Source organism: Rousettus aegyptiacus, unplaced genomic scaffold, assembly GCF_014176215.1.
Source record: "Rousettus aegyptiacus isolate mRouAeg1 unplaced genomic scaffold, mRouAeg1.p scaffold_m13_p_7, whole genome shotgun sequence".
In the NCBI taxonomy this organism is placed as follows: Eukaryota; Metazoa; Chordata; class Mammalia; order Chiroptera; family Pteropodidae; genus Rousettus; species Rousettus aegyptiacus.
This window is the reverse complement of record NW_023416310.1, coordinates 38,441,096-38,498,319: the sequence shown is the minus strand read 5'-3', so window position 1 is coordinate 38,498,319 and position 57,224 is coordinate 38,441,096. Positions and strand designations below refer to the sequence as shown.

The window sequence follows — 57,224 nt, the reverse complement described above, 5'->3', positions numbered from 1 at the left end:
TTGTTTCTAGAGTTCAGCGTAGGAAGTCCAGGCCGGAGGTGAAATCTGGGAGTAAGCAGCATGTGTGTGTGTGGAATTTAGTCTTGAGACTGGATGAGACCCTAGTGAGGAGTAAAGACACAAGTCATGGCCAAGAGTCTGAACCTCTGAACCTTAGTTTTCCAAACTATTGTTAAGATCTGTCTTGCATGGTGGTTGTGTTGGCAGATGCACAGTGCGCAAAGTGCCTAATGGATCGTAGCTCTCTCCCCTGCCTTTCTCATCTCAGTATTCTTCAGGCAGATTTACTGTCTGCTCAGTGTCTTCAGCCTTATAATTAACTACTTTATCTGGTTCAGTACAGAGGACAGACTGCAAATCAGGTGCTCTGCTGGGCACATCAGCTATGCAAAGATCCTGGCTCACACTTTCTATCCTCCGTGGATGTACATTCCAATGCAGAAAACAGAAAACCCCGTCAACCTAATGATAACGTATGGCAAATGACAGGACTGGGCTGGGGTGGGGAGACATTAATTCAGACTGAAGACATTTGTGAAGACCTCGCTAAGGAAACAGAACATGAACTGGAGCTTGAGAGTTAGAAAGGAATGTGCTGGGAAAAGGTGGGGCAGGAAGGGAGATGTGACAAGGACAGAACCATTGGAGTCCATTGTGGCTGAGGCATGGTATTCAGGGTGATGGGACAGAGGGAGCTCAGACGGGCTTGAGTCAGACTGGAGGAGTTAGCAGAGGGCATTCCATTTTAGAAAAGCACAGCCATGGGCACCCCCTGAGTTGTCTGATTACCCAGAACTGCTCCCCTCTGAACACAGGCCTAAGGCTTTCAGTTCCTCTCACTCTTAAACCCATCTCATCAGCTCATCAGTTTCATTGAGACTGCCATTTTCTGCCCACCTAACCATGACCTCTTGTTCCCGTCCTTTGGCTCCATCACTGTAGTCTCTCTCTTACTAGCATCTTCGGTGATTTACCTTTTTGACTTTCTACTCCATTATCTTACAAACTCTCAATCCTGGTCATTTCAACAACCTCTTTCTCTGCTATTTCAGGATGTCAAGTTAGCTGGACAACAATTCATTAACTGCATATCGCAGTAGCTTTGACTTTGTTGTTACCAATCTCAGTTGGGTCCTTAGGAGTACTGGTCCATTCTTTCATGCACTCTTAGCCAGCTAAACTTCCCATCTTCCACTGTGGCCATGCCAAACCTTTGTTCCTCTTTTCCACTTGTTCTCAGCACAGAAAATGGAAGACTTTTGGGCACATGCTCCCTCAAATGTTTACCTTCCATGCATGCAAACTTGTCTCCTTATTTGTTACCTCTTACTGCATTTAAATTTTAATGGCTTGAAATAATAAACATTAGCTTACAGTCTGTGGACTCTGGCTATGGTTTAGTTGGGCGCTTCTCTTTCAAAGCCTCTCATGAGACTGCAAACTATTAACTGGGGCAGCAGTCCTCTCAAGGCTTGACTAAAGTTGAAGGATGCTCTTCTAAGGTCACTCATGTGGCCCTTTACATAGGGCTGCCTTACAATTTGGCAGCTGATTTTTTCCCGGGGGAGTAAGCCAAGAGAGGACAAAGACAAGAGTGCCCAAGATGGAAGCCACAGCCTTTTTATAACCAAATATTAGAAGTGACATACCATCACTTCGACAGCAGTGTCTTTCTTAGAGGTGAGTAAGTTCAGCCCCCATTTAAGGGGCGGGGGATTACTCCAGGGCATGAATACCAGAGGCGGAGATCACTGGGGGCCATCTTAGAAGCGGCACCCCACCACTTCTCCCTTCCTTCCCAAATTCCTATTCCCTGCCTGGACACAACATGTACAAATGTTCATGTCCCCTGGATCTAGCCCTCTAAAGTATCCACCATTGTCCCATTGGCTTCTTCCCTCCAACCTTGAGGCATGTTCAGAAATCTCCCAAGTTAAAAATAAACCATCCCTCCTCCTTGATCTATGACCCCTGATCTCTCCCTCTTTCTCTTGCTTCTCTTCTTGAGAATGTGACCTTTATTCCTTGCATTCACTTCCACCTCCACAGCGCTGCTCAGCTAAGGTCATCCTAAATGCCAGGTCACATGGCTACCTTTCAATCTTTATCTTAGTTGACCTCTGCAGTATTTAATAATGCTGTTAATTCTCCTCTTCAGCATATCTTCCCTTGCTGATTTCACTTTTTAAGGCCTTTCTTTTTTCACTTATCCCTAAATTTGAGATTCGTCCAGGCTTTCCCCACACTTCTTGGTTTCACTCCTGCTGAATTCTCACATTCCGTACTCCCAGCACCTCTAATGTTCTGGTAACTATTGTTGGAGTTGTGAATCTTAGTCTATCAAACCTGAAGTGAAGGAAATAACACACTTCTTGACTTCACTTAAATCAACTTCAATCTGACATGGAATCCCCATTCTGCTGAAGTGGTAGGAAATTAATCTCAGAAATTGTTGAATGTCTCCCCTTCCATCCAGGGGTATGCCGACATCAGCTTCTAATGGGAAGCCTCTTTAAGTAAAGCCATTGGTCTTTGCTTCTGGCTGATAATTGCTGAGATGTTCCCTGGTCTGGCCACATGGTCCCATCAGGTCAAATGGCCTTGCTGCTTGGAGCAAAGGTGTCTTTGGCAAAGTGAGAGCTCCTGGGCCTGGGGTACAGCCTTTCTAACTACCCCAATCCATCACCCTCTTTGAGAACTCGTCACCTGCCTGGCAAGTTGACACACAGCAGTGTCCAGACCCAAGGCCTCTGGGGGGGACCCGCTGATATTTCCCCTCTTCCCAGTCCCAGAATCGAATCTCTTCTCTTTCCTCTTGTAGCTCTCAAGGCCCCCACTTCAGGAATGCCAAGCACAGACAACTAGAGATTGCTTTTTCACCTGCAAAATCATCTTGGAAAAAACACAACTACAGGCCTGACCACCTGCTTGGAATGCAGAGGAGGGAAAAGTACGGCAAACAAAACATACATTAATATCGTTGGGAGTTTCACAATAGTTTCAATAACTAATACTTTCTCCCTCGTGAGCTTGTAAGAGACAGGTTGAGATAAAAATATTCGCTTTATTACTGATAAAGGTGATTGGAGACCATGGCTTTGGGTCTGCTCCAAGTGGCTCACTCTATAAAGTCACTGCAGTCCCAGGGGAGCCACCACAGCCCATGGCTGGACAGATCAAGAGGGGGCGAACCCCTAGAGGCTGCACATGCTCAGTTCCTTCTTCAACTTGACCAATCAGATCAGCCACCTCCTCCTTGTTTCTCTAGTAGAACCCCTCTCATGAGGATAGTTCCTCAGCCCTCACCCCACCATCAATGAATATCTATATAGACAACCCTGCTACACTGTGAAAACTAGACTTTCAGCCAAGGCCTCTCTTCTGGGCTTCTGAACAATATTTCCCACTGCTTACTGTATATCTCCACATGGATGAACTTGAGGCAGCCCAAATTCAACACTGCCAAATCTGAATTCATGACCCTTTACCCAGCCGTCCCCCTGTATTTTCAGAATTGATTAATGACAATACAACCTGCCTTCCAACCCAAGAAAAGTGGGACTCATCTTCTGCTCTTTCCTTAACCCAGTTTGTCAGCAGATCCCAACTATTCTACCTCAGAAACCTCTTGAAATATTTCCTCTCTTCTGCTTTGGTTTCCTCTCTCTCCATTTCTTAGTTGTCCCATAGCAGGAGCCTGTCTCCCTGTCTCTGCCTCTTCTTTCATCCACAGGTAGTAGGAGTCTGCCTATATTTCCAGCCTCTTAATACCTTTCCCCCAAATGCATCCAATACTCCAACAATGCCCCCAGTACCTCTAATCTCCAGAACATCCAATCTTTGCACGTGTGTTTTCCTCTGCATTGCTTTCCACCCTTCTGCCTCCCCCAACTGTTTGTCTGCCTCGAAAACTAATTGCCCTACAACATTCAACCCTGAGATTATTCTTCCCCAACACCATCCCTGACCAAGGCAGAGATAACCAATATATCAGCCAACTTCCCCCTACTCAAGGCGTTCTTCGGTGTTGAGATAAGTTTAATTCTTGTTTGTGTCCTGGGTGCCTCCCTCAGTGCCTGGTGAACATTGTTAGGGGCTTGCTAAACATTTATAGAATGAATGGCCTTGTGACTGTCTCCCACTGGCTGCATCAACTCAACCGTGTCAAACTGATCTCATCCATTTTTCCATCCTCCCTTCTTTCCCTCCTTCCCTATCCCCTTCACCTGGTGACCTTGGTGCACCTAACTGGCTCAGAGCTCACAGGGAATTTAATGGTGCTTTCCCTCTGGGTTGCTCAGCTGGAGGCAGGCAAAGCAGGCATCTCCGCAGGCGGTGAGTGGGCCTTGCTAGAGGAGTGGCTGCTTTGTGCAACCTCAGGGCCTCCCGCAAATCAGGCTCAATCGCCTTCATTTCCTGTGCTCAGGGAGATTAGATACTGCCTAATCAACGCTGATTTTTTTTCTTTTCTTAATATTTGAAACTACCAAGTACTAGTTGCCATCCTAGTGGGTGGCTTTCAGAAATCCCCTCTTTTCTGGTGTTTGACTTCTAGTGAGTTTCAAGAAACCAATCTAATTGGAAAGAACCTGCACTTAGAAGTTCTTTGAATTGTTGTGAAGCTTTGGCAGGAAGTGACTTGGGATCTGGGTTAGACAGTCTTGTCTCACTCCCAGGAGAGGTGGGAGTAATGAGGTAAAGGTGCATCTGGGAATGGGTGTGGCTTTGTCATTCCTGTGGCCATTTCTCCATGTGTCAAGGTTTACAGACGTAGCCCGATCTGAAATCTGTCTATTGCACATTGGTGGTGTACATGCTCTGCTGGGTGCTCTGGGAGTCCCTGGACTGGCTGGAACAGCCTTGATAGGCTTTCTCATCTCAGCCTAACCTGCTGTAACCTTTAAGTAGACTGAAAAACGAGTCAGGGAGACTCTGTAAGAATTAAATGAATTTTGCACATTTTCTCCAAATAAAACTTCTGAGATGTTTGGAGAGGGCTATCCCTGCATTGTTGCATGGGAGGGTAAAGATCTGTCACTTTAGTCCGGTCGGGAGACAGACACTGGCCTCCTTCCTTGATTCTTGTGATGTGTTTTTAGAAGGGGATGCCCATTATGGGTCAAGCACCATGCACAGTGCATAATGTTCATAATGCCTCCACTATGTGCCAGGAGCGTCTGGATTATCTTTTAATCTATTTAGCAACAGTTTGAGGTAGATTGCTATTATAATCACCATTTCTTGGCAGAAGAAACCAAGGCACAGAAAAATGAAGTACTTGCCACAATTTCTCAGTCAGTGAGAGCTGAAATCTGAGTCTAGGTAGTCTGACTGCAGGTCCTCTTAACCACTTTCCTATACTTCTGTGAAATAGGTACTGATATTCCTGCTTTACAGATTTGTTACCTGAAACCCAAAGGAGTCAAGCAATTTCCTAAGGTTCCATAGCATTAGGAGCTGTACCTATAGGCTATCTGTTCCAAAGCCTACGACACTTGCTAACTGCATACTGGTTAGATAGTAGATACAATAGTGTAAAAGACAAAATGTTTTACAAGTCTTTTTTTAAAAAGGGGGAAAAAGTCATCTCCTCCCTTTCTCCTCCCCTCATTCTCAATTTCTGCTCCCTAGAGGCAATTATTTCATTTTAAGACCTTTCTCCTATTATTTACTCCTAGTTACTATTTACTTTTCTCCTATTATTTCTAAACATGCATACACTAGATATTTTCAACTTTCACTGAAGATGAGGATTTCATCTTTTTAGCCTGTGCCTCCTCCCCCACCCGCCACCTCCCCACCTATTCGGAATAGTTACAATTTCAGGCTAGTTCAGTATTCTCTACTTTTATTAGGCCTATGCGAATACAGCTGACCCATGTTGACACTTGTATATTTTTATTTAGCTTTTTGATTTCCCTGAAATATGTCATTTTAAAACATTTGCTTGGTTACTCTCATTCTCTAATAGAAATGTTAACATCCTTTCACTATGATCAAGCTTATCAGGTAAACCTTCATTTTTCTATTCTTGGCAATATTTCTCCTAAATCCCTTTGCTTCCTGTTCCAACCTAGACTGATGATTAAGGAATATTATATAGCTGTTATTCTGGGAGGTTAACTGCCTGTCCATCCTATCTGTAGAACTCTGCTAATCTTTTGGACTACTTTCATATCACAGCTTCTCTGTGAGATTCGAAGGTCAAGTGTTAGATGGGAGAAAACAAAGCTGGGTTGGATGGGGTAGCGGGGAGAGCGAGTGTCAAAGTTACATAGATACAAGTGGCAGAGCCTGACTAGAACTGGGCTTTCCTGATTCTTAGCCTTGGCTCTCTGCAGTAAGCCACAGTGCCCCCTGCAGCCTGGCACAAATGAGCATTGTTGGTACTGGCCAAGTTCACCTCAAAAATTCCAGATTATATGGAATGCATGGTGGCAGGGACTTGATCAACACCTCCACCTAACGTCTTTCATAAATGGGAGATATGGTTGAGCACTAGGCTTTGAATCATACTTCCTGAGTCTGCCAGTTAATAGTTATGCAATTTTGAGCTGCTCACATAATCTCTCTAAGCCTCAATTTCCTCACTTGTAAAATAATAACTGCTACTTCATAGGATCATTGCAAGGATTAAGTGCCAAAATGTTTTAAAAAGTATATCCTAAATGCTTAGTAAATGTTAAACACTTTTATAAATTATGGTCTAGAATTTCTCAGGAGATAGTAGTACTTTTATTATTAGACCTCAGTTCTTTAGTATCCTTGAGTTCCTGAACCATTCTGGGATATAACAGCTGTGTACAATAGAATTTTCTAAATGAGTAATTTATGCATGTGACTTAGTTAATAAGGTGTCATTCTTTAGTTATTCCCACCACCACCACCACCACCCTCCCCACCCCGCCCACCTGCTCACCCTCCAGGGACTGATGACATCCCTTGGCCAGTAGAGGCCAACTAACCAATACTAAAATACCATCCCTATCTCCCAATTCTTGCTCTTTGCTGATTTCTGGCTTTTATATTTTTTCAAATTATCAATTGATGCAAAGATGTTAAGTTTTCTGGGTAATACTTTCCTTGGGAGAAAGGAGTGTATCTATACCTCACCTACTCCCACATGCTTCATATTACTGTCCTTTCTTGTACTATTTCCTGTACCAGTTTGCATTCTACAACGGAAGGACTGAATAAAGAAAGATGATTCAAGTTTGAGATGGACTTTTGGGGACAGAACTCCTAATGAAGTGTTTTTAACACTGTAGGTCATGACTTAGGAGAGGTTGTGAAATCACGTTTGTGAAATCACAACTAGCACTTAAAACAAAAAAATAAAATATCAACCTGGATCACATACACATAGTAACGAAAGCATTGCTTTGTGAAACTTGTTTTAATTATACATGTGTATATACACATATTTATTTGTGTGTGTAAAATGTGCTGACTTGCAATTTAAATGTATTTACTAACATTACAGTGGAAAAAGTTTGAAAAACATGTCAATGATTTTCAGTAAGTTTTGTGTGCCTCTGTATCTTAGTTCCTTTGTCAGGTCTCTCTTCTAGATAATCCTATTCAAATTCAAAACAAATACAAAAAAAAATCAAAAAAGCAACCAAACAGTACTCATGCATTTTCCTCTTAAGCATTTTCTAGGAACTCACTACATAAAGATTCTTGGATAAAGATTACTACTCTCAAACCTGCAATCTTGTCAGGGGAAACAATAGGTAAACTGAACATCACACAAGTTAGAATAATTGAAATGTTAAAAGGTACAAGTAACATGTTAAGAAGGTAGGATGATTTCACTCTGGCAAAGTTATCACAGAAGGCTTTATGCAGCCATTAGGCCCCAAATGTTAATAATCAGATTGTAAAGGAAGGGTTTAGAAGTATGTTTTTTTGAGGACTAATCTAAGTAAAAGTTTGGCTGGATTATTTGAAAGATAGTTTCAGAACATGTGCTATAAAGGCAACAAATTCTATTTTACACTTAATACTTTAATGCATTTGGATCCACAAAGAACCTGTTATGATGTTAAATTTACTTTAAAACATTTCAGCATAGTGTGAAAATTGTGTTATATCCTAGGAGCAGTGAGTTGCCTTAATCACAAAGTCACACCCAGGGATGGTCTGCTGGCAATCCAATCAGGAAGAGCATGCTCCACAAGTGAGTACAAGGGCTCTTCTGTTATCCATAGATCAATATAGGCAGCTTTGCTAATTAGCTTAATAAATGTCAAATGTGTTTCCATTGGTGCCATGAGTGGCTTGCTAATAATCTTAATGTAGACACAAGTTCTTATTTGTGATCTCAGTACTAGTATTCAAGATACTAGTAGACTGGCTAAAAACAAGTCACTGTTCCAATTCAAGAATGTAACAAGCTCTGTAACTTGTACTTGTGTAGGCAGTACCAAAAGCATGATTGCTGAATGTACCTCTGTCCAGCCTAGTATTAGAAGACAACTCTGGTCACCTGATGCTGACTATGTAGGTGACAGAATTTTGCACTCAATACTTGAGGCAGATGCTATTGTACTACTGCTTGTTAATAAATGTTTAGTAAGCGATTCTTATGAGGTAAATTGAGTATAAGTTTTATGTTCATATTAAGCAGGTAGTGGATACTGCTATCTGCCAAAAAAACAGTCTGAATGGTAAATGACCAACCTGGCTGTCAATCTGAACAATAAGATATGACTCCAGAATAATATCAGTCACCAACATCTATTTATCAAAGCAATTTTATTTGATTACTTATTCCAGACAAATAATGAGGCTCATGTGTACAACTAAGAAATAAGACAATGCAAATAAAGGGCAGGAAAAATTAATATGAACTATACAAACAGCTACCTAGAAAGGAAAAGCAGCTGTATTCATTTTACATAACACTGTGGAGTGATATAGCACCATTTACCTCATAGATATCCTAAGTACTTTATAAGGTAATTACGTGGGTCTTTACTAAAATGTAGCAACAGCTTAAAATTATACTAAGTCTGATGATAATCTTCTGTTCAACTAACTTCAAATATAAAATATCAAAAATTATTTCAGAAAAAATAGGGAATTTGGGAAGGATCTGACCTTGTATAATTCTTTTCAAAAATCCATAGTTACCATTATTGAGACTGATTTTCTTCCATCATTTGCACTACTTATCACTATCATCATGACCTAAATTCTAAGCTTCAGAAGATTTAATAGGTAGTTACTCATTGAAACACACATACAGTTTTATTTATAAAAAATATTTTTTAAACTAAAGTTCTATTTATTGGTCTGTTCAGTCTGTTCTGGTCTGAACATGGAGGAACAAGAGAACTTTAATGCTGCTGAAAACAAAGCATTAAGATGTTTAATGATTAATTCTACTTTTTACCATTGCTAATGGGCATTCTGAGCTATTCTAATCTTAGGTTGAAATGTGTTAAACTGAAGTTTGACTCTGTTGACGAATCTAAACATGAGGACATTTATAAATCCAATGGTAAGCGTTTTTCTAAATACTGATGAAGTTTCATCTGAAATACATAAAGAAACTTAGAAATTTGGTGCTCCAGCATCCTCCATCAGCCCACTTTACTAATTAAGAGGCACAGTTAATTTTCAGAAATATACCACAGAAAAATCTTATGCCCAAATATCTGGGATTATTCAATTCTGGACCCCTCCTTTTTCTAGGGTAATAGACCATTTTGAGAAGGTGATGAAAGCTATGAAATCACCCCAGTAAAATGTTTATTAATCAGTACTTATATATATTTGCAAAGGATTCCCTAGGGTCCATGATACCCAAAGTTAGGAATTCAGATTTCAAAGCTGTAGAACAGTGGAAAATAAGTTTAGCCCATTTCAACATTGCCCATCTTCACTTCATTGCCACTATGGTAAACATTTTAATAATGTTACTAAATCACTGCCTTAAGACGACGTTCTTATTGTTAGCACCAATATAGTCTCTTAAAATTCATTCTCCTGCCCCAATTTTACAAGGTTTTAAGCCATGTACCCTGTCTTTCTAATTGTTCATAAGGTTAAATTAGCAGATAATTGTTTTCTTTTGATAACATACTATTTTTCAGAGCCACTCACTGAAAAGTGAGCAGATTAAAATTTAATTCCCTTGTGAAAATGAATATGTATCTACACAATGAAGAATAGGTTATCTGACTTTATAAAAATATATTTCTAGGTACAGTTTTCACACCTAAAATCAAATGTCTCTACTTAGTGCTCTGAACATACATGCAACCCCAGACCATACTTTCCCTTTTACTTACTTGGAACCAGCACAGTGGGGAGCTCCTACAATGGTTAACAGAATGTACTGAGCATTTTAACTACTGTTCAGGATAGAAAACACTTCATTTCTGACCAAACCCACCATCTTAATACGTTACCAAATAGGTTGAAAAATGCTATCTATCTCTGAGAAGTCTAACATGAACCATTGGCTGTCTTAACCCCATGCTGAATGGACCCTTAAAACAAGAGAAATGACTATACTATAGGACAAAGGTCAGGCTTGTTGTTTTCTTATTAAAGAAAAACTCCTCTGGTCACCCCAAAGATTGTTTACATAATAGGGGAAACAGACTTTGAAGACTGATAATAGAAGGGGATAATACCTAGATATCAAATACAGAAATGTAAACGCATCATACATATGAAATTTAATAAAATCCCTTACTAAAGAAATTGTCGAAGTCTGAAGTTAGATGACAGTTATTCAGTCCTTTCATAATCATTCTCCTTTGCTCAAATAGAATATTTGTAGAACAAATTTCAAAATATCTGAATAAAGAAAAAGGGTTAGCTAAGAGAACAGCTTTGCCAAGAAAGCTACAACTTGGGGGGATTTCATTCTTGTCTTCTGCTATGTAAAAAGTGAATAATGGAACAAACATTACCTTTTCCTTGCTCTTCTTCTAAGTAGTTTTCCTTTGTACCTTTTCCTTGCTCTTCTTCTAAGTAGTTTTCCTTTGTACAAGTTAGACACTAGCCTTTTCATTTCAGAGACCTGGGGGTCATAGAACAGGAGTGGGAGGAGAAGGATACTGCTCCCTGACAATCAAAACTCAAGTATTTCAAATCAATGGTACAGAGCTCAGAAGAGAAAATAGACTGCTATTACCCCACTGGCTAAAAGGTGGTTCCATGAGTCCTATAAAACACACAACCAAGTGTTTTCTCTGTACTATTCAGATATGCCATTTTGTATTTTTCCTAATGGACCTAATAAATGCTGAGTGAAAGCTGAAAGAAGGTTATACCAGCATCTCTAGCTGTTTAGTCTATACATTTTCATTTTAAGAATAATTCAAGCATAATCAATATTTTAAAAAATTAGACTAAAGAGAGACAGTAAAGGTTTTAAAGTTTTCTCTTTGAAAAGATGGTATCTTACAGTACATACAAAAATACTCTGAAAATACATACGACTTCATTTACAAAACACTGGATCAACATATTACAAGAATTACATGGTTATGGATTTTAATAAACTGAGCATGCATTCATGAAACTTAAAAAATATTAAGAAATGCATTGAAAAAAGCAGTGTAAAAAAAGACAACTCATAGTTAAATAAAAATTACAAAGGTCCTGAGCCAATTAATGGTTGGTAACAATGTCATTCAAAAATGCCTTTGTTTTAATAAAACCCACTGCTTATTTCTGCATGCCTAGTTTGTAAAGAAAATTCTGAAGTTGTAGGGTAGGTAATGGTCAGGAATTGTCATGCCAATTTAATTTTACACCTCAAAAATACAAGTTTGCCATACTTAAAAGGTATCTTATTGTTGATGCTAGAATGAGTTGCTCTTCAGTAAAAAATATCAATCAACTAACAAGAATGGCATGAGATAGGATATGTAACAATTTCACCATTCATATACTGACTTTCAGTATCCTGGTTATATTCTGATTCTTAATAAAGATGCATTTTGAAGGCCTCCATGGGAGGCAAAATATAGGGAATTTATGGTGCCCAACTCTTATGTAATCACTGGACTAATCCTCCCTGGTAACTATGCAACATTGGACAGAAAGGCACAAAAAAAATTAAAATATTCCATGTACCAATCTGGAAAAAAATAATTTAAGTCAACAGAACAGACAATAAGTACATCTACACAAATGAGGAAATCAGAAAAGATACCTCACATTCATTTATCTCTGGTTTCACAAAGTGGCTTCAAAGCTAAAGTAAATGTGTTAACATTTGGAAAATTACAAGATGATTTTTTTGTTGTTTTGTTTTCAACTTTTTCAGTTCTGTACAATGATTACAACATAAGACAAAAAAAAAAAAAAAAAGTTCAGGACTTGTTTTATCAGTGTTCAAAGAACCAAGAACCGGTTCCCATAACAGAGAAACAAGAATCAAAAGTTAAGGCAGTGAAACCTCCAACACAAAGCCATAATATTATAGATGACAATTTGATAGCAGGTAATCCTCAGAGAAGTGTATGTAGCAATCAATGAGAGAATGCTACAGCATCTGCAGGTCAAAGTGTGAGAGTTCAAAAACCACTTCAAGGTTGTTAAGCCAATGACTGTAACTTTCACCTTATTTTATGTATGACAGCCACTTCTATTTTTAAAAAAGTGGCTGTATCTGTGTCACTAAATGATTGCATATTCACTTAAGTAAGGAGGCACTGCTTTTACCGATTAAGGGTCAGTCGAATGGAATTTTTGATGACACGGATGTTATTTGCTGGAACTGGGGATGATGCATCTGGTAGTTCTTTACTGGGTAGTCTCTATTAGAAAAAAATAGAAACAAAGAAGGAAAAGTAAATAAGGCTCAACTAGTACGCGAGTCATAAAATTGAGTTTTTCTCCAAATCCTTGATGCTCCTACATACTTCAAGTTTGTGTTGAATATTTTCTCTCAATGTTCATAGGCACTTCTTGTTTGGGAACTTTTTTTTTTTTTTAATTTAGGTGAAAAACAGAGTAATAAGGGTAAAAGTGTGAGTGTATGTATAGGAAAGAGGACTTTGTTAAATCAGTTGCCAGTTCTGGACTGAGAAAAGCATAAAGATAGTCTTCCTCAAAGTCAGGCAATATTAAAGAGAAAGAGGGAGAGCCTGGTCACTAACAAGAAACTCTTAGCGGGGAAAATGAGTGTTATAGAGGACAATTTGATATATAGTTACATCCTTCAATTAGTTTCTATAATAAATTCAAGAAGAACACTAGAGATACTTAAGTTTTCAGGAAAACTGACTTTGTAGTCAGGCTAGGTAACATCGGTGAAGTGAAATTCAGAGACATCTATATGAAGGCTTTTGAGGATAGTAAATATTATATAATGAAGGCAGAGTCTAAGAAATTGACAAAGACAGAAGCCTCAAGCAGAGTTGTATGATGGAAACACTATATTAGCTTCTAGTCATGAGATGACTGCAAGAGTTAATTCTCTCATGTTACCTTGGCTAAACAATTATCTATACAATATCCACATCTAAAATTTCAGACATGTATAAAAATAGAGAATAGGACAATGAAGACTTAGATGCTACAACCAAGACTCAGACATTAACATTTTGCCACATTTGGTTTATGCCCTTACCCTTTATACTTGAAATATTTTAAAGCAAAACCTAGGTTATTTCATGCTTTCATACTTTAATATCCATTTCAAAGGTTTTTCTTATCACATATAATTACTCTCTTATGTTAAAAGGAATTTTACAAATTCTACAACTAATAGAAAGTATGAGGACACTTTCTACTTTGCTTTAGAATGGCTAACACATACTGGGGAATCTAGCAGGGTGACAGTTGACTGTGATGAGAAGCACTTTTTTCTTTAATTGGGAGTAAAAAGCCATTTTGTACATTGTTCAGCATAAGCTCTCAGAGAAGGGTTTTCTTTGATTTACACAAGGCTGAATTTTGAGTACTTGCTTATCATCTTACCATGCTTAACACCATATTATTAGTTTCAATGGTAATTCTTTGAAAATTAAATTTTTAAATTGAACTTTAGGGGCTGTCTAGCTCATGTTTTAAAGGTACTTAGCATATACACTGGTAATTTGGTTCCTTCAAAACATTAATAAGTATGGTTCCTAACTATCAAACCTAAAGTTTGACAGTAAGCAGTGGTGCACAACGAAAAGATATACTATCAAGTGTTGGTAAGAAATTACTGTGCTGAGCACTACGCTGCTTCTTAAATAAAAAAACAAAGGCTGAACATAATCTGAATAAATTGTGAAGTCTTAAAAGACTCCTCCATCTTTACTGAGGTACATATATTTAGGATCACATACTTTGCTGATCTTTGAGGATAGTGACAAAATCTTATCACCCTTGTCCTTCACCCAGTGCTAGGCTCTTTTACATTAACTACAAATTTTAACCTATATATATTACCTATAAATAAGACTGTTACCTTTTTGCGTGATGTATCAATAGTTGGAATAGGCATACATTCTCCTCCAATGGCATCCTAAAAATAGAAGAATTATATACAAGTGAAACCTTTCTTTCCTACATGCAAATGCTTATTTCTACATGAAATATGACATACCAAAACTTGTCAGACAGATCTAATCTGATCCACTTTCAAATACAGTACTTTTTCCAATACATGACTCTAAAAGTATTTTGAAGCACACTATTAATATATTTACCACTGATTTTCTTTTTCTGTTTTCAGCAGCACGCGATTCCTTAAACTTTGATTCAAGTCGAATAAACTAAAATATAAACATTAAAATGATTGCTATTATTACCTATAAAAAACATACAAAACCGATATAAACTGAGAAACTAGTGATTAGGCTAGTATCAAAACTACCTATAAACATAGGTTGACTACAGAAGAGAATTTAAATTAGATTGAATTCAACTGCCACACTTAATTTCTACAGTTTGAATGATCTTTCAATTCAGTTTACAACGAATAGTTTTACCACCCCCTATTGGAGGCAATGGATCTGAACAGTGTAACACAATAAATATTTAGTTCCCAATAATGACATATTAGTAATCGGAATTTAGGATGAACAATCAGTGTTATTCCTTTAAGGTTAGGATAAAAAATCTAATAGAACACTAAGATAACTATGGAGAACTGCGAGTGTCTTTAGTACTCTTTGAACTTCTAAAAAATCAAAGATCTACTACTGAATCACCACTAAAATTATAACTTTACCTTTTCTATGTCTTTCAATCTCTTTGAAGACCCATCTATGGATGGGGAATGGGATCTCTTAGACATAACATTCTTAGTTATATTCGACATTCCATTTAGATGTGGTTGTCCCTGGGCAGGGTTGTGGGGTGTTGTGATCCTAGGAATAACATTTCGTCCTACTACAGTAGGAATGGTGCACACAGCTGGGGGTGATACAGCTTTTACCACAGAGTCAACTTCTGAAAAGGAAAAAAGATTTTAGTGATTAAATATATATGTAGTAGAACCATTACTTACAAAAGTTTAGATACCTACTTGCACCAATGACTGGAATAGATAGTCCTTGAGCTGGAAGGACACTCAGTGGCTTTTCCACAATTACAGCAGCAAGCTCAGGATTATTCCTGTTAAAAATGTTAAATTATCATCATTAAATGATTTAAATATTATTTAAGAAACTTATTTTAACATTTAGGATTATTTCAAGTATTCCTACTTCAAAATTTCATTGAAAGAAAAGGGGAGAAAAAGGCAGAGGACCCAGTGAGAATTAAGAGAAAAAAATATCAAACAGAAAATGTCTATGCCGTGAACTACTCTATTCCCACACATTCATAATAAACCTTAAGCCAGGCCCCACAGGAATACCACGAATTGTCCACTATTTCTGCACAAACTATCTACTGATAAAATATCATTTAACAATTAAAAAAAGGGATTTAGCAAAAATATAGAAAAGTTTATGTTATTCTCAAATAAAATGAAGACTGATAGGACAATTTTGAAATACAGACCTTTCCGTTTCTCCTGAAGGAAGAACATCGGGCTTGGAAGGTTTGTTTGTAGACCCTGGGGAATTAAAAGGCGTTCCATTATCAGTGTCTCTGGAGCTATCCAAACAACTGCCATCCAGAGATGATCTTTTGGACTGAGGTCCACTTGAACTTCGATTGACATCGGAAAGACTTTGCTGAAAGAAGGGAAACCTTTTAGGATTTCAAAAAGCAAACGAGAATAATGACTGTTTCAATTTCTAAACTACATATTAAACAACTTATTTTGTGATTCATGACGGTGATATTTTGGTCCTAGATTGAATTGTCTGTACCACCCCTCTTCTCAATAGGTTTGGCAGCTGTAAGAATGCAAATGTTTCCAGGAACCATATTAGAGAGTAAGATTACAAACTCACCTTTTTCTTCTTTTGAAGAATCTCTGCTGGAAGATAATGATGAAGTTGTTTTTTTTTAACATGAGTTGCTTCAATTTTCATTCCCTCCTTTAGCATGTTTATATTGTTTGCCTGTCTGTACACTGTAACGATGTCAATATGTTAAATGGAAACATCTTTCTGAACCAGGGGTTCCATTTTCTTTTCTGAAATGCATACTCCCCATCGCCAAACAAACACAATCATACACCCTTCTTACAGGTCAAATACTTCTAAAACATCTTCACCAGGTCACAATCCTATTCAAGTACCAACTAGTTTTCTATGTCCAACTTCTAAGAGTTTCCCATAATCACATCATAGACAAAATAAATGAATGCAAAAGGTTTTATTCCAAATCTTGTTTTCTACTATTTTTCCCAAAAGGCAGTCTCTTCTCATAATTACTTGCCCAAGTTTAAGTTAATCCTTACACCAAATACCCAAGATTCAAGTTCTCCCTCTCCATGAAGCTGCCTTTACTATACCAATCATAGAATGTCAGATGTCGTAAACCATCCTTATTGCACAGGTGGGGAAACGAGGCTCAACAGCCTTAAACACCTGTGCCGGGATCAGAATATACGCAGCCCTAGATTCACATCCCAGTGCTTCATATCTTACTAGAAAATCAGTTTTATTTACTGATTTAATATTTAATTAATGTATGTTAACTATGAATACTCAATTAGATTATAAGCTTATTGAAGACAGAATGGGAAGCTTCTATTGCACAGTGAGTACTGTGAAATGTGGTAAATTATTTAATCTCTTGAGGCCTCAGTATCTATCTGGAGAATATTTTATAAATACATAATAAACAGTATCCCAACCTCTTCCTTTTTGAAAAATGAGCGCAAATTAGAATGGAAAAATTTATGTTTTCATTTCAGAGTGCTTATAAAAGAATTGCCGGGAGTACTTGTTCAATTTGCAGATTCTCTGGCTCCACTCCTAGAGTGTGATTCAGTAGTTCTAAGGTGATGCAAAGGAATCTGCACTGTCATAAGAAATGTGAGGGCTAGTTCAAAAGAATTTAGTGTGTTGACTGATATTTATTTCATGCAAAAAACAAAAATCAAATCATCTTTATGACTGTGATTACAAACCCTGGGTGTGCACACTAAGAATCACCTGTAGGGTTTCTTCAGTATTCCTTTAGTTTTAGAACAGATAACACATTTACATGGTATAAAATTTAAAGAGTTCAAGAGTATTCAGTAAAGTCTCCTAACCTCTGGCTCCTAGACACACCTGGTTCCTTGACTTTGAAGCAACCAGTTCTGCCAGTTTCTTTAAAAACTATATATCCTTCCAGAAATATTCTGTTTATAAGCAAATATGCATATGTTTTCTTATTTATATAAATGGTAACACACTATACACACTGTTCTACAATTTTCCCCCCTACTTCATGTCATGCAAATTGTTTCATCATGCCTCTGTTTATTTAATAACGGCATAGATTTTCATAATATGGATGTACTGTATTCATTTAACCAATTGTAGAACCTGGTAACTGCATTACAACCAAGGGTGACAACCATAGCTCTATGATGACAAAGTCTTACCTGTATCAGTAAACGACTGTATATCATATGTCAAGTCTATGTTAACACTTTCTGCATTTTCTACTCTTCGAAAAATTATCCCAAGGAACCACATTGATACATAATTGTTGCTATAAAATAAAATTTAAGAATTTCTATTAATTTTTTATAATTTTACAGATGCTATTTAGTTATTAAGACTTGGTCTCTATGAAAACATAAATAAAAATTTCAGTGTTTTGCCAAATTCTTAAAACTGACACCGAGAACACTGGTAAGTTATACTGTGTTGTTATAAAGAGGATTAAATGGCTTTGAAAATGACTTACTAAATATATGTTTAAAGGTGCTCCAAATATTGTGATTTGAGTTTTTCCTGGGGTCTCTGGGCTACCAACAAAACATGTACTTAGTTTTAATGCATGACTACTCAAGGTCAAATACATAATGTACCATCCCTCATCAATGTCTGTTAAATGATAGTCTCACACATGATCTTAAAATGCATGTCAAATAAAATTATTTAAAAAATATATCAAAAAATAATTAACTTACTCTTTATGATGTTCTTTATTTCCTGGAAATGACTGGGGATTTACATGAGCAAGTGTAATAAATTCATTCCGTTCCAAGTTTCCAACAAGTACACGGATTTTAGATTCTACTAATCCAACCCTAAAATAAAACAATGGACAAGATTTTTCCATATTAAATTTGGAAGCTACATCCAAGTAAACCAGTGTATCAGGTATGATACTTTACATGTTCATTTAAAAGTTCAGTCTGAATGTATTAGTGACTCTTTAAAATACCATTCAAGTAAATGACAAGTTAGTGAATTTCTGTTTTCCCCATCTTTTTAAAAAAGAACTGATCTATTTAATGCATTCCTGATCTAAAATTCTCTGCCTGTTTGTTCATGATTGAGCATGAACAAAAACTGTAGGTTAATCTGGTTCAAAATCTTTTTGCATTTTCAAAATAAAAATATTTTTGCACTTTCAAATTTTGTCTAAACCTTAAGGCTAAGATATGCTTAAATAATATGATCCAAAAGCCAATATTTGGCACTTAATTCATAAAATATGCTGTTTTTCACAAAATTGATATTAGCTATGGCATTTAAGAAGTAATTCACTAAACTCTAATGAGATGCTACTAAAATATAGAAAGTTTCATCAGATTTCTGCAACTTTTCAACTGTCAGTTATCATAACTTAATGATTTTATTAAAAAGAATAACTAAAAGAACATGTTTACATTTTTAAACACTTCAAAAAGCATACACATTATAACTGCTTGCTTCAACAGCAGATATACAAACACTGAGTTACTCTTCAGTGTTGTCTAAATGAGAGGTTGGGCGACTGACTCTGTAAAGGGCAAAATAATAAATATTTTAGGCTTTGTAAACCACACCATTTCTGTTGCAACTGTTCAATTCTGCCTTGTAGTAGGAAAACAGCTGTAGACAAAACATAAATCAGTGAGTGTGGCTGTGTTCAAATAAAACTTATAAAAACAGGCAGAAGACTGTATTTGGCCCAGACCATAGTTTCCTGACCCCTGATCTAGATAGATGAAATATTGTTTCAGTGAAAGGTTTCTTTCAGGGTCCCTTTAATTATCAATGATGTAAGCATTAAATTCTTGAAGCAAAAATAAGACAGGGTTTTTCTGTTTTCCTTTTCCAGAAGTCAGACCTGAAGAAAGCACAACCATCTCTGGTGGCCTAACAGCTTCTGGCTGATAGAGTTAGGGATGTCAGTACACTAGAAGCAGAAGAAATAAATTTAGATGCACTAGAAAGAATGCACCACTACTTGATCAAAAGTTCTCCTCTCTGTTGGCAAAAGCTTAAAATTTTAAAACCTTTCGTGTCACCATCCCTAAAAGAATGGATAAAATGTCTTTTCTAGTATGATGGGGAAAACATGATGGTGAGGATGGAAAACTCAGTAAGAGGCAAGGTATCAGAATAATTTAAACTGACTCTAAGAAATGACAAAAGGCAAAGATCTTGTACATATATCCTTATCTTGTGTGAATTCTGATTCTGAAACCATTAATATGATGGCATTTCTAAAACACTGATGCTCCATAGTTATGTGCAACAGTTACTTATAAGACTTAATAAGAAAATGGAGAAAGTGTTTTATAAATGGTAAAGCAGCATATAAACATGTTATCATGTCACAGTAGGTAGAGAACTTGAAATATAAATCTTACCACTCTAGATGGTTTTCTTCTGTTGATGCACTGGCAGTCAATACTATATAATGTCTATGAAGAATTTTCAGCAATAATCAGATAAAAAAAGCCAGAAACATTGTTAGTGTCTGCTTTTTCATCACTGCTTTTTCTTTCTCCCTCTCAATGAACAAAAAAGCTAATACAGGCACACAGTTTATGATAATTAAAACATGCTCTGATTTTCACAAAATTAATTGCAGACCCTACAATTAAAAACAATTCACTAAAAGCAAAAAACAAAAACCACTAACAGGGAGTTAGGTACTACTAGAATATAGAAACTCTCAGCACTTAGGATTCTGCTAACCTATTCTCCACCTCACTTGAAATATAAGTGACAATTGTCACCTATTATAATAAGTTTAATAAGTTTAACATTATCCTTATCCTAAGGATAAGTTTAACATTACCCTTCTTTAAACACACACACACACACACACACACAAAATGCAAAATTTCAAATACCTGTACTTTTGAAAAAAATTTGGTGGCTCAAGTAGTTTTGACCAGTCTGATTTCCCTTGAAGAATTTCACCTGTGACTGCAAGACCTAATTAAAAAGAGGGGAATGATTTTCAACACTGACCATAGTATTATCAGCCCCTATTTCACCCTACACCCAAACCGCTAATCCCACCAAATTCTTGAGTAAAAAAATATAAATTTACTATGTTCTTTTTCAGAACACAAAAATCAATTTCAATCAGATTGGGCTGGCTCCATTTCTGGCCTTAATATTATCATGTATTTTAGAAAACCATTTACTGAAAAAATACACATTTGAAAGAATTTTAAGAAATAATAGACGTAACTGCAATAGAGAATAAAATTGCTGTCAAACAAACACTTGTGGGAATATGTAAAGGGCAATAGGACCAACAGGTTTACCTTGTTTAAATTCTTCTACCATTACTGTTCGAGTTGATGTGGACACATTATACGTAGAATTCTGTTGTGGGTAGGCAGGGGTGATTATGGGCATGAGATGATACCTATCTGATGGATTTACCTGTGAAATTAGAAGCAGAATAATAGATCTATTCTCCTATTTCAGTTGTCCTCACTTCATTTCCCCAAAAGTCTGAAGAATATGAAATATAAATTTAATACTACATTTCCTCAATTCTAAGAAGTACATTTCCCCTCCCCACCTACGTTTTTTTCTGAAGTCAAATGTGACTGTTTGTTAAGGTCAAAGGAAACACTGAAGAAGTTTATTTTCCCCTGAAAAGCTGTTAAATTGATAGTATATCTTATAAACAATGGTCTTCTAGAACCAAGGAAATACAGTATCGTAGCCTCAAAAAGCATTATATAGTACAATGATTCTCAATCTTCTTTTTGCATCTACTCAGTGGATGACTTCCTTAGGTTTACTCAGAGAAATGAGCACTCACTCTAAAAGCAAATTAAAATGCAAGGTGAGTGAGAGTTGTTATCTTCGAATCATGCATCTGCTTTAAATTACACTGCAAAACATATCTTTTATATACTTCAGTATTTTATTATAGTAACTAATTACTTGTAAGACAGTTTTTAACAATGAATTATGATATTTTGGTTGACATACCCACATCTAGTTTTACATGGGTAATTTTAACTGATGTAACATTTGGATCATGATTGGAGATACACAATATCTACACCAAAAAAACAGCACAGGAAGGAATAGGACTATACACAGAAAGAAGATGAGCAGGCATAGAGGAATTATCTTTCACTAGACTATAATTTAGAGAATTGTCCTTTACGTAAAAGATTTAATAAAATTCTATAAGAAGTCACATACCCGAGGATCCCAAACAGGCAAATTCAAATTGCTTTCTTCTGGTTGCTTCAGCAGCACAGGGTTTGGCCATTCCCTAACAAGAATAAAACAAATTAACTGACATAGGACCTCACTTCAAGAACTGTTAAAATCATTACTTTGTTCCAACTTTCATACAGCAAATGTTTTGGTTATTTGGTATTGAAAAAAAAAAAAAAGAAATGGGAAAGGGAAGGAAGTATACAAAGGAAAAAGCTGCTGTTTTAAAGCAGTATTCTCTGAAAGGGCAAATACTGCTTTGCTCATTAACTGTAACTAATTTAAATCTGAATTTTTCCTTCCTTTCTCATTTGCTTTCATGGATTTAACTGATAATTTAATAACAGCAACAGCTATTATTTACTTAAAATACTAACAAACCCATGCAGTAGCTATGATTATCATTTCCGTTTTACATATGAGGCAGATCTTAACCTCTATATAGATAGTAGTTGGCAGAACTAAATCTGTTGCAACCTCTCTCAAGCTAAGGAGCACATTTAAAGATTACCCCTAGAAGAAAGTGCCCTCATTGCCCCAATTTTGATATTTTTAAGTTTTAATTTAAAAAAGGAATGTAGGACAACAAATAGAAAATGTCTATGCATAGCTCTTAAATTTCCAAATTTACATATAGGTGGAGGTTAGTAAATAGTGAAAGTATGCATATGAATACTTACCACTTGGAAAAAACTAAAAAGAACTTATGAACTAAAGTAGAAGCTGCTGCATTTGGATATAACTGGCAAGTTCTTGCAACTAGCATTGCCCAGGAGACACCACCAAGGAATCCTAGCATGTTAGAATATATGCCACGTCCTAGAAAATTAATATATTTGTTAATTATTGTTAGGATCTACTATCCATGTCATTCAACCACATATACTGCCTCCTAAGATTGCTGCTTAGAACTCTTCCCTTATAGAAATACTAAAATCAACGAGCAGACCTTAATGCTAGGCCTACAGTATTCTTAGTAAATTATTAGCTGCTCTCCTTATCTCCTGCTTTGCCCTCCAATACAGACACCTCAGTTCGCTATCTCAGTTCTGACTGCCCAACCGGGCTCTACTGATATAACATTGGAGTCTCCCACCTTTCAATAGCTATGGTTGAAAGAGAAATGAAAAGGAGGAAAGATATCTGGAGGGTCTATAAGTTAGGGAAGAATAAGTATTTCATTCGTAATCATATTCATTGGCATTTTAAAATCAAGTGTAAAGGTGGGGACTAACTTTACTATTTCACATAATTTAGATACCTCACTATAAAGTATAATACACTACTGATAATATTCATTTCTCATATGGTTTGTTTCTTGCAGCAATTTATAAAAAAGCATTACCATATTTCATCAAACCCAAGATGCTCTCAATTAGAAAACATAGCATGATTTTAAGTCCCATTAAGCAAGAGAAAAAAAAAAGTATAAATTTCAGATGTTAAATGTAAAAAATATGCATCTAAGAATTAACAAAACATCGTATTTAATTTAATCTGTAAGTTAAGACAAATTGTTTATATCCCCCCCACTGAAAATTACTTTATCTCGATTATGAAAGATAACTGAGCCCAAGGACAAATTCTATTTAAGATCCTTTTAGATTCGCAGTGTGTAATATGGTAGCCACAAGTCATATGTGGCTATTTTTTTTTATGGGGCAGAGGGATGGTTTAATAGCTTTATTGAGGTATCATTCACATACCATAAGATTCATCCACTTAAAGTATAAAATTCAGTTGTTTTTAGTATATTCGGAGTTGTACAACCATTACTGGAATCAAATCTGGAAACATTTTCATCACCCCAAAAAGAAACCTTTAACAGTCACACCCCTATGTTCCCCCTAATCCTCCCAGACCTAAGTGACCACTAATCAATTTTGTCTCTATAGATTTGTCTATTCTGGACATTTCACATAAATGGGGTTGTATAATTTGTGGTCTTTTATGACTGGCTTCTTTCATTCAATGTTAAGAGTTTCAATGTTCAAATATAACGCGTCAATACTTCCTTTTCATTACCAAATAACATACATTATGGATATATCACTTTTTGTTTATTCATCAGTTAATGAACATTTGGTTGTTTCTACTTTCTGACTTATGAATAATGTTGCTATGAATATTTGTGTACAAGTTTTTATGTTAACATATCTTTTCTCTTAGGTGTTAATTTTAAATTTAATTAAAATTAAATAATTCAAAAACGCAGTTCCTCAGTTGTACATTTCAAGTGCTCAGTAGCCATATGGTTCCTGTACTGGACAGCAAGGATATGAAAATTTTCCATCATCACAGGAAGGTTTATTGGAGAACCCTGTTTTAGACTATGTAAAATCTGATGCCAGAAATGCAGTTACAAATAATACAAAATGTGCTGTTCAAGCTCATGACTGGGCCTTTTATGAACCATATCCTGTACATATAATCTACTGTAGTTCCAGGTTTTATTAAAGGAGTGTTATAATATAAAAAGAAAAACAAGTTAAAACTATCACTGTAGGCTCTACCTTTAATAAATTTACTGAACACCTACTATAAACTTTGTTGGTGATGGGGAGATAAAGATAAGACGATCTTGCCCATAGATCAAAGACCAGTGAGGGTTTTACACTTCAAGTTCTAACTCATTCTGACTGCCTGGTTGAAATCTAAGATGAAAAGTCAGGAGCTTTTACGTTTTTACCCAAGAGGAGAGTAAGTAGAGCCACACATTAGAGCAACATAACCATTGCACCTGAAAAAGCAGCAGCTTCTCCAAAACTTACTGGCCCTTAATCCCCCAGTATCAGATACAGGCTCAGGATTTTCCATGTATGCTTCTATCATTAGCAACTGAAAAGTATAATTTTACAATGCAAACATAAAATAAAAGAGTCCAGATACTTACGTTTTGCCCACAATTTGACTGCTCTTAGGGTAAGTCTGAAAGTTTCTTTATTTGGCACTAAATGTAAAATTTCATCAGTAACTCTGCATCCTAAAAAAGATAAAGCATTTATTTTTTGTTACACAATAAAAGCCAGTTAATTCAAATGCCTTCTAACCTCAACTCTCAAATGCTAAAAATAGCAAAGATAAAATGTGATGGTTTATTTCCTCTACGTATTTGAAATTAAGCAATAATATGAGAAATTTTGCTTAAAGAATTCAAAGGCACCAGTAATGCAATCCAGTATTAAAATAAGCAATGGGTCTGCCTATCTTGCTTTCTTCCATATCTGACTTACTGTTAATCAAATGTCCCCAAGTTATAAAAGTGTTATCGCTTTAATAAATACTGTGATTTACTGTTGTACCCTGGAAGTATAGCAAAACACAATGATTCAGTTTAACAAAAGATACTACAAACTAATAGTTCTCAAAGTGTGGTCTGTGGACCCTTGGAATCTGTTTAGTTAAACCTATTTTTATAATAATACTAAGGCCTTTCTTTCTTGCTTGCTTTTTTTTTTTTTTTTTTTTTTTTGCCTGTTTCACTGTGTTAACATTTGCACTCATGGTGCAAAAGCAGTGGTGAGTAAAACTGCTACTTTAGCAGCGAATTAAAGCTGTGGCAACAAACTGTTCTAAGTAGACAATATCTATTTTGCCACCACACATGCAGTTAGAAAACAGGAAACGAATGTGTGCAGATGTCTGGACATGTTTGAGGTAAGAATATACTTTGTTTTCAAGGAATATCAGTTTTACTTGAAAGAATGATTGACAAACTATGGTTATTCACACTTGAATGTTTAGCAGCTATTTCCTTAAAAAAAAAAAAAAAAACAGAACAAAGTGAGCCCTCACTTCAGGAAAAACAAATGACAAAATTTGTTGCCAATAATAAAATGTTAACTCTTTTCTTGTTTAGGAAAAAAAACACAGCTCACTGCCAGCATTAATTTAATATCACATGGAGGAATGCTGTTTTCTAGGACTTCACGTTTTTAATCAATCAAGAATTACCATATTTTGTAAATAGAAATACCACTACTAAAAAGAGAATTGTATAAATAGAATGTCATAGATTTGCTACAGCGATGTCAAAATAATAATAAAAGCAGGATACTTTACGGCAAACTTTGGGAGTAAGGTTAGGACTGTAGTCCACAAGTTATAGTGAAATAAATGCTGCAGTGACAAGTGCTGCTGGTGAGTATTCTCGGAGCAAATGGGAAATGGCTTAAGTAAAAATCAGAATTTTGGACATCTTTCCAACACTTAAAGACTTTTCTGATGACATTGGTGATGATATTAATATGATTTATTTTTGATACTATATAATGAAATGTGAGTTAACATTTAAAAGATCCAAAAAACTTTGTAAACCACTATTTTCCAAGTGACCAAGGCATGATAGTAAGAAATCATGCATGGATAAAGAAGCCATTTAAAGAATAAGACAGATCAATGGATTTTAATGAAATAGAGTACAAAAAATTAATTGATATGGTTTTAGATTATATATTCTAACTTTAAAAAAGTCACTTTTAGTTAGGAACAAAAAGGAATGAACTACTGATACATGCCACAAATGTGGATGAATGTCACAAACATTACACTAAGTTTGTGAAAGAAGCCAGATACAAAAGACCACATACTGTATGATCTCATTTATATGATGTCCAGAAAAGGCAAATCTATAGACACAGAAAGTAGATTAGTGGTTGCCTGGGGCTGAGAGGTTAAAATGGGGAATAAATGCAAATGGCTATGAGGGATCTTTTGAGGATGATGAAGTGTTCTAAAATTGAACTGCGGTGCACAATTCTCAATATACTAAAGACTACTGAACTGTACACCTAAAAACAATGAATTTTACAGTATATAATTATAACTCAATAAAGCTGGGGAAAAAAGAAATTGTTACTAGTTAAGTTTTAGTGTAGTATGAAACAATATACACAATTATCTGAAAAGGCTATTAAAATACTCCTCCCTTTTCCAATTACATATCTTAAGAAGGCAGATTCTCTTCCTATGCTTCAATCAAAACAAAATACTATAAGAATTGACTGTAAAAGCAGATATGACAATTTAGCTGTCTTCTATTAAGTTAAAAATTAAAGAGTTGCAAAAATGCAAAAATACCATTCTCAAACAAAATTTATATTCACTTATAAGGGGTTTACTATTATTTTAAAATAAATTAATTAAAGTTAATAAATATTTAAAAATTTCTGTTTTTATTTCTAACATGGTAAATACTGAAAGATACAACCCACATACACAGAAGATCTTTGGGGTCCTCAATAAATTTTTGGCATGTAAAAGAGTCCTGAATCAAGAAGTCTGAGAACCACTACTACAAATATAAACAATATTCAAATGAAATTTTTTTCCAATGTTTATAAATGTATTCAGATTATCTGTATAAAGAAATTTACATCATTATTTTTAACTGAGTCTAATCCCTTAAAAAAGTCCATTAATAGTACTGCCAAAAGGTCTCTATTATTCAAATTGTTTTCAAGCAGGTATCTAAGATTTCTGTTTAGAAGCTTACCATTTAGGCTGCGAATACACCTTATATCAAGGCTTCTCAGTCGCGAGTCATCTCTGAGATCTAAATTATCTGATATGGTTTGTATTGCCAGTCTTGCAAAGACTAGATCAATCTTTGGAAAGATGCAAAAAAAAAAAAATAAGAGAAAAATATTACTTTTTCTCTTGCTAGACCATTCTCCCCACTCCCAACCACAAAAATGTAAAAGTTGTAATTATTAGTTTTGGAAGTTCTACCAAAACTTCGAAAGGCCTATATACATAATTTCACATGGGAAAATCACCACCAAGTTCTGTGGGGGGAATTAAATTTTCAAATTAAGGGAAAGCATTTTAATTTTAGAATATATGCCAAGCCTTATAAAAAAAAAATCAAAACTTTATTATCAGTGAATTTCTAGATAAATATGGCAGATCCAACACACATTTACATTACCTGCAAATTTTTGTTTTGTTTTTTATTTTGTTTTTAAAGGCATAACCCACTAGGACAAGAAAAATAGGAGATAACAGCAAGAACTATGAAAGCTGGAAAGTAGATGGGCAAGTGGTAACGGACTCAGCAAACCTAAGAAAGCAAAAATTAAAAATATTGTATCTGGGAAATAAGGACAGGAGGATGTGAGTAAATGTATAAATAAATATAAAGGAACATTTAGAGAATAAAAAATTATTCTTAGAAATTAAAAATATGACAAATAGAAAACAATATAAAGTTTTGAAGATGAGAAAACCACAAAAAGCTGAATAAAATATGAAGATGTGATTAATACATGAGCAGGAAAAGATTTTTAAAAAATTAAAAGACAGTCCTGGAGGTCCAACATACAAATGAAGGAGAAAACAAAGGCAGGCAATTCAGTATAAGTAAATACAATTTCCAAGAACGGAGGGACAGGAGTTTCCAAGTTGAAGACTATTCAATGCCTAGCATATCTGGCTGAAAAGACACATACTAAAGTGTATTATCATGAATTTTACAACTGTGAAGACTAAGGGAAAAAATCATAGGAGCGTTCAAAAAGACAAAAGAGATCACATACAAAGAATAAGGAATCGAAATGGCACCATACTTCTCAACATAGCACAGAAGCTAGAAGACAATGAGCAAGGCCTTCAAAATTCTAAGAAACATTATTTTCCATCTAGAACTCTATATTAATAGTCAAACTAACAATGTGGTATGAGAACAGAACAAAGACATTTTTAAACATGCAATATCTCAGGAAGCTAGTGAATAAGTGCCACTAAAACGAGAGTCAAGAAAGAAAACTCTAGAGAAAAACAAAAGGAAATCTCAGGATGAGAGTAAAAAAAGATGTCAGGATAACATCTATATATATATATATATATATATATATATATATATATATATATATCAGTCATGGATTGGAACAGGTGAGGAGACTTAGTGAAATATTTTTTCAAGACGATAATTACAGAACACCTGAGAAATCTAAATCTAGAGGCAATTTAGACAACTAGGAGAGGCTGAATTTGAATTAGTCTTAAGCATAAAGCCCATGCAAACAAAGTGCAAAACATTAACTCCCAAGAAAACAAAATGCCACACAACAAAGAATGGTAATCTAGTACACTTTGTGCTCAGTTTTGAACATTATTTATAAGATAATAATGTAAACACTGAATATTGCTCCGACCAAAATTATAATAAAATGATATAATTATGTTAGGAGATCATGGGAATGAGAAGAATTGGAGTAGGGATGGAGGATGGTTTATTTTCCACGCTAAGAAGTCAACAGATACAGGAGAGAGAAGGTGAGGGACTATTTTTAAAGACTATTAAAAGATTCTTTAAAATGTTTCTAATTAAGTCTGATTAAAAACAACTAAAAAAAAACCTTATGGGTTAAATAGTTTAACTATAAAGTCGGAAAAATATTAAACACTTACTTCAATTCCATCATATTCAAATTTTATAACAGGTACAAAGGCATCTTCTACAGCCTACGAACGAGGAAAACAATTATATAAAATGTAATCCTTCTCCATCCTTCCTAACTGCCAATAATGTGAATACCTTTACTCCCAGTTTGTATTTTAACTCAACCGAAAAAGTGAAAATGTTCTTGGTCTTACATTCCAGATAAGTGCTTCTACTGTGTGACTGTGTTTATTAAGATACACAAAATGTCTATGACCATAGTTATCTAACTTATCCTCCTAAAATATTCATCAGAACTGGCAGGCAGAACTGCTATCATCTGGGTACTTACTATTTGTTGACATTAAATTGAACTGATAATTTAGAGAGCACTAGTGTTAGAACTGATGACTAATCTATCAAAAAAACAGTCACTATAGTTTGGGTTTAGTAGACATGATATCTTTCTGAGTCTTCCTTAATCCCTCAAACTAATTTTTAACCTAAGAAATTGCCATGCACCTAAATAACACAGATCCTTTGAACTTCATCTTATTCTAGCACTTGACTGTATTAGAACTACCCATTACAGTTAGTTCCCCCAATTCTTCCCTCCGATAAACTGTCTTGCTCGCTTTTGTATTAGTGAGACTAAGGCCAGTATCTGATAGATCATTGGTGCTAAAATTTTATACAAAGAGTTACTACTAACTGAACTTTATATATAATAGCAGCCACCATTTGATATGCCTTAATAATTATCAGATATTATAGTAAATGTTTAATGTAAGTTATTGCATCAATTCTCAGAAAAACCTTATAAAAAAGTTTTTCATTCCATCTACATTTTATAAATGAGGAAACTAAGGCTCAGAGAGAACTGGCAATTGGACCAAAATTTAGGAGCTAATATGTGGTAGATTTCTAGATTCAAATCCAGATCTGTATAACTATAAGGCCCATGTTCTTAATCATCATCTGTTATTTTAACAAGATGTAGCAATTTCTTAAGAAATATTTCAACAATCATAAGCCCTAGCTTTTCAGCTATTTGTTAACAAATTCAAAATATTAAATACTAGAGAACACTTACTCTTAAATTTCTAATGCCATCCTGATGTTTCAATTTTTCAAAAAAAGACTGAAAAAAATCTGATCTCTCCACATGTCTTGGAGCTACACAAAGTGCATCAATGTCAGCTCCTGCAAATCAAAGTATTTTTTATCAAGAAGAGTATATTAAGTATTATATATTTTTTAAAGTACACATAAACATACGTACACAAGAAAGTATACAATGAGTACAGGAAAATGTTATCAATGATTAGCTCTGAGCAATGAAATAATGGAAATTTGTTCTTTGTATTTTTAAATTATAAACAAATAAGTTTGTTATTGAAAGTTCTTATCAGTAGAATATAGAATAGTTACCTTTGGTGTGTACTCCAAGCCTATAGGAGCCAAATGTGAAAATTTTACCACCAACAGTAGCCACAACAGAAGGTGGGAGATTCTAAAATAAAATTAAACAAAAGGCATTTAATTGTTCAAATTATTTAGCATAAAAAAACTGCCTAAATATTACAGATATTTACTATATTTGTCAACTTTGGTAAGCTGAGACTTAGAGCTCTTTGCAGCCTGAAGTAATGAGGGTATTCCCAGAGGGAAGACAAAACAAATCATGCCCACTACACATGCACACATCTCTATCTTAAAAACACTGTTACTTGAACCTCACCTGCCCCTTCCAATTACCTGTCTTTTACTCCATCATTCTCAATGATCACCAAGAAACTTTACTATACTAATACATTTTTGGCTCTTTATAATATTATACTCTTGACTAATGCCATCTTCCCTTTCTTTGGTTTTGTGACAGATGTGCTTAATTTGATTCTAGCTCTGCAACCTTTCTGCAAGAAAGTAGGTCATTCTTGATAACGATTTTCTTATGAGTGCTAATACAACTTCAGTTAACATCTTTTTCATTGTACCAGAATTATACTACTACTTTTCAACTCTCTCTAGCCAATTCTAACTGCTACTTTTCAACTCTCTCTAGTCAATCTCTAGTCAATTCTTACTGCCCATCAGATAGTTTTACTCAGACATTCTGATCTACTTCAGTATCTATGCCTGAAACAAGCAAAAAATTCTTCCTATGATAAACCAGGTATATCCCTCCTGATTTCTCTATCTTTGTTCCTCATTTTCCTTACTGCCCATATCTATAGTCATTATTATTCTTCTTAGCTTATTAATTCTTTGTTTATATCCCTCATGTAGTATCCTTTCTATTCAACTACCCATACCCCCTGTAATGCTATTTAATAATATTATAAAGCTATCCTCTTGCCCTTAGTCTTTATGTTCTCCTACTCCATTTTGCACAAAATGTACTGGCTGATGTTCAAAACTTGCCAATGCATTCTTCCTTGACTGAAGTAAGGATGTGTGGAACCTAAGGATTTTCACAAAATGCTCTTATGGATCTTTCTTGCCTCATCTCTTGCTCGTCTGTTCTGAAGTGCCAACTGCCAACATGTTATATAATTCAGTCTCCTTCCCATTGCATTTGCCATTTTCCCTGCCTCAAATGCTTGCCCATCCTCTCTGGGTATCTCAATACTATCTATTTTTCAAAGTTCACTTCAAGTTCCACTTCTTTCATGAAGCCTTCTCTGATTTTCTCCCCCTCAGTGCTCTTCTATTATTATTATCTTTAACCCCTTTTATACTATATTTAGTGACTTTTCTTTCTCTGTAAGTTCCATCTCTTCACTATATTTAAATTCCCTGGAAGGTGAGAACTGTGTCTCCTACTTCTTATTTTCCCATAATGCCCAGTGCAAGTTCCAAAGAATATGCACCGATTAACTTGAATAAAAGTATTACCTGTATTAACAGAATACTGTTATTCTCTGCTTAATGGATATTAATGTTTCAAGGGTATCACAAATAATTTTATTGCTAGAAAGGAGTCAGTACATTTGTTGATAACTAATATGAATCAAAAGGAGAAGCCAGAACTTTTCAGTTTGCCTTCCTAGTTTGGAAAACGTGATTCTTGCATGATTTATGAGAAAGTGTCACACTGTATCACTGAGTAAAAAAAAAATTTTTTTGACCACAAACCATAGTATTTAACTAAGATGAATTGATCTGAGTTCTAGACTGTTTAAATATCCCAATTGTGTCTAGAATATTCAAATGATCTTTGATCTAACTTGAATCCTTCAGCTATTTTCCAAACTAAAATGCATAAATGAAAGGAAATTATAATTGATACAGAAGATGACCAATTACCTTAACACAATGGAAGATGTTAAAACCAATTTAAATTTTTTATAATCAGATATTTGATTTACTTTGCCTTTAAAAAAAAAAAGCCAAATTGTGGCATAGTTTAAAATTTTTAACATTGGCTTTATGCATAGAACTTAAATGGAAACCAGCTACAGGTTTTTGCAGGTTAAAGCACTAATGTGATTAAAATGGGATAAAAAGCAATTTTATTAATTTCTTTTTTAAAAAACCTTTTGACCTTAGAACAAAATTTTATTGGATTTTTCTTTTAAGTGCAAAAGAACCAAGCAGTAAGAAAATTAGGTTCATCTCTCCACAAACTAATCTAGCCTCTTTTTGCAAATATCAACACATGACTTATCTTGAATGCATCCTTGAGTGGGGATAGATGCAGAGACCTCTGCACAATTATAATAGTTGACATAAAGACCACACACAAGAAGTCATATAGCTTGTTGCTCTGATTTTAAAATAATTCTAACAAGTTAGGCATTTGATTTGCACATCCATTGCAATTATGGGCTGATTAAGACAGGGACAACAGGTTCCCCTAACATTAATGCCTAACCCCTGTCTGGGGTTGCACAGGTAAATGAGACAGGTCTTTTCTTAAAGAGTTGATCACCTAGTAGTAGATAAACAAATGTGATTTTTTTTTTTACTCACGACTAGCATTTTACCTGCTCAGAATTAACTTATCTGAAAGCCTCAACTGTTGATAACCCTGCTGAGAGCTTTGAAATGAGCCAGTTTGACAGCAGAAGTAAATAGCATAAAGACCATTTGTTTAAACTCAATGACTATAAATATATTTAGTAGAGTCCTTCATAATCTTATTCATGGTTTAACTCAAAAAAAATAAATAAATTTAAAAAATATATCACAGGCACAGAAACAAAAGTTGTAAGAGAAAGAAGTCTAACAGGTATTTATGTAATTTCTAAACTCATACAGATTAACAGGCAGAAAGGGAGTTTGCAGAAAGACAAGTTGACTCGTTAAGAGAGAGATGGGAAAACTATATAAAAAAAAAAACAAACAAAAAAACTTAAAATACAATAGTTTGGGCTAGTCAAAAGACAAATAGTACCACCAAGGTGAATATGCCCTAGCTCATTTTAGTAGAGCCAGTAAAATATTCAATGTGATGATTCTGAGACAATGAAAATTCAATAATATTCAAAATGCTCTAACAAGAAAATGTAATCAATTTTAGAAGAAAAACAGTTAAGCTACTGCAGGAAAAAAAAAAGGTGTATAAGTATAAACTAGGGTTTGCAAACTCTTATGTCTCAGGGGCCAGGCAGATATGCAAATGAGGCAAGTACACATAAAAAAAAAAAAAACACAGAACCTGACTGATAAATGATAGACGCTGGCCTCAGGAAAAGCAGGGAGTGGTGGAAGCCAGGAGAATTCCTGGAAGGCATAAGCCCAATTCCATTCAAGCCTTTTCCCGCCTTCCACAAGAGTAGGCCAGGCCCAGTATTGCCAAACCTGACATTTAATAAGAAGTATGAAATCTGGATTTTAAGTAAAAGCTCTTGATACTTAAATTGTTGTCTACTACATGTGAGTCAAACAAGACATTCACGTGGAACTGTAGCTAGACACTGGCTACCTTCGGGGTAAGTCCTCATTTATTTAGAGACTCAACTATCTATACCAATACATTACCAAGAATATCAAAGAGCAAGTTCTAATGTATTTCAGATTATTCTCAACTCCTGTATCTTATTACCAGGACTAAAGACCAGAATGTAATAGAACTATAACTTCAATGTAGTTTATAGTCTTACCTTACTCTCACTGACATCAGAAATCCATTCTTTTACTAAATTGTTCAATTTACCAAGAACAACCAGCCTATAATAAAAAATGGCATGCTTTAGATTAAAAACCAAACAAACAAACAGTATTTTAAAAAGTAATTAAACATATAGGCAGTACCTTTGTGCTGATGTTTGGGTAAAAGCATATAATACACGTTAATGCTATCACATCTGTTGATACATGGCACATCTCTTTGGCATTCTTAGGTCCCTAAGAGTTCCAAAGAGACGATAAATGTGATAATAGTATTTGGGCTAGTCTCAAAATTCAAAAAGCTTAATAAAAAGTCAAAATTGCCTTCAACAAGGCTGCAAAGGCCAAATAAATTGTCCACTTTTTTTGGCTTCAGTATGGAATAAAATCAATACAATGTGATAATAGAGATTAGCATTCTCTCATTGAGAGTCAAAGGTTTTTGGATAATTAAAATGAGTAAATTATTAGCTGATTTTTATGAAATATTACTTAATAAAAGCAATTTGATATTAAAACAAATTTGCCACCAATGACATAGCCAAATCCATATTAAAAAAAGAGAGGAAAAAAGTAGACTTTAGACATATTAAAGATAACATTAAAAACTGAATTCCTGATCTGTCCAAACTTGCTTTTCCCTCAACCTTCCCCAAGTAATGGAATTCCATCCTTTAAGGTGCTGAGACAAAATCGTTGGCATTACCCTTGACCCCCTTTCCTCCTTTCTTTCTTACACATTCCAGTCATTAAACAAACCAACTTTTAAAATACATCCAGAATTCTACCACTTATTATGTCCGCTGCCATCCCTAGTTCCGGCCACCATCATTTTCTTCCCCGATTATTATAATAGCTTTCTAACTAGTTTCCCCAGTTCGTCCATGACCCCTCTTCAGACTATTCTCAATACAGCAGCCAGAGTAACTGTGTTAAAAACATGAATACATCATGTCAATCTTCTGCTTAAAACCCTAATAGCCTCCCATTTCAGAGTAAGCGCCAAAACTTTTATAATGGCCTACAATATCCTAAGTAACTTTGCCTTCCATACTCCTTTCCACCTCACTTTAAGCCCATATTCCTGTTATTCACTCTGCTTCAGATACCCAGGCTACCTTGCTCTATATTCCTTAAATATAGCAGGGACACCCCCACCTCAAGTCTTCTGCCTAGAATGCTCCTCCCTCAACTATCCACGTAACTCCTTCATCTTCAAATTTTCCCTCGAATGTCAATGAAGACTTTCTCTCATAACCTCCGCTCCCAGCTTTATTTTTCTCAGCAGCACTCTTCATGTGTAACATTGTATTTATTTTACTTATTTGGCTAATTGTTAGTCTCCTTCCCTAACTTCCACCTAAAATGTAAGCTCCAGGAGGGCCAAGATTTCTCTTTATTTTGCCTTTTTTTAAAAAAAATCTCTAGGCAGGGACATAGTAGATACTTGATACAGGTATGCAGAATTAATGATTAAATAATGTACTGTAAAATATTTTGCATTTTTAAGTGACATACCTATGGTTTAATTCTTCCTCATCTTCAAATACTCCAAATGGTTTCATTGCGTCAATTAATTTCTGTGTATAAATATGATCAATTTCTTTAGGACACGCCAAGCTAATTGGAGAGGTGATTCCATAATGTTTTTGTTGGCGCTGGCTGTCCAACACAGTATTTCTGTTCAAGAAAAATGAAACAGCAGAAAAAATTTAAAGTATGATATCATACTGACACCTCAAATCTCTCAATCCACTCATTAATTTAGCTACCTTAAAAGTTCACTTATTAGTATAACAGTCCAGGCAGGCACTTTTTTTAAAAGGGGAAAAAGGGGTGTTTTATGTATGTTGATGAAAGTCTATTTATACTATCTCCAGCTTTCATGGTCAGGATGTCTTTTCAAGCCAAAAGCAGCATGTGTTGGCATCAGGACAACTGTGCCAATACCACTCAGCTCAAATGCAAAGAACTTGAATGGGAGCTGGGCCAGAGCCACCTGCACTACATCCTGCAGACTTAAGTGAAGTACCATCTAGATTCAATCTCTGAAAAGCAGTCTGCTACTTAAAAGACAGATCCAAATAAAAACAATGTCCCCTCCCCACTCTCACCAAAGAAACATAAACATCCCATTAGAAGGTCCTTGTGAAATACTCTGGCTTTTAAAAGGAATCACAACTAGATTTGTCTTTGAGACATCTAAATTAACACCCTTTACTTGAATCGGAGTGTACAATCCTAATATTTTGTGACTCTAGTTAATTGTTCCTTCATTTAGACTGCTACCCATTTTCACATTGGATAATTATCAAATTCTTTACACTAAATGACAACCCTTTATAGGATAAAAGCCACCCTCGAAAAGATCCTAGCCATCAGGAAATTGTAGTCTTGAATACAATGCAACAGAATTTCTGAGATTTTGGATTTTCGCAGGCCAATAATGTCAAAATAAAATTTGGGACCAACATGGGTTGGTAAAACTTGTAATTATGCTAAGAAAGACAAACATACACAATAACCAACTAACCCTATCATCTATCTTTGCCATCCTTTCATGAAAGATCATTAACACCTATAGTAAGAATGTAATCTCAGAGATCAGTCTTTAAAATGAATAAATTAGCCTTATAAACAACACAAAAATACATTTTTTTTTTTTTTTTTTTTTTAGTTTTAATTGGTCAGAGCATTGGCTTATCATACAGTCTTCGACTAAAGATTTCATTAGGAAGAGACAGTCAAATGAAAGATAAAATAGTCTATATATCTCCCAAAATGACTCAAGGAAACAAAAGAAAAACACTAATACTAGTGACTTTAATTTCTTCCTGGTATTCATTTTGCTGTAAAACAAAATTTCTTATTTCAAGTTGTAACTTCTTTTTAAAGAGTTAGCTCTTTTACCTCTAAGAGAGCTAAAGAGGCATTTTGGTATTATTTGTGTTCATATGTGTATGGTAGTGGATGGGACTAATTATACATGATCACTCAATTAACATCAACAATAACCCTGAGAGGTAGGTACTGAATAAGTGCCACTTTACAGATATGTACCCAAGATCCAAAAAGATAGAAGAGGAAGACCCAGAATCTGAACTCCAAAACCCAAGATCTTTCCACCACTCCCTTCTCTCTTCCATAACTACTTCAGTTCTGACACTAATGATGATCTTTGGCCACACTTTATCTGTATGCTGAAAAAATTGGGCATCTAATCCCCTGCTAGCATCAAAATTCCAAATTTATGGTTCTGAACCTCTCTCATCTAGACAGGAAAAAAGAGAAAAAAAAAGCAAGCAACAGAATTTCACATTCCCTTCAACTCATAAATTTTACTTTTTTACTTAAAGGTAAGCAAGTCAGACAAATTCCAGTTCAAGTGTACAAGAAGACATGTCACCGCCACACTGTCATATTAAAAGCTTAGAAACAACCTAAAATAGTCACTAACAGGAAAAGAATTAAATTACAGTGTATCCCTACAATGGAATACACTGTAGTTAATATGAATTAATTAGAGCTAAAGTGTCAACATGGACAAAGTTCGAAGATACTGTTGCACTAAAAAGCAAGTTGCAGAAAGACAAGGGTGATACTGATTGTATAAAGCTTAAAAACAATGTTAGTTATTATGGACACATACATATGCAGCAATAGCATTAAAAAACATGCAGCTTTATTGCATGTTTTCAAATTCACCACTGTGGGGAACTCAGGGGAAGGAGGCAGATGGGGCCAGATCAGGAGGTAGAAGAATCCTTCACATGTATCTGGAATGCATGATTTCTTCTAAATAAAGGTATGTGTGTGTACACACACACACACACAACGTTATGCTTTGGGAGAGATGGATGGTGGCTACACAAATGATGCTTATGTTCTTCTCTGCATTTTTCTGCATGTTTACATTATTTCTTAATAAAACAAAACGTAAGAAGCTACAACAAAATCTTCCAACAAGCACGGAAACCGTTTCTGACTTATCATAAGTACGAGCAGGAGGTATAGACCGGTACGTATGCTGTGGGTAGGCCGGGGGAGGGCGAAAAGACCATCGTCTTTATTAAAGAGAAACGAGCTGGGATAGGTCATTCACTCCTGAAGACCTAGAGACAGCCCGTCGGGAAGGGAGGAGGGGGATGGTATTTGCGCCAATGCAGACAGGAGCGGAGACCAGCTCAGACATCGCTGAAGGCAGGAGAGTGACCCGACAATTTCTCCCCACGGACACACTTGCCTCTCTCCCGCCGCATCCTTATCTAGGGGCGTCCTCGGGGGCGGGACAGCCGAGGACAGATGGGGACTCCTGGAGTCCCCGAGTCAGTGCTGTAGGTGGCCAGGTGAGCCGCCGGGTATAGGGGAGGTGCCCTTGCCGACCGGAGCGGGGAAGGAGACCACTCGGACGTGTCCCTGACCGACCTCCCAGGCCGACCACCCTAGACCACCCTAGTCCACCCTAGTCCACCCTAGTCCACCCCTCTCCGCCTCGGCCCCAACCGCCGCCCCCTACCACTTACGCAGATGTTTCTTTCATCGCTTCCTGCGTCTCCCTCACCGGCGAGCGTCTTTCGCTCTCCCGGTCCTGCTCTTCCCTTCTGGCCCTGTCCCCTTTCCTCCGGTCGCTTGTAGCTCGCTTGCTCGCCCACTTCCTCACTTACTACGGCCGAGGCATCCAACCAAGTAGTGAAAACACCACAAAACCGGCTCTATTTATGACAATACAGCGCGGCCGACGCCAATATGGCGCCGCTTCCCAGACTGCCCCTCGCCCGCTCAGGCCCCGCCCCCGCAGGCCTGGACCCGCCCACGACCCCGCCCCCTCCTTCCTTGGGTCGTAGGAGGCTCCCTGGTCCTGCTCACAGGGGAGCGGACTTTGGCTGCAAATGCCGGTGGGAAAGAGCGTTTGGTCCCCTTCCTAGTGGAATTGTTAATCTAGGCAAACTGCTTGGAAGGTCTTTTGGGTCATATTTTTCTTGTTTCTCTAATGAGAGCCTATATTACATATTTTTAAAAAGATCACAACCTTGCCTAGCAAATACTACTTAAAGTCTTAACATTGTCCCACATCCTTAATTAGTCATAGTTAAACGTCATTAGTCCTCTCGTTGAGGAGATTCTGACGTGATAGGATCACATCCAGGAACGTGTAACGTTACAATTATCCCAGGGAAAAGCAAGCTATTAAATTGGAGGCTAACTGCTCACTTCACCTCTAAGTACCTCCCCATTCATGATATTATGGCAGTTGAAAGGAATCCCTAGCAGTTTGAAATAGTAGGGTAAATGCAAGCCTGAATCAAAATCTCACAATAGTGGTGATCATGATCCATGTGGGTGCGAGGACGAAAACAAAAATAATGACGAATTTTAAAATGTTGAAATGTAGAAATAATTTTAAATACTAAATTATTACAAGAGAATGCTGCTCTTTCTTGGAATGTGACTCAGAGTCACACAGTGAATGGAGATTACTTATAGAATTATTCGTTTACTGAAAAATATTTATTAAAAGCCTAGTCTGTACCAATCCCTGTGTTAGGCTCCAGTGATTTAATGGTGTGTAAAACCAGATGTATCCTTTAACCTTATGAGGTTCAGAGTTTAGTGAGGAAAAGTCAAATACAAGTGATATTATTCTGTTGTAGAACTTAAAAAAGCACTTACTATGTGTCAGACATGGGAGATACTTAACTCTTGCCCTCAAGAGTTCACAGTCTAGTGGAGGAGAACAAACATATACAGAGATTATTAAAATAGAATATGGTCTGTAATACAGCTGGGGTCAGGAGATTTAGGAAGGCCTAAAGAGGGCCATCTAAACTGGAGAGGAAGGGATGCTGAATAGTGCCTTCCTAGAGGAGAAAATGCTACCTAAACTAGCAAGATTTGGGAATAGGATTAGGTGCAGGTGGTAAGGAGAAGGCAAAACCTATTTCAAGTATCACAGAATAGTAGCTAGCACAGGCTTCAGGGCAAGGGAGACTCAGATTTGAGTTCTAATTTTGCTACTTACTAGTTATGTGACCTCAGGAAAATTAACTTTAACAAGTCTTTTCCTCATCTGTAAAATGAAGATAATAGGATTGCAAGATAATTAAATTAGGTTACATATAACCATATGAATTTCAGTCCAAAAATCAGACGTGCAAGAAATATCACTTTATTTTCTAACACTTAATTTTTGACCCTGAGCCCCTTGTTCCTCTGAGCTGGCAGGCAAAGATAGTCATTCTGCATCTCCCCCTCCCTAAAGCTTAAGGTGGTGCCAAGGTATTGGGGGAGGATTAGCTTAGTTGTTTTTCTTCTCATTCTCCTTTCTCTGTGAATCTACCTGGGGTTTAATGCCAATGCCCAAGCCCCATTTCAATAAGGACACTTTCTATCAAGGGAGGGGGTGATGGTCTACATTGTAATTGCATTTTTTAAGCTAAAAATTTCTAATTACAAAAGTAAATGATGCTTGTTGAGAGAGAGAGAGAGAGGGAGAGAGAGAGAGAGAGAGAATGAATCTGTTCCTCCCTTTTATCCCTAACTCCCATTTTATTCCTCAGGTATTAACAGCTAGGTATCTCTCCTCTCAGAATGTTTTTAATATACCCCCAACTGCATGTAAATGTGTACCAGAGGGTTTGTTTTTATTGATTTTTAATTTTGAAAAAAAGGGAGGACCATGCTGTACATGTTGTTCTGCTCCTTGATTTTTTAAACCTAATAATCATGGACATCCTTCCATGGCTAAAAGTTATGGACTGTATTGTATCCCCCAATCCCCAAATTTCACATGTTGAAGTCCTAACTACCAGTACCTTAAAATGTGGCTGTATTTTGAGATAGGATCTTAAAAGAGATAAATAAGTTTACATGAGTCATTTATTAGTGTGGCCCCTACACAGATGGGTAGAGAGAGAAAAGCATGTGATGATGCAGGGAGAAAATTGCCATCTACCAGCCAGGGAGAGAGGCTTCAGAAGAAACCAACTCTGCTGACACCCTATTTCAGAATTCTAGCCTCTAGAATTGTGAGAAAAAAAATTCTGTTGTTTAAGCCATCCACCCAGTCTGTGGTACTTTCTTATGGCAGCCCTAGCAAACCAATGCAGTAATTATTCACTTAACTTTGTTCTTTTTAACAGTAACACGGCATTCTTTGTTATAGATAATATATAAGGTATTATCAAAATATATTTAACTATTTCCTTATTGTCTCAAATTTGTTTATATTGTACATAGTGCTATAATAAACATCCTTATACATATGTCTTCTGTACTTGTGTCACTAGACATTGAATAGAATCCTAATGATGGGATTACTATGACAAAGGGTATGTGTATTTTAAAATAAAATTTATATATTACAAATTGTCCTCTATGAAGGTTATACCAATTTATACTCCAACCAACATTTGTATGGAATGGTCTGTATTAAAAGTGCTTTTTATAATTATTTCAAAAATTATAAATGTACAGAAATGCAGAGAGAATAGTATAATAAACATATCTGTGACCTAGAATTAATGATTATTTTAGCATTTTTTCATGTTTCACCTTTTTTTTGTTGAACTATTAAAGTAAATACGGATATCATGGCATTTTACTCCTAAATATTTTAATATGCATATCTAAATAAGAACGCTATCCTAAATAATTGCAATAATATCAACACACCCTTACTTGTTCCCAAAGTGTCTTTTGCAGCAAGTTTGTTCAGCATTAGGATCCAATCAAGAACCATGATTGCATTTAACTGTTGGGTGTCTGAAGATTTTAAATCTAGAACGGGCACTCCCTTTCCTGTCCCTCTTCATCTCCCTCTCACATCCACCCCAGCTTTTTATTTTCCCTATGACATTGACTTGCAAAGACCAGGATAATTGTTCCCTAGAATATCCCATTTTCTGAATTTTTCTGATAGCTTCCTTGTGGTGTCATTTAACAATCACTCTCATATTTTCTATTATTGGACCTTGGATCTAAAATCTTGATTAGATTAAGGCTAAACACAGTATCACACCTGGAGTCACATAATGAAGCTCTGGTTATCTCATTATTGATGATATTAAGATTGACCACTGGGTTTATATGGTGACAGTCATCTTGGAACTAGCTAGCAACGTGTGGGGTGATAACTTTGGCACCAGGTGAATATCCAGCTCTCCATCAACATTTACCTAATGATTTCAACATTCATTGACAATTCTTGGCTTAATAATTTCCTTAGGGTTTGTAAAGTGTGGTTTTCCAGTCCTGTACACACTTGTAGCTGGCATTTTTCTGGAAGGAAAGGCTTTTCTTCATTGACTAGCACCATTAGGTTACAGAGATGCAATTCCTACTGCAAAGGAAAAATAAGAATAAGAACTTGGCGAAAAAAAAATGGCCACCTGCAAAGAAGTTTATTTCTTTGCTTGTTTTATTTTTCTTACTTAAAAAAAATCACATTAACTCATAGTTTTTTATATAGTTTACACGTTTCAATCAATTATAGTGCATTGTTCTTTTGATGCTAAAACTGTCGTCTCAATATTGGCTAGTAGTTTCCATCGCCAAGCTGGTTCCTGTATTAGTATTTAAAAATTTTCTAAAAATCAGTATGATGTTGGAAAGTGATATCTCTTTGTGGTTTTAAATTGCATATCCCTGATCAGTGGAGAAAATGGTCATCTTTCAAATTTTATTAGCCATTGATATTTCTTACTCTGTAGATTGCATCTTTATATTTTGTGTCCCTTTTTATTTTGTCATAACCAGATTTACACCAATTATCAAGACTCATCCCTACAAATGAAATGTTTTCAATGCTTACTGCCAGTCTCTTTCAGCTGAAACTTCCCTATGCTTGAATTTTTTTCTTTTAATCATCTCTTGCTCTAGATTGTGTCTTGGAATAGCTTATTTAGAAAGAGGAATAGCTTAGTTCTGGCATCTTTGAAAATGCCCTTATATTAAATCATAATATTTCCTTCAAATCTTGCTAGATGTTGCTTTATTGTTACCTTATGAGTTTTAGACATTCGTGAGATTCTTATTTTAAAGTTTAAAAGTTCTCCCTAAGTAGTTCTTTGTATGACAATCTTTTCCAAAAACATGTCTAGAACAAAATAAGCATTCTAACTTTTTTCTGAGTATTTTAAAAATATTAGTAAGTCCCTTTTGTTTTTTACTTTTAAAATCATTATTGCTTCCATTCCATCAATTAGCTTTTATTATTTTTTTAAGTTTATTTAGGTAAATGGAATTGCAACTTGGGAGCATGTGAGAAGATTAGTGTAAGTAATTCAGAAAGAAAAACTATCTTAAAAATTATTATTTTATCTTTTTAAGATCTACTGGGTTGCTTACTTGTCCGTAGGACAAGTAGGGACCATATCTGTCTTACCAGCTCATCTTCAGAACTTAATGCAGTTATTCAATATTTATTGAATGAATTTATTTCAAATATTAATCTCTCTTATATCTTTCTTTATCGCATTATCTCTTCATCTTTTTTTTGCCACAATTCATAGGCTATCTCTATTTTGCCTTCTCCCTCTAACTTAATATTCTGATGTATCTGAAGGTTTTACAAGTATTCCACTGAAACTGTTTCATGTCTGGACAACTTTTCATTCATGCAAGTCATTTCCTTTACCTGGTAGACTGTTGCAGCACGGTATTGTCCACACTGGTCATTAGCAGAGTACACTGACAATTTTTAAAGAATGAATAAAAGAGTATGGTACTTCAGGTAAGATCATCCAAAATGACCTTGGGAGCTAATGCTAGGGTTGCCCACATATCAGTGCCAGCGGGACTAGGGTCTCCCCTTCTGTTACTAGGAGAGAGTATGTCCAAATTTAGCTTTTCTGGTTGGCTTTCTGCCCCTAGAAAAAGGGGCTCCAATCTCCCAATGGCCCCTGAGATCCCGGGTGTTGGCAAGCTGATACTTAAATTCAGTCACCGCGATTCCACATTCTGACATGTCTGCTTTCTCACGATTTTACTCTAAGAAGGGGTCATCTCAGGGGACATATCCCTCTGCTGGAACACACAGACCACCTAGCCAAAGCATCCCTCTCTCTGGGATGATGGAAAGACCTGAGGCCAAGCAATTTTCTCCTTCTTGTAAGTTTCCTTAACTCAAGTTGAATGGCCACATGGAATTCGTCCCCAGCCTTGTTGCATGATAGGTGGCAACTATACAGGGACTTCCTACCTACTCTGAACAACAAAAATAGAATGGGTGGATTTACTCTCAGTGGGTTCATGTCCAGTCTTGCTCAGTTGATTTTGAACAAATAGAAGTCAGATGTTACAGACTGCACGTTTGTGTTCTCACTACTACCAAATTCATATTTCGGAATTCTAATTTGGAGGTGGGGCGTTTGGGAGATAATTAGTTCATTGAGTTGTCATGATGGAATTAGTGCCTTTATAAGGTTAGACAGGGAGAGCTTTCTTCAATTTTTGCTTTCTGCCTTGTGTGACTACAACTCGAAAGGGATCCCCAAACCCTGGTTTGCAGACTGGTACTGGTCCGTGGCCTGTCAGGAACTAGGCCGCACAACAGGAGATGAGTGGCAGGCGAGGGAGCGAAGCTTTATCTGTATTTGCAGCCACTCTCCAGCGCTAGCATCACTGCCTCAGCTCCACCTCAGATCATCAGGCATTAGATTCTCATAGGACCACTGGTCCCTGGTGCCAAAAAAGACTGGAGAACACTGGACTAGAAGATAGTCATTGCAAAGTAGGAAGAAGCTCTCACCAGACACCAAATCTTAGCTGGCACCCTGATCTTGGAATTCCCAGCCTCCAGACTGTGAGAAAAATATTCCCGTGGTTTAAGTTACCCTACCTCTGGTATGTTGTTACAGCAGCTTGAACTAAGACAGGTCCCCAACAAACTTTTAATAGTAGGACATCAGATCCAAATGAAATAAAGAGGAAAAAAAGCCAGCAGCAATGACATTTCAGAAATGTAATACCATTTTGTTATAGAATTATAGGGGAGAAGCAGAGTAGAATCAGAGAGGGGAAGCCACATCTCTGTCAGTGTGCGAAGGGTCTCTGGGAAAAGGACCTTACTCTTTAAAGCTTTATACTTGGGTGCTAGTTTTTTCCCCCACTGGGGCCTCAGCCCATCACTGAGGGTGTTGAAGAGGGAGGGGCACTCAAATGTCGCAATTCCTAACAGACCTCTCAACCTGCTTTTCCTTTAGCCTTCTTTGACAGAATGGCCGGTACCACTCTACGATAGGGTGTCAAACGGCACCTTCTAGCATCTCTTGCTTATACCCATAATTTTTTGTCTCCTCTCAGAAGAAGGATTGCCTTCTGTGGTTTGGTTTTATCTTGCTACCCAGTTCATTCAGTATTGAATTTTAGCACAAATTGTCAGTGTTTCTAATGTGAAATTTCTATTTCTGATGAAGATATTTCATTTGTATAATTTCCTGCTTTTTTGAAAAAATATGATTTTGGTACAAAGGCAGGGCAGGGTGAGTGCCTATTCATTTTTTTCTTTATCTAGAATAATATGTAAAACATGTCCAGGACATGTTTTAAGCAATTCAAGAACCCATTGATTATAGGAGTTTGCCGCTGAGAGCAACTCTAATTCTGAGAACCTGGATTTTCATGGTTTATGTTTTTGGTTGAGGCCTCCTGCATCTCTGAGTATTTTCTTGCATTAAAAAACCTGCTACTTCATTGGAAGAGCCTTTGTTCTGTGCGCTTATATGCGTTCAACCAAGCAAAGTAGCAATCAACAGCTTTCTTAGGAGGCATCTTAACTGTCTGAAGTTAGAGAACTCTGCAACCGCTTCCAACTGTTTCTTCTCTACACATTTGGAAGGACAGAAAAAGTCTTTACACCAATTTAAAAACTTTTTTCCAGAGCTCGGGGGATTAACATATAAACTCAGTGGACAGAGCAAACAGGTTCCCTGCTTCCCTCCAAATTGAAGACAAGATTAATCATGGTATTCACCTGTTCCTGAAACAGGCTGGGTAATGGATCCTGGCTGTGCGCTCCCCCAAGCAGCACTAATCCCAGTTCTCTGCGGACTCACAGGCTTTGATCAACTCATTCCCTCTCAGCAGGCCAACACGGTAGCCATAGGACACGAGTGCTTAGTTTACAATCATGTTAATTTTGCTTTTTGTTTGTCTTTAGCAGTTGGAGATTAATGAGTAAAAAGTGTGTTTAAATTTTCAACCAGACTTCTAATCACTTGGCCACACCATTGCTGGCAGTTTTATTACTTTGATTTCCTGAATCAATCAGGTATACAGTTTCCTTGCCCAATATCTGTTATGGTGCAGGAAAAGACAGTTCTACTAGGAATAGTTGCTGCTGCTCTGCATTCCATGAAAGGCTATTACGAAAATACTTTTTAGCACCTTTGTAATGACTTTATAGGATTTTGTTGCTGAATAAATTCCTGGCATTTTTAATAAATCAGAGACATTTCTAAAGTATTTTGTGAAAGGTGTTGCTATTTTTCATAGCTCAGGGATGAAATTAGCCTGTATCTTTTGGGACATAGAAGGCTAATTAAGAATTGGAGTAAATTCATTAGATGATGAGGTCGTTGCTACTCTAACTCCTAATTCTGTTTTCTGAATAAAAGAAAACAAACTCCATTTCATTGAAGGTTTTCTTCAGTTTGTGCTTCCTAGCAGGTAGGTAAACCAGTTAGGCCTTGATTCCTTCTCAAAGAGGCTTCATACCAAAGAAATCCCTCTCGGGTTTAACATATTGTAATGGAGATTTTGTATACACACTGCCACTGAGTATCCATTGGTCCTGGCAGTAAGGGATAAGGGTAGCTTTGCTTTAACATAGTAATGATCTTTCTAAGGTGAAAACCAGATGGTGATATTTCTTGGATTAACATTCTTTAATGTTCCCTATATCCTCTGGATCATACTCCAACGAGGTTATAGAGACATCTCTCCACTGTCAGTTCCTTCTTCCTTTATCACGGTGCTCCTAACACAGGCGGAGGCCTTCACTGAAGAGATGTTTGAGGCACTGAGGAAAGAATTTCTTCTTGGCACGTTGGCATGAAGATGCCTTCAGGGGTCTGTCCAGTTGTCCCAAGTGCACAATGGCATTTCTCAGGACCTCTGGCCTGGGTGACATATGATACCTATTTCTTAAGCCCATGGGGGCTCTTCCTTACTCTGAAAAACTCTAGGGAAGATAGGTGAGAGATTGGTCTTAAGAGTGAGTTTGTGAGACTCCATTGTGTGTCCTTCATTGAAGGACAATGAAGTAAAGATTGGGCACTATGTTATGGGAGGTAGAGATAAGAAAGGAGGTGTAAGATCTAATGTAGACAGACTGGGGAGGTGACTGTAAGCTAGCTGACTGTGGGACTTGTTGGATGCTGCTGTGGCAGGTTGTATTTTCTAAAGAAGGTCTCACCAATCTATTTCTGATTCGCATGTTCTTCTTACAATGTGAGTTGACTGACACTCCTCCATTAAGAGATGGGCCTATATTCCCAACATTTGAATCTGAGTGGGCTTTTCTAACCACTTCAACCAATAGTATGGTGGAATGATGCTGTGCGACTTCTAAGGGTAGATCATGAAAGTTAACACAGCTTCCTTGTGCCTCTCTCTCTCGGAACACATGCCTTTGGAACCCTGAGAAGTCCTACATAAGAAGTCCAACTATCCTCATGCTGTATATAGCATACGGAGGGGAAAGTTTGTGGAGCATCCACAAGGTGTTCTGGTAGCCAGCTGTTGGAGTCACCCCAGCCTGGGGATATGAGTGAGGAAGCCTTTGAGATAATTCCAATTCCCACCAATCTGACTTGCAGCCTCATGAGAGACCTTGAGTAGAACTGCCTAGCTGAGCTGCTCTAGAATTCTTGACTCATAAATTCCATAAGAGATAAAAATTATTATTGTTGTTCTAAGCCTTTAAGTTTTTGTGGTTTGTTACATAGTCATAGTGTTTGGAAAAGGGACCCTAAAATAGTTACCAAAATTGACCATAACCTTGGCATAAATTAAACCGAATTATGTTTGGGATTTTTTAAAAAATTATTTGGGGTAACTGCAATTTAGTCTTTTAATAGCAATCATGTATGACCAGGTTGGGTTTATTCCAGAAATTCAAGGTTGATTTAACATTAAAAAATTAATCAATGCAATTAATTATATTTATAGAATAAAGGGAGATATAATCAATTTAATACAGAAAAAAAGGCCTTTGGTAAAATTCTACATATATTTATGATAGAAAAAAAAAGTCTAGTTCTGATGGATAGAAAGGATTTTTCCTAACCTAATCTGTAGCAAATATCATATTAAATAGTATAATATCAAAACCTTTTCCCCTGAAGTTGGAAACAAGACAAGGATATGTCCTATCACTATTTTTATTTAATATTGTCCTAGCCAGTACGAAGGGCGAGAAATAAAATAAAATGTGTAAGGCTTAGAGCAGAAGAAAAACTGTCATTACATGCACTTGACATACTTGAATATATAGACAATTCATAAATAATCTACCAATTCCTATATACCATCAACAATCAGATTAAAAATAACATTAAAATAGCATTAAAAAAAAAAAACCACATTGAAACACAACACATCGAATAGGGAAAATAGGTAACTTTCCAGTTGAGAAACCTGGCAGATACTACTTTAACTACATAAGCAAAGTTAACATTACCAGCAAATGGAAAAACCGATGTTATGTACAACCTGGTATGGTGTACCAAGAGAGACACAATATCATTTTTTTTGTTTTTTCCTGCCCAAAATGCAACCTACATCTAATCATGAGGAAATATCAGACAAACCCAATTCAAGGACATTTTTACAAACTGGCCTGCAATCTTAAAAAGTATTAAAACAAAAAAAGATGGAAGAACTGTTCCAGATTGAAGAATACCAAAGAGATATGACAACTAAATGCAATACATGGTCCTAGATTGGATCTTGGACAAGTTAAAAAACTAAAAACACTTTTTTTTTTTTTTTTTTTTGCTAGAGGAGACATTAGTGAAAAAAATCGATGAAATTTAAATAAGGAATACAGATTAGATATTAGTACTCTATCAATGTTCCTTTCCTGATTTTGATATGTGTACTGTGGTTATGCAAGAATATTATTCCTCTTACAAAATGCAGATTAACTTATTTAGAAATAAAATGAAACCATGCCTGCAATTTCTTTTTAAATGCGTAAATTGAAGAAAATACTATGTTCACGGACTAGAATACATTTCTCCTTAAATTGATCTAAATATTCATGCAGCTCTAATAAAAGTCTGTTTCCTTATTTTGGTGGTTTTTGACAAGATGATTTAAAAACTCCTATGGAAATGCAATAAGCCAAAAATAGTTAAGACGATTTTGAAAAAGAACAAGTAGAAGCACCTGCTAGTGAGTATCAAAACTTATAAATCTACAATTATTAAGACAGCATAGTGCTGTGCAAGGATAGATAAACAGACCAATTGGACAGAATAGAGTGGCAAAACATACTCACATGGACATTTGATTTATGATCAAGGTGACACTTCAGAGCAGTGGGGAAAGATGATATTTTCAGTAAATAGTATTGGTACAATTGGATATCCATATGGAAAAAAACAAAGACTATTATATCATATAGAAAATTAAATTCCAGGAAATTACAGATCTAAATGTATGAAACAATCTTTCTGATTAGAAAATTATGAAAAAGATTTCTTAAACAGGACACAAAAAGTACACTAATTATGAAGGAAGAGATAATAAATTAGACTAAACTAACTGTAACAATAGACACCATTAAGAGAGTAAAAAGGCCAGCCGTAGGATTAAAACCCAGAATATTTAAAGAACTCTTTCAAATTAATAAGACAAATAGACAATCTATTTTTTAAAAAATGGGCAAAAGATTTAATAAAATGACTACTAAGAAATGAATAAGCACTCAAACTCATTAGTAATTAAGGAAATTAAAATGAAAACAATAATAAAATGCACTGTATACTTCTACTGGAATGGCTAAAAGTATCAAGACTGACAATACCATTTATTGATGAGGATGTGGAGCTAGTAGAAATTCTCATATACTGATCTTGGGGATGTAAATTGGTACAACTACTTGGAAAACCATTTAGCAGTATATCTAATTGAAATATATACACCCTAAGATCTAGCTGTTTCACTCCTAAATATATGCCTTGCAGAAATGTCTTCACATATATCCCAAAGGAAATGTTCAGAAATATTATTTATATTAGCCCCAAACTGGATATAACCCAAAAGTAGAATAAATAAATAAACTGTGGTGTAGTCATACAATTGAACACCATTGGCAATAAAATGAATAAACTGCAACTATATTCGACCACCTGGATGAGTTTCTCAAACATGTTAAGATACAAAAGAACACATGGTATGATTCCATTTACATACAATTCAAAAATAGGCAAAAGCAATCCTTTAAGAAATTTTATTTTTTATTGAATTATAACATAAGTAGAGAAAATGCACACAACTTAAATGTAGAGGATCATTTTTAAATATGTAAATACTCATTCAGATCAAGATGTGGATCATTTTGAACATCCCAGCAGATGTGTCCCCCTCCCAGATGATAATTCCCAACATTAACCACTATTCTGACATATTTTAACCATAAATTATTTTTTTCATGGATTACTATTTCTGATTGTTGGTTACACAGATGTAGTCACTTTTTATTACTTATCTATCAGTACACTTACAATTTTTGTACTTTTCTATATGCATGTTATATTTCAATAAAATTTTAAAAATCAAATGATTCTATGACCTATGGCTTGTCAAATCCTGCAGAGGGACTGTAGAATTTTATTCAGGCATGTTTCAGCTCTAGCTTCTTCCTTTTCTGAAACTACAGGCATACTTCATGATTTTATGACTATTATCACTTTATGAGTCTGTCTAAACTAAAGACTCACATTAAAATAGAAAGGGAGAATAACATTTAAAAATTACTGAATTATAAAAGTCATCATTTCTTTGTGAGAATAGATGAGGAATACATGAACTATTTTTTCTCCCTCCGTTTCCCTTGTCTTCTAAGGAACAATCTGAAAGGCATGCCGAAGAGGTGGGGAAAGCAGCTTAACAATGAGCAGACGAAAGCATCTGGTTTGAACCCAATGTCTACCTGAATTCTCTATCTCCCTGTCAGTCTCATTCAAATTAAGGTAGGACCCCAAGTCTGGTCTTCAACACTAAAGCTTGACACTAACATTCCAGTGTAGAATTTCTTATTATGTCCAGTGAAATTCATGTCAAGAGTTCTTTAGCTTCATGCCAGGACTATGTATAATTCCATTTGCTGTTTTCCAAGAAAACGTATAGGAAGAGTGGATATCAATAATTATTGAAACTATGGAATTCACTTTTTGTTGTCTGATATCTTCCCACACCCTCCTCATGTAGCACAACCTTCCTATTAAGATAATGTTGAGCTTTCGTTATGACAGTGTTAAAGGACATTAGTTTTTATGTGTTATTTCCAGTTTAATCTTCATTTCATAAAGCTACCACAAAATGAATTGATGGCTTTAAAATAATAATCACTTTTATGAAACAATTAGTTTGAGACATTGTGTTTCTGCTATTAGGTGAACATCAAGAAGAATTTTATGTTTGAAAAAATTAGAACTGTTAATTGCACTCAAATTATGAATCTCTCCTGAGGAAAGTACTTTGCAGACTAGAATTATTAGTCCCACTTTGTAAATGAAAAGGCAAGTATTGAAGAAATTAAGTGCTCTGTGTAAAATTAGAACCTGGAATGAGACTCAGAATTTCTGGTTATTCTTCCTGTACCAAATCAACTGACCATGGGCAACTTCTAGAATTCAGCCAAGAATAAAAGATTTGTCAAGATTACCTTAATAAATTACTTTAATAAATCTCTAAGCTATGGAATCCTCTTTCACATTAAACTTAGGAAATCGTATTTAAGTAAGATATGAAACCTTACATGGATGTTGTGGTACTTGATATAGGAATGAAATTGTGAAGTGGCAAAGTTGACATTGTACTGAGATTTTATGTTCAAAAGATGTACAAAACACCCAAGTAAGTATTCTTTTCTTGAAAGTGTCGTAGCCAAAAAGGAATTTGATAATTTAAACTTTAACGCAGTTCATACAGGTTATTTTGTGTTATGAATGTAGGTTAGCACACCAAGTACTTCTACAAATATTATAATTATAATATAATAGAATCTCTTTTATTCCACATTATATTTTTAAAAATTTTATAAACGTATAGGCTCAAAGAGAATAAAAATTCTTTATAAAGTTATCCAGCTACTGCATGCTTATTAAATCTTGATATTAAGTGCCAATCTATTTCCCTATTTACTTAATAATGTGTAAGTTTTAAGCTAATTTTATATATAAAATTGTTAGCTTCTCAGTCATCATTAATTAATGCAACATTTTACTCTTGCAATAATGAATATACATTTATACAAATTGCATCCAACAGGTAGCATTTCCGCTAATAAAACACTTAAGAAAAATTTACTCAAAATTACATCTAGAATGCTCACTTAGTTTAGAAAATATTCTGATACTAACAATGAAACAAAGTCACATGCCTTGTTTACATAATTATTGCTATCACACTGATTAGAGAGGATGATGATCTGTGCTTTACAGGATCATGGCTTACACAGAGGTTCAGAGATGTTTGCAATGATGTTAAAGTGGTCACTTGGTCAGAGCCAAAGCTGCTTGGCAGATTCTGGTTGAATTCTGAAGTTGAACTCAAACTTCGGTGTATGCCTAATATTTATTTGCTTATTATATAACATGTCCTATGATACTAGTATATTATGGACTTTATAAAACATGTACAAAAATAAAATAATTAAAGCATAGTATAGAAGTTCTAACATTGTTTTTCCTGAATTCCAGTGAATGTTTTTGTGTACATCCTGGGGTGTGTGTATTTCCCTGCTGAGGACCACTGACCTGTAACAGAAAGTTTAAGCTCCTTAACCTGATGTACCAGAGCCCTTCGAGATCTGGCCCCTGCTTCTTTCTGTCCCCTCTCCCTATCTTGGACTTTATACGCCAATAACATCGAATGTCTTATAGTCTGCTACACGTTCTTTTTCTCGACTCTGTGCCTTTGCTTGGGTTATATCCTATGCCTAGCATGACTCTTTCTTTGACTGGCTAATTCCATTCATCCTCTTATTTTATTCATATATCACATTCTCTAGGCAGTTCCTTGACCCTCCTTTTCTCCTCCTTTGAGGCCGTGTTAGGTGTCCTCCTCTTGGATGCCAAATTCCTAGTGTGTAGTTCTATTCTCACAGTTATTAATCATACTTTAATTGTCAGAGGTGACCCTGAACTGATTTAGCTTATGTTTCTGCCACCCTGGAGGATTAGGGTTGAAATAGAAATTAAGTTGGGTTATAGGAAAGTAGGCAAAGTTGTATTTTCTGTACACTTGAGAATGTTCAGACTGGGGTTTGAACTGACTACCTTTACTGACCCTGGGCCTTGGTACAAGGAATCATACCTAAGGGTTTGGTTCAAGGGTGTAAAACACACATATATTTGTCAGGTAGAGTGCTAGGAAATAGAGACATCGTTAAATGAAGATATTTGAAAAGATGTTAATAGGGAAATGTCTAGGAAAAACTCACTGTGTTTTTCTTGACCCTCACATATAACAGGTATGTGGGGGTTTCCTCCACACTGACCAATTCTCCAACACATTCTCCAACAATTCTCCTACTAGATGTCCTGCAATTCAAACAATTCTGACACTAACTGGAGTTAGTGCAGACAACACAGATTAAGGGCTCAGACCCACAAGGCTGCCCTCACTTCATATGCCAATCACAAATAGCAAGTCTTCAGGTGACTCAGAACTTCCATCTGACTTGGCTAAAAATTGGAGGTTCCCATGACCCCCTCCTCAGGTTCCATAATTGCTAGGGCAGTTCACAGAACCCAGAAAAATAGTTTCCTTACTATAGTTGGTTTATTACAAAGAATATTTTAAATGCTGTAAGTGAACGGCCAGGTGAAGAGACATGCAGGACGATGTCTGGAAGGGTCCTGAGCACCAGCACTCCTGTCCCTGTGGAGTTGGGGTGCCTAACCCTCCTGGCACCCCAACTCCACTTCCTGCCCCTTTGCCCTCTCCAGAAGATGGGGGTCGGGCTGAAATTCCAAGCTTCTAATCACAGCTTGGTCTTTCTGGTGACCAGCCCCCATCCAGGAGCCCACCAAGAGTTGCCTGATTTGAACAAAAGACATTCTAACCCCTTAGGAAATTCCAAGGGATTTAGCAGCTCGGTGTGACACTTGTCACTCAGGAAATGGCCAAGGTCTTAGGAGTTCTGGATCAGGAACTGGGGCCAAAGATTAAATACTAGCACAAAAGATTTTCCTAGCAGCCCTATTTACAAGGGTTTTAGGAGATTTATGTCAGGAACTACGTGCAAGTAAACCACAATGGGGCTTATAACAGTAGTTTCTCTTTCTACTTCCAGGCCTGCAGAACCCATGAGGGAGAGTGGTTACAGAGACCCAGAGACAGAGAAAGCTGTATGGGCAAGGTCACCTGACAAGAGCAGAGAACTTTGAAGTGACCCTGCTGGGAAATAAACACCATGACTTTGCTCTTCTGCCTCTCCTTCTCCTGCCACTGCCTCCCACCTTTGGCTGGATACAGCTGGAAGCCAGAGGGCAAGGCAGTCCCTGGCACAGTGCATGGTGGGGAGGGTGGAGAGACAATAAGGAGGGCAAACAGAAGACATGAGACACAGCAGATCACCCTAATTACCTTTAAAATTCTCTAAAACCCATCCTGGCCTCTTCTCTGTTCAGTCTTGAGGTTGTACATTTGAAACCTTTAAACAAGTGGCTTATCATAAAGTGATGGCAAATGCTAAAATCTTTCCTTTATTCCTTTTCCTCTGAGAGGATGGTTCTCTCTCAGCCATTCAACCATGGCTGTTCGGCCTAAGAGGCGGGAAATTCTATAATGTAGAAAATTAGTAAAATATCAGATATCAAAACTCAAATGCCTCAGGAGGCCTGGTAGGTTATAAAAATCAGACCGTTCCTCCCCCCACCAAAAAGAACAACAAAAAAAAACCCTTGATAGATGCAGTTGCAGGCAGCCAGTGGGTAGTCTCTGGCTCACTCTCTTAATGATATTCCCCTTCATCAGCCTTTACTTAACAGTGATGAGCAACCACAGTGTTGGCTGATCATTTCTGGATGCAGCGTGGAATTTATAGAAAAAAGCCTCTTCCATGTCCTTCAGAAAGATTAATCCCCCCAATAACTGTAGGCAGAGGCTACGAGTGCTTCTGGAGGCCTGCTGTGTGCAAGCACTGTGCTAAATACTCCACCTGAATTAGCTCCTTTAATCTAGTGGTCCCCAACCTTTTTGGCACCAGCAACCGGTGCTTCCATGAGAATCTAATGCCTGATGATCTGAGGTGGAGCTGAGGTGGCGATGCTAGTGCTGAGGAGCAGCTGCGAATACAAATGAAACTTCAGTGGCTCACCCACCACTCACCTATTGCTATGCAGCCCAGTTCCTAACAGGGCATGGACCTGTACCAGTCTGCATACTGGGGGTTGGGGACCTCTGCTTTAATCCATTCCAAGTCCCTGTAAGATAGGTGTTATGATGATGACTACTTTACAGGTGAGGAAACGGAAGCATAGAGACATTAAGGAAGGACCAGGTGACTTGTGACATCTGTTTAGCTGCGCATTCCTGGCAGGACTGTCTAGCTGACAAGAGCCAAGGGCATTTTTTTTTTAAATTAATTTTTGAAACTTATTTGACTAACTTGGTTTAAAAAATGATTTCAAGAGTTTAGAGGGTTTTGCCTTTGATATATATCCTTAAAGAAATAGAAAATCTGGAAAATAATAAAACTTATCTTTAAAGATGCCAGATATTTGAGTGGCTATGAACATGGCTGCATTAACATCCTTGAAGAGGAAATCACGGTAGTCTTCTCTTCATTTGTCTGGACACTCATCTCAGAATCTGGGGGCCTGTGGGTTTTCAGGTGCTACATGTGCATCCTCCATTCCAGGAATATTCCCTCAGAACAGACAAACAGTGTGAAGAGGTGAGCTTTATGGAAGATTTTTCCTCCTTGGATACCTTAACCCACCACCTGCAGCTCTTCTGTATTTAAGAATTTGAGTGTTTGATTTTAACATTGGGTATTTAATCGCATCCAACATACATCAATGTAAGACAAACTATTATTTAAAATATTCTAGCCCTGTGCTGAATAAGAGTGCTGAGAAAGGACACATTGCCTTGTTCCTGATCTTAGGGCGGAAACATTCAATCTTTCATCCTGAACAGTAATGTCAGTATAGGTTTTTAGTAGATACTCTTTATAAAGTTGAGAAAATTCCCCTTTATTCCTATTTTTATCATAAATGGGTGTTGAATTTTCATCAAATGATTTTCTGCATCAGTTAATATGATTATGTAACATTTATCCTTCAGCTTGTTGATATGATAGATTGTACTGATTGTTTTTAAAATGTTGAACCAGACTTGCACACCTGGAATAAATTCCACTTGATCATGGTGTAGAATTCTTTTTATATATTGCTAAATTGGATTTCTTCAAAATTTATTGAGGATTTTTGTTTCTAAGGTCATGAGAGCTATTGGTCTGTAGTTTCTTTTTTGTATTATCTTTGATTTTG

At 36.2% G+C, this 57,224-nt stretch overlaps 1 protein-coding gene across 4 annotated transcripts; it reads right to left on the bottom strand.

Annotated features, from left to right (window-relative positions):
- Nucleotides 1-8,743: 8,743 nt before the first annotated feature.
- Nucleotides 8,744-39,259, bottom strand: PAPOLG (poly(A) polymerase gamma). Of its 4 annotated transcripts, XM_016129631.2 has the most exons (23): nucleotides 39,018-39,259; nucleotides 36,013-36,174; nucleotides 34,488-34,554; nucleotides 30,811-30,892; nucleotides 30,473-30,582; nucleotides 29,409-29,462; nucleotides 27,493-27,604; nucleotides 24,892-24,981; nucleotides 22,679-22,817; nucleotides 21,981-22,053; nucleotides 21,080-21,200; nucleotides 20,657-20,741; nucleotides 20,168-20,221; nucleotides 18,494-18,613; nucleotides 17,960-18,069; nucleotides 16,371-16,492; nucleotides 15,973-16,148; nucleotides 15,494-15,582; nucleotides 15,197-15,417; nucleotides 14,673-14,738; nucleotides 14,432-14,488; nucleotides 12,694-12,788; nucleotides 8,744-11,041 (listed from the first exon to the last, which is right to left on the bottom strand). In XM_016129631.2, the coding sequence occupies exons 1-23, from the start codon at nucleotides 39,032-39,034 to the stop codon at nucleotides 11,029-11,031; spliced, it is 2,235 nt and encodes a 744-aa protein (XP_015985117.1). In that variant the 5' UTR covers nucleotides 39,035-39,259; the 3' UTR covers nucleotides 8,744-11,028. The 4 variants fall into 4 exon arrangements, with proteins under 4 accessions (XP_015985117.1, XP_015985118.1, XP_036080045.1 ...); XM_016129632.2 differs by lacking the exon at nucleotides 14,673-14,738; XM_036224152.1 differs by lacking the exon at nucleotides 20,168-20,221.
- Nucleotides 39,260-57,224: the final 17,965 nt, after the last annotated feature.

What these genes read in the sequence shown, in the direction of transcription:
- PAPOLG (XM_016129631.2), bottom strand. An exon ending in GAAGAAAACCATCTAGAGTG is followed by an intron (nt 18,614 to 20,167) that starts GTAAGATTTATA and finishes GTTTTATTTTAG; the next exon opens with GGTTGGATTAGTAGAATCTA. An exon ending in CCTTCAGGAGAAACGGAAAG is followed by an intron (nt 15,583 to 15,972) that starts GTCTGTATTTCA and finishes CATTTTTAACAG; the next exon opens with GAATAATCCTGAGCTTGCTG.